This window comes from Macrobrachium nipponense, chromosome 5, assembly GCF_015104395.2.
Source record: "Macrobrachium nipponense isolate FS-2020 chromosome 5, ASM1510439v2, whole genome shotgun sequence".
NCBI classification, from domain to species: domain Eukaryota; kingdom Metazoa; phylum Arthropoda; class Malacostraca; order Decapoda; family Palaemonidae; genus Macrobrachium; species Macrobrachium nipponense.
The window spans coordinates 104334310-104406398 of NC_061107.1; the positions used below are offsets into that span (position 1 = coordinate 104334310).

The 72089-nt window shown below is 41.1% G+C and overlaps 1 protein-coding gene across 1 annotated transcript; it reads right to left on the minus strand.

Annotated features, from left to right (window-relative positions):
• Window positions 1–1842: 1842 nt before the first annotated feature.
• LOC135215568 (endoplasmic reticulum resident protein 29-like) lies at window positions 1843–42574 on the minus strand. The gene is made up of 2 exons (XM_064250427.1): window positions 42328–42574; window positions 1843–6881 (listed from the first exon to the last, which is right to left on the minus strand). The coding sequence occupies exons 1-2, from the start codon at window positions 42445–42447 to the stop codon at window positions 6255–6257; spliced, it is 747 nt and encodes a 248-aa protein (XP_064106497.1). The 5' UTR covers window positions 42448–42574; the 3' UTR covers window positions 1843–6254.
• Window positions 42575–72089: the final 29515 nt, after the last annotated feature.

Genomic DNA, 72089 nt, shown 5'->3' on the forward strand with positions numbered 1-72089 from the left:
CAGAGCAAGATTCTTTTTGTGACGTCACATTCAGTGTTCTAACATTTTAAAATGCAATTTGCATAAATAGAAGGAATTAAACATGATGAGAGGCAAAGGGAGTGACTAAAAGGCAATGTAAATTTCTAGAAGTACTTGGGACTTTTCCTAGCTCAAATGGGAATCGTTAAGGCTGTTCAGACTGGAAAGGTCTCTGGTTCTAAAGTTAAGTAGCACAAGTTTATTTTTTCAAGTTAATAATTCTACAGATTAAACTGGTAGTTTTCAAGTCCCGACTCAGATTATTTTATCTTTATTTGTACATTTTCTAAATGTTCATATAAACTGCAATTGATGTTACTACTATTTAAGTTTCTGTTGTGTGAAACTTTTTATGTCTGGGAAGCTCAGCATATTATTCTGTTACAAATCTCTGGCATATTTTGAGTGAGAGCAGTTCATTATTAGCTGAAAAAGAACAAAAAATCCTCCATTGATGTTGTTTCAAAGTTCCTAATTTTTTTTAAAACTGATTTTTGCTACAAAATTTATCGTATACATATTAACAAAGCACGTTACAACCACAAATTTCACTGTATGTGACTCAGTGACTGCATTAGCCTTGTAGCATAGCAACAGTTGTTAATGGACTGACCGTCACTAACGATGTGTTCTTGTACCATAAAGTATTGGTGTGACTGTGCCACCCTGGTGAGGAAGTTTAGGTTCCTCCTTTGTTTTTGTAGGCGGTAAATGTTAAATTATCCTTAGTTGCATTTTGTTTTCAGTTTGGCAGATAGGACACTTTCACTGTTAGTGCGAACATGTTATAAGGATAATCCTAATAAAGAAGCAGCTAAAGTAGACACATTAAACCTCCACAAGTTTGGAGGTAGTGCAAGGAATGAGGTCCACCTGCAAAGACCTACTCAAATTTCTAAAAGCAAAGTTCTTCCTTCCACTACTGGACTTGATGAGCACACTGCCACGACAAAATATCAACGGCATCACACGACAGACATATTTGAACCATTTCTTTGCTGGTGCTTATCTGTAGTTCTATTCTCTGTTTTGTCTTCATTATGTAAAAAATTTACTCATCATACGGGACTATATGGTTTCAATTCAAGGCTGGGTCTCCCCATCCAAAGAGGCCATAGAATGGGAGGAACAGAATTGCCATTTCCAAATTCATAACTGCCCTCTGAGATCCACCTTAGCAAAGGAGCCCCAAAGTCACCATTCCTTCAAGATCAGACCCAGTAATAAAGGTATAGTGTGACCAGAGAATTTTTCTCTTGTTCGTCCACAACTGGCACTTCATCTCTGAGACGAAGAGGTATGCCACTCTCCTCCAGCCAGCATTAAACCATAGCGTGGTCAAAATCGCATAATTTTCCTTGATGAGGCAGTAACAATGGGTAGGCTGGAAACTGTCAAGGGAAAATAAACGAAAATAGAGAAACTCAACATTGGTCCTGTCTTCATCTGGGTGCTCTGAACTGGCCTCGAAGGTATGGATCAACCATGCTGATGTTTAAAAAAAAAAAAAAAAAAAAAAAAAAAAAAAAAAAAAAATCATTACCCTGTTTTTTTCTTGCATAAGGCAAGACAAATTAAGTTCTAGCCCACTGAGGAGGGGGGGGGGCATGTATTAAGGTTCATCATCTTTCTACACAGATCACCTAGTGGTACACTACAAACCTTAGACCATTCATTTTCATGTTATAAATATCCACTGTGTTACACTAATGTAGACTTTTTCAAGTAGTACTGTTTTTATGCATTACAATAATTTATTGTTAAAACACACTACATCATCCATTTATACAGTCTTTACTATATAGGGTAAGGATACATTCATTTCATCTAAATGCAAGATCCACAGTTTTTATTGATAAAGAGAGCATAGTTGGTTATTTTTAGTTCAAATTACATACTACATAGTTTCAAATTCCCTCTTATGGAAAGGATACATAAAGTCAAGAGAAATGGCAGCATGGTACAATGCATTAATGTAGTGGCTATCACATTATAAATTACTGCATATGGGTTGCACTGCAATAAGAAGAATTAAGCTACCAAGAATCAACCAGCTATGATCATACAGAAGACTTTGTTTCTCATAAGGGCAAATGGATGTAATAGGCTTGGGAAGATAGCTCCTAATTTATAATGGCTTAAAAAAGCAGTCTATAAAAAAAAACCATTTTCAATTCAGCCAATACTTTTACTATTGACAAGATTGGGCCTATCAATACATCAGGCCACTTAATATATCCACAACTGACAAGCTAACCTCGCTGACCATAAATGTCCTTACTTATGTTATCATAATATTTCACTTTATACTTACCATCAAAATTACCACAGCAACATCCTATATTATCTTCATCAGTGCAGAGTTCCCTGCCACTTGATTTTCAATTCTAATAGTTAATTTTTCCAAAGAAAATTTATTAAATTCAGTCTGCATGATCCACATCAAGCATCCTACTTAAAGAGGAAATAAACTTAAAATTACATAAAACATACAACCACTGAATCCAATCTGGAAAGTGAACATTACTATTTTTATATCATATCATCTATCAGCTGAAAGCTAACAAAACTTTAAATATTTCATCCCTCCCAAAATAAACCATTAACAGTTTCCTATATACATTAGCTGACCTACATGTATATGAAAAGATAAAATCTTATGAGGAGACTGGGAAGGGATACGAGATTTGGTACAAAAATTTTCAATATTACAAATATTTTTAGGCCCTTTAGATCAATATTGTTAGCTAAAGAATAATTTCAAATAAATACTTCATACTTTACGATAACTAACTTTAAGATTAACCATACACGTTTTCATATACAAATGCAAACTACTATGAGGACATAACTGCCTAACCATCCAATCTTTCAACTACAACTAGTCTCATTATACTTTTCTGAAAATGCAGTACATTCCATCATTTATGCTCTAAATATGATGACTTTTATTATCAGAATTCATCTGAAAACCAATTTTCAATACAGTATAAGGACTTTAAATAAATCACAGTCAATAACACGTTGTTAAAATGTAATTTACTCTGCAACACATCCAACAACTAAATCATTATCATCTGAAAAGATTTACTGAAGATTATTGCTCAATCAAATGCCTCGTGATACAATCTTTTAACTGTAGTCTGCATCAAAATTTTAAATCAAATGTCAGTATAGGTGTTAACTGTATCTACCCTGTAATTCAAGTAATGATGACCATTTCAAACAATCTTTTAGACTTGAACATAGTAAAATTGAAGTAAAAATGTGGTACAGCCTTAATAATCACCATAAAGTGTTTTCCTTGGCTCAACCCCTATAGCAAACCCTCATTTTTCTTGATGGAAAAATGTTTCCCCTTGATTAGAAAATATTGAGTCCCATACACCATTCAGTACAATTAATTGTCATTACAAACAGCTTTGTAAAACTAGCATATTTAAAAACCTGCTAGAAACAAGTGCAAACAACACCATTACCAACACTGTTCAACAACATCAAAGACATCACAGTGACTACAGACACTCGGATGTTCTAAAAGGAAAATCATAGTCTACATTTGTATTTTCTATGGTAAATCTACTTACATTGGTCAGTCACATGGAAGTTCTACCATTTCTCACTTAAATTTAATATCTGACGCTTAATAACACAAGAATCCAGTCACCATACAACTTCTTGCAAAACTTTCCCAGCACTATTACAGCACATATTGTACCACCAATTTTCAGCTTAGCATTACTACCTTCATAACCGAACTAAGAAACAAAAATGTGTTGCATTCGGAGAACATTTCTGTATATTAACAAATTACAGCAATATGGAAGAGCTTGAAATAAAAATCAGTATCAACACAGTAATACTAACCTGTATTATACTACACAGTATACACTCAATTTTATCACAAATATGAATAATGAGGCACTTTGATTACACAATCATAAGAATAAAACATAATAATGATAAACACTTTATTCATTATACTTTCATCATTCCTCCTCATCTGCATCTTCATCACACTTGTATGTACTAACCACTCAGTAAAAATATTTTTGGTCAGAGAATATGCGGTTAACAAACAAAATATGTTTACTTCCATTAAATATCTAATTGTCGAACACAGGAAGCAAAGCTTTCTTTTTATTTATCTCTGATAATATATATGATGGTAGCATGCATTTCCACATTCTTACATTTTATACCCAACATAACTGCTGGCTAATAAACAACATGGCCTTTTAAGGAAAAATATTTAGTTTTGTACATAAAACTATAATCATTGGTAAAACAATTGTCTTTTAGGGGATAACTAGGCAACACATATTTCAACTTATTATTTATGAATGTAAGACCATTTGCAGAGGACAAGAATAAAACCAATGCTAATGTCTTTTTCTGGAAAATTGGCTGACAATTCCTTTATAGATCATGAGCACTGTGAAATGAAATTTAAATCCTTTGAGATACATAAAAAGCAGTGCACTTGACTTATCTGAATTTTCTCCTTTTACAAACTTATACAAAATTTAAGATAAAAGTAATAAGATTTAAAGATTATAGGACTCCTACCTGAACCTGTAACAAATAAGAAATGTATAATCATCAACTATGATAACAGTATGAACAAAATTAAATACATAGGTTTTTAAAATAAATTTTTGCTGTGAATAAAAAAGTAATTCACATGCTAAAGCCTATTCCTTCGGTACTAAAAGGGCCAATCACCTAAGAATTTACAACACCCTTGCTCTACCAGTAGGGTTCAGCACCACTTCTTTTCACCTATCTTCCTCAACTTGAAATTTGGCTCATAGCTTGTGCATCCAATTGCTGCCGAGGGAAGTTCTTTTGTATGGAAAGGGCCTCAATGCTGGACAATGATTTTAATCTACAAGAAATTTATAATAAACAAATCTCTAGGTATGCAGATTAATTGTAAACCACTACTCTGATATAGCTAAATAACACTTCAGGCAGAACAATTAATTGGTTCGCTCCTAACTTACTCTAGGATGTAATACAACTAAGGTCTGGTTCTGGTTGCGAGTTAGTTGCCAATGTGTAGTTATAGTATATTTCCCAGAAGGTGGAGGATTAGTCACAGTAGGTAGGGTTGCCTAAACCAATAAGGTAATTATGCCTGGTCACACTGAGATTATGATGCGATGACACCAATTGGTTCAGATTACACTATGGGAAAGAATATGTGATATGCAAAGACGCAAATTTCAGCTGAAAGGAACCGTTTGAAAAGAAACTATCAGTAAACAATTGGCAGAACATTTTAAAGAGTACAATGCAACAATAAGAAGTTGATAGCTCTTGGAAGAGCACAATGTTTTTAGTAAATTATAAGTCAATCAGCCCTTCTGTATCGGAGTAACAGTCTACAGTAAGGGTGTGGTTTGACTCCATATGAATAGTAAACTGTTGCATAACAATCACCAGTATCAACCATTCTGAGACACATGGTAAGACATGTAATGCAATTGGTCCAACTTTGAGACTGGAATTTTAAATTACCAACTTTTGTACAATTTGGAAATGTCAAATTCTTGCCACAATAAAATCAGTACATCACACTGGTACCATGAAAATCCTTGAATGAAACACTTGGTTAAATATATATACGTATATATATAAAAAAAAAGCCTGAGGAAATAACAACCTGCTTAAAACCTTTCTAAAATAAATTGATAGTCTTAAATCTAAGTAATCTTTGGTACTTTACTATGAATGTCCAGCAGTATTTTATTTTAAGTTATCTAGTGTTTTACAGTTCACCTTTCACATCACCTTTTACAATTCACCTTTCACAACACCTAATTGTTTTAGGTCTCAGTACATAATGCAAAAAAAAAAAAAAAAAAAAAAAAAAAAAAAAAAATCAGTTCAACATTTTTGTGCATAATGAACAAACATTGTACTACACGTCTATGTATGATTTTGTGACAAATATCTGGTACTGAAATTCAAACCTATTTATTTGGCCTTTGGTTTTTACTACCTTATATTTTTACATTTGATGTTAAAAGTGATACAATATTTATTAAATACATTCACAATAAATAATAAATAACTATAAAATACTTAAGGTACTGTAATAAAAACCTTTGAAATTGAAACATTGTGCTATATATCAAGAGCAATGCTCATTCACGTTTCCACCAGTTAAAAACTACACGTCATGAATCTGAACACCAAGAGTTCATATTGAGAAAAGCTCATACTATTCACAATTCATCTCTCACAAAGGATTTTAGTATATTAAGTTTCCCTTGCATTTCATCCTTCTTTTCCTTGGTTAGCTTCTCTGCCATCAAACCATTCACTCTTGATGTTTCTGTGGAAATAAATTCATTGCCTTTTTCTAATACCCTCCTCATAACTTTGACATACATTTCTGCAATTGGCCTGTCAGATGGGCTCTTTATCTTGTCCCATTCATCTTCTGCCTCTCTCAACAGTTCTTTTCTCTCTTTAACATTCTCAGAAACCATGAACTTATCTGCAATGCGGTCAAAAACCTCAAGACATCCCTCTAGCCCAATATAAATTTCAGAATGACGCCTGATAAACATCTTCAAGTTTTCTTCGTTGAATTCACCGTCAAAATCTATAGGATCCTCTTTCCCTGCAACAAATAGTTTCACGACAGGAAAATCATCTTTAACCACTCCAAACCTTTCAGCAAGGTCCATGTTTTCATTATCACCATAATCCTTGACTCCTACTTCTGCTACCAGAAGCTCAGGCGATCCCCTACCTGCAGCTGATAATCTTGTATACTCATCATGCTTCTTGCCATATGGATAAGCAATGTCGAATTTGACGATAGCAGCCTTAAATTTGGGAATTATCTGCAATAAAATACTATGTTACTAAAACATGAGTACATGTATAGGTATCCAAAACAAGAGATATATGTCCTAAGGAAAATGTAGGTAACTTGAGCAAAAATGTCAGGAACTTAGAAAAAAGCTATCACGAATTCCAAAGACCTTTAGCCTATATTAACTGGAAAATCTCAACGCTTAATTATTATCTAATAAAGCCGATATCATTATTTTTTACATATGATACTAGAAAAGAACATGCAGTATTTAAGTACTATAACAACAAAGTACATTGAGTCCCAAATAACAAATATATTTTTAAAGGAATTATTCATAAACCCATTAGTCCACTTATGATTCAGCCTACACCATGTGACCAAACAATCCCAGACACAGCCTCCTTACAGAAAGAAGCTCAGTGACAGCTAGCTTTCAGCACATGCACCTACAATTGTTCAAGCTTCTAATGCAACCCACTTCATTTCTTGTATAGTGTATTCCAAAATAGGTACAAGAATTCAGAGGTTTAGTGGGTGGGCTGTCTATTAAATTTTCAAGAAAAAATTAATTTCTACAAAATTACATCTTCGCATAAAACCAATTAGTATTTAGAAAATGAAGGTAAGCACTTACTGAACCATACTACTTTCCAAAGCGAGTGATAGAAAACCATTCATAAGCAACAATGACCTTTATACTATTTGAAAAAAAAATTTATGTAAACATGGGAAAACTGCAGACAGTAAACTTTGTATTGTCATTCTTTGATTTCATGTGAATCCTTACAATATGGCACCAATATGAACTTGTACAGATGTTGTGCATAGTGTAGTTTATTTGACTGGTTGCTTCCCTATGGTAGCAATGCAGCAAAACCACAGGAGCCAAGGAGGTACCATTGCCTACATTACACTAAGAGTGCAACTCTTTCAAGAACTGCCAGTTTAAATATGTATAGCAAATCATATGCACTGTGTTAAGTACAATACATAAATTCAATAGTACGTACATAAAATACACATTTCAATTGGATATATTTGTGGCAACCTTCCCAGTTTATAGTAACTGATGTACTAGTTGTTAGGACTGCTTTTACACTTGAGTACCACTTTGTTGTAATGGTTTGCATTGTATCTCTGCCACAAAAGTTTTCACACTTCATAAGACAAAATTGTGTGAAACAATTTACAGCATGTTGGAATTACAGTATCAATGGAGTGAATCATGAATGAATTTAGAAGCTTTTCATGGACTGATGAGAAAGATATGAGAAGTGGGTAGTGAAATGAAGTTTTCATCATAAAACTAATATTGTAATACTTACCTGAACACCTGAATTAGCATTGGTCACTCACCAGCCCGAACTATATCCTCACAGAATTACCCGTAATTGGGTAATTTTTTAACTGTCAGTGCTACCAACGCTGCAGGTAAACCCCCTTCTACTGAGTTACCTGTACCACTGTTGGCAACACTGTTGCCAGGACCGCTGGCAGAGCACCTGAACACCTAAATTAGCCCAATTAACAACATTTAGGAGGTGGGTTCAATCACAATCAGCCTGACTGTTACGGTCTGTGAGAGGTTCGCTTCAGGTTCAATATTATTATAAACAAAAGGTATTCAATACCAACAGTTGAAACTGGGGATACGAATATAGAAAGAAACACTCGCACAACAGCGGTTTATTTACAAGCTTACTAACAAAGATAAATGCAGAATGGTGTCTCCTATTTACATAAAAAAAGCTAAATCTTACAATGCGTGAACTGGGGAAGAAGTGAGGTAATTCAAATACTTGCTGGCCAGCTTTGTGACTCGAAGCAATGGCTTCACAAAGGAGAACGATGGAACTTTAGTAGTCTTCTTGACTGCGTACTGCGGAAGGCAATGTCTATTCTTGATACTCGAAGGGCAGGAACTCCTCAAAATCTCTAGTAGAAAGTTTCTTCTCTCAAGGCTTGCTCTACGTCGAAATGCCTCGGTCGTCCACTCCTGACGACGACTTGACCAGAATTCGACCAATTCTCGGGCGCCCTTTTCTCTCTGATCTTTCGTATGTTCCTTCTTCTCTTATCTCTCTCTGACAATCTCTGTTGCTGATCTCTCACTGATAATCTGATTTGTGGCTCTTACTGATGATCTGCCTTCTCCTACTTCGTCCGTCGTATTTATATGGGCATTCTGGGGGCGGGGCCTACGGCGAACGTCACAGACTCCCGAGACGACGGGAATGATTTAGAAGTTTCTCGACAAAGTATTGCATCAGAAATTGCAGCGTTCCTCTCGTCACGTCGGCGCCTGTCAAGTTCCACTAAACTTCTGCCGTTTCTAGAACCATCATGAGAACAGGCACCTCCAACAGATGCGCGAATGCCTCCTTGCTGCCGAACTTCTCGAAGATGCGTTTTCCTTTCCTTTATCTTTCTTTGCTATACAGCAATTACCATGACACGTCCCCCCAAAAAAGAGAAAAAAATTAAATTAACTGATTTTATTTTTTTCCAAAGAGAAACAAGAATTATACAGCAGGGGAACAATTCTGCATAAAGCTTTAACACTTCTACATTCACTCAACCACTCGTGCCATAATAGAAAACGGTCATTAGGCTATTCATTCTGAAAACTCTAGAGAGGCTCTATTAGCTATCACATTATCCTTTCCTCTTATTTTTTCCGTTTTTTTGAACTCTGATTAAAACTTTGAAATGCTAAAACACCTCTTGCGTTTTCTCAAAACTAATTTCTCTCATATGTTTTCTCAAAACTAATTTCTCTCAGTAACACTGTCACATAGAACACTGGCGGTGGTCAAGATACAGGGCGTTCTTTATAATTCTGAAGCAAATTTACATTCATTGACTTTGCTCTACTCTTACCCATATTACTTCTATAATGTATATTTCCCCTCTCCTCTAACACTGAAAAAGGACCTTCGAACTTATAAGGTAAAGAGGGACTTTCTTTTTGGACTAGTACTAAAACTTTATCTCTTACACACAAACTTCTCTCTTTTGCTCTAAGATCGTTTCCCTTTAGTTTCCCCTTGACTTCCGTTCTCCTTCGCTAGTTGCCAAACATCTCCTAAATCATTTTTATAATACTATAGATTAGTTATGTAATCTTCCCTACCCTTACTTCTAGGCAAAGGTCCGATCATATCGATAAATAAATTCTCAAAAGATTCGCCTACCGAAGGAATATTACACAACGGAACTCTGGGAATTGCTTGAATCGGTTTCCCGGCAATTTGATATTCATGACAGCTTAAAACATACCTCTTCACGTCACTTCTCATTTGAGGCCACAAGTACGCCCTACTAATAGACCTGAAAGTTTTATTTACTCCCAAATGTCCTTGCTCATCATGTGCTAACTTCCTAGGAACTACTTAGGACGAACATAACGACACAAAACTTCGTCCTTTAAACAAAAAGTTTCCTTACACACATCATCGAGATCATCATCCAGCTCACATTCAAAAATTCGGGTTAGTGTCTCATCCTCTCTCTGCAACTTGACTAGCTCATCTTTATTCATGAGGTTAGCGCCTAATTCATCACCGTAACTAGTACTAGATACCGGTACATTTACTACGTTACCCTCGACAGCTACACCTTCCGTTTGGGTATCACTGTCAACAACACAGAGTCAGGTTTCTCAGCCACACTCATGCCAAGATCAACCTTGCCACCTATATCACACTCGTTCGAATCCACAAACTCACTCACGTTCGAATCCACGAACTCACACTCGTTCGAATCCACGAACAAATTATGACCGTAGTCTATGTCTGTATCTAAAACCAACCTAGTTACTACAATTTCAGACACTGGAATGTCCCTTACAACAGGATTCACAGTCTTGGATAAAGCGAAGTCATTACCGACAATAATGTCAACGCCATCCACGGGCAAACTGTCAACAACTGCAAGTTTCACTTCTCCTGACACTACCTGACTTTCTAAGTTCAACTTCAACAAAGGAAAAAGAACACAAGTGTTAGGAAATCCACCTAACATGACTTTTTCTTCCATATTGATTTCTGCCCTGTTCGGCACACTCTCCTAATCAGTGAGACAGCAGCTCCTGTGTCTTGAAGCAAGACCACCTCTCTCGAATCTACTCCTCCAAGAGAGGAAACTACGCCTTCTGACAGAAATTCACCAAAAATTTTCCTAATTTCTCTCATCACATCATTCCTACTTGACGAAAGGTTAACTAGCAATACTGGTTTCTTACCATCCTTCCTTTCTACTGCACAATTTCTTGCTAAATGCCCTTTCCCATTACATCGGAAACAAGTTAATTCTGAGCCACTAGATGCCATTTTACTGTTACAAACCTTAAGACGTATGACCAGGTTTACCACATGTACAACAGGAATAGTCCCTTTTACTAGCATTGCTATTACTAGAACTGAAACCTTTACCGCTTTGTACTCTACCAGACGAAGGATCATTTCGTTTCTTACTAACACTCAAATTATGAGTTAGACTATATTTATCAGCTAACCTAGTTGCTCCTGCAAAAGATACTTCTCGCCTATCTTCTATATAAAGCTTAATCTCAGGGGATACGTTATCTTTGAAGTTTTCTAACAACACTAAGTTCTTCAAACCAACAAAATCCTCAACTTTAGCAGAAGTTAACCAATCAAAAAACAGCCTTTCTAACTTCTTACCGTATTCTACATACGTAATATTTTCGTCCTTTTCCAAACTTCTAAATTTCTTATGGTATGCCTCCGGTACTAACCTTTACGTGCTAAGAACAGTTTCTTTCACAATATCATAATCATCACATTCCTCCTTAGACATACAGCTATACACAGTAAGTACCCTACCACTTAAAACTGACTGTAAATATAAAGTCCAAGTTTCTTTAGGAGAACCTACTCTTTCCATAACTTCCCAAAACACATGAAATATTTCGTTACATCTTCCTCATCAAACTTTGGTACTAATTTCAGCACTGCACTCATATCTAACCTATCAGCTTTGTTTTCGTTCCTGTCCGACTGTTACGAGTACTTTCCCTTAACCAAGCAATTTCCAACTCATGCATACGTTCTTTCTCTCTTTCTTCCTGCTGCATTACCAACATTCCTCTCTCTTGCTGCATTTTCATTACTTCTCTCTCAGCCGCTCTTTCATCTCTCTCTTTCCTTTCAACATACTCACGGAGATCATTCCCCTCTAGACCTAGAAGCTTACCCGACTCAATAAACTCTTTCACCATCTCACTCATTCTGGCTCTTTCTATATTCTCCCTGTTTCAAACTGTTACAGTGCTGAAATATTCTAAGTAAGGTCACCACAATGTTACAGCCCGTGAGAGGTCCGCTTCAGGTTCAATATTATTATAAACAAAAGGTATTCAATACCAACAGTTGAAACTGGGGATACGAATATAGAAAGAAACACTCACACAACAACGGTTTATTTACAAGCTTACAAACAAAGATAAATGCAGAGTGGTATCTCCTATTTACATAAAAAAAAGCTAAATCTTACAATGCGTGAACTGGGGAAGAAGTGAGGTAATTCAAATACTTGCTGGCCAGCTTTGCGACTCGAAGCGATGGCTTCACAAAGGAGAACGGTGGAACTTTAGTCGTCTTCTTGACTCCGTACTGCGGAAGGCAATGTCTATTCTTGATACTCGAAGGGCAGGAACTCCTCGAATTCTCTAGTAGAAAGTTTCTTCTCTCAAGGCTTGCTCTACGTCGAAATGCCTCTGTTGTCCACTCCCGACGACAAATTGACCAGAATTCGACCAATTCTTGGGCGCCCTTTTCTCTCTGATCCTTCTTATGTTCCTTCTTCTCTTACCTCTCTCTGAAGATCTCTGCTGCTGATCCCTCACTGATAATCTAATCTGTGGCTCTTACTGATGATCTGCCTTCTCCTACTTCGTCCGTTGTTTTTAATCGGCATTCTGGGGCCGGGCCTACAGTGAACATCACAGACTCCCGAGACGACGGGAATGATTTAGAAGTTTCTCGAAGTATTGCATCAGAAATCGCGGCGTTCCTCTCGTCACGTCGGCCCCTGTCAAGTTCCACAAAACTCCTACCGTTTCTAGAACCATAATGAGAACAGGCACCTCCAACATGCGCAAATGCCTCCTTGCTGCCGAACTTCTTGAAGATGCGTTTTCCTTTCCTTTATCTTTCTTTGCTATACAGCAATTACCATGACACCAACCCCTGACGCAATCATGCGCAGGTAACTCAGTTTCACATACGATGCATTGTAACTCACCTGTATACAGTATTCAATACTTTGGATGAGATCGCCAGCGGTGAGAGTACCTTGTGCCAGTTTCGTCAGTCAGGTCTCATCTCTGTCTAGATGATCTCCCATGTGGTATTAATCACCTTGCATGTGTAGAGGGGAAAGGGGTGTCCCATGTGGCTGCTAGGCCTCTCATGTACGGAGGAGCTGCCTGAGCAGCTCTTTCGGATTTTTTGTTGATCAACGCCGGTGAAGATGCATGCCAGGCACATTGTCGTCGTCGTTCATCCCTGCTATCTGCCTACCTATTTTTTTTATAGTACGTATATACCGTTAATGAAGAAAAGCAAAACTGGAGACAAAAAAAAACTTTTGCTAAGCTACAAACCTAAGGCAATACCAACCCCCCTCTGTTCACTAATACCCGATGTGCGAACTTACCGAACTACTGCATTAGCAGCTACGAAAGGTCCCAGCGAGCAACCCTCCATCTAAGCGAACTGAATGTCCTTAAGGTAGAAAGAGTGAAGACAGAAGCCGTTTTCCAGGATACTGCTTCCAAAATCGATGACACTGAATAGTTCCATAGGAAAGCCGAAGAGGTAGCTATTCCTCTATTGGAATGTGCTCTTGGGCGAGAATTATTGCTGCCGGGATCGGCAGGAACGTTACCTGAAGCCTGAGTAATAACTTCCGGTAGGAAAAAACTGACTGCATTCTTCGAAATGGGTCTAGAGGGATTGCTAGGTGACACAAATAACATCCGGGGATAAGGCAAGAGCTTTTCTGTGCGTGCCAAATGTCTTTAGTGCGCGAACCGGACAAATGCGCATCTCTAGTTCGTCGTTTCCAACAAAATCCTCCAGAGAGGAGACTTTGAATGATCTCGGCAGGGGATTTGTTTCTGATTCCGATTTGGCGTAATTCTGGTACGTACGAGATAGATATCCCTACCTGAAAACTATACTATCCTAGATACTGCTTGTATCTCTCCCACTCTCTTCACTGTAGCAAGCGAAACCAAGAACAAGACTTTCTTGGTCAGTTCCCTCAGGGAGAACTCTTCTAAGGGCTCATAACTCAAAGACCTCAGCATATTTAAAACTGCTGCTAAATCCCACAAAGGGGCCCGAAGTGGTATCATGGGGCGTTCAATCTTAAACGACCTTAGGAGATCGTGCAATACCCTACTGTTAGACAACTCCGGGAGATGAAACCGGAACGTACTACTCAGCATAGAACTACATCCCGTTATAGTCGAGTATAACAACTTGTTTCCTGAGAAACAGGAAGAAATCCGCAATCTTCACAATGGTAGGACGAGAGATACTATGTCCTTCCTTCCTACACCAGCTCCTGTACATTGCCAGCCTAACTTGATAAGAGTTTTCTAGTAGACTTTCTTAGACATAGGGAAAGCTGGCAAGCCACTTCCTTAGAGAGCCCCGTACTGCGTGCCGCTCGCTGGATAGTCTCCACGCAGCTAGGTTGAGCATGTGCAGGTTCTGATGATGATAATGAAAATGGGGTTGTCTGAGTAGATCCCTCCTTTTCGGGAGGATCACAGGAGGTTCCTCTAACATTTCTAGGAGATCCGGGAACAACGGTCTCTGGGGCCAAAACGGAGCTATAAATCATTTGAGTGCCTGTACTGCTTCTTAGTTTGCCTAATACCTGATGTATTAAACCGAAGGGGTGAAAAGTGTACACCTGTAGGCTGTCCCACGAGTGGAGCATCGCATCTGTCTCGCCAAGGCATGGGGTCCGCTACTGGGGAGAAGTAGGTTGGAAGTCGAAAATTCAGTCTTGTGGTGAAAAGGTCTACTGAAGCCGGCCATCTCTTTAGCAAGAGCTGGACTTCCTCTTGTACTAACGTCCACTCGCCCCCTAGTACTTCTCTTGACTGACTCAATGCATCCGCCAATGTTCAGTTTCCCTGCCATGAACTGGGGAAGGAGAGAAACCCCGTGAGATTCGCACCACTGAAGTATCCTCTGTGTGATCATATTTAGCTTTGCCGACCTTGTTTCCTCAGGTAAGCCAACGCCGTCACCTTGTCCGAGAAAAGCGCTACTGCTTTTCCCCCGACCAACTCTGAAAACCGTGTTAGTGCTTTCTCTACTGCTCTCACGGTAATTTATCGATTCCTCCCGCTACGGATCCCTCCAAAGGCCCTTGGCCTGAGTTTCCTCTAAGGTTGCGCCCCAACCTTGATCGAGGAATCTGTATATAGATGAATGTCCGGAATCAGGAGGGCCAGACTTACGCCAGCGGTCAGATGAGATTCTTCTGACCACCACCAAAGATCCTCTAGGCAGGAATCATCCCAGATTACCACTGCGCTCTCTTCCTGAAAGTCCCAAAGATTCCTGAGACATGCCTGCAGAGAGCGCATCCGGGGACGAGATTCTGGAACAGTAAGGGAGAGAGAGGACATTCTCCCCAACAAACTTCTTCATTCGCTCACTGGTTGAGCCCTCTGTGACCTGTAGCTTCTATTTGACTGAGGATATAAAGCAGTCACTCTTGTGTCGGAAAAGCCCTCAAACGACAAGTTTGAATCGTCACACCTAGATATGACTTTACTTGTGATGGTGAAAGGGAACTCTTCTCTAGGTTGATTCTTATTCCTAACTTTTGACACAGTTGTAATAGGAAATCCCTTGCTCTTAATGCTTCCTCTCTCAACGAGACCTGAATCAGCCAATCGTTGAGGTACCTCCTCATTCTGAATCCCCGACGGTGCATTATCGCAGATATCGGAGACATTACCCTCCTAAACACCTGAGGGGCAGTGGTCAGCCTGAAGCAGAGGACTTTGAACTGGAAAGTTCTGGATGGACCCGAGAATCGAAGGAACTTCCGAGATTCCTGATGTACAGGAATCTGGAAATAGGCATCCTTGAGGTCCACCAAAATCCTCCAGTCGTCTCTCCGAACCGACCTCATCACAGATTGGGAAGTTTCCATGTGGAATTTTGTAGAAAATGATATTGTTAAGATACAATAAAGTTTTGTACATACTTACCTGGCAGATATATACTTAGCTATAGACTCGGTCGTCCCGACAGAATTTCAAAACTCGCGGCACACGCGACAGGTAGGTCAGGTGATCCACCATTCCCGCCGCTGGGTGGCGGGGTCTGGAACTATTCCCGTTTTCTAAGCCATAATTTTCTCTTCCACCTGTCTCCTGAGGGGAGGCTGGGTGGGCCAATTAATCGTATATATCTGCCAGGTAAGTATGTACAAAACTTTATTGTATCTTAACAATATCATTTTGTACAAGTAACTTACCCAGCAGATATATACTTAGCTATTGGCACCCTTGGTGGCGGGCAAGAGACAGCTAAAAAACAAAATAATACTTAAACTAAATACATTAAAAAACAGGGAAAAAACAACCTATGTTCTTGGATAACATAATCCATAGTTCCTACCTTATTGGGCTGAAGACTTCATGACTACTGTCGATGAGTCTGCTTGCCTCAAGAGTTTCAACGAGGAATGAACCTATGGTTGATAACTCTTTGGATCGTGTCAATGGGGGGCTAGACCCGCTTACGCGACAGAGCCTATACTGGATCGTACCAATGGGGGCTGACCCACTTACATGGTAGAGCCTTGACCTTTTGTCATATCAATGGAGACTCGCCCTCTTACATGACAGAGTTAAGGTTATTTTAAACACATCACAAAGAGCACTGAAGCCAATCCCGATCACCTGACCATGTTAGTATTGTTACAATCTATGAATTGTAAGAGGGTCCCTATTCCCTCTGACAATTAACCAATAAAACAACCACCAATAAACAGTAAATTAAGCCTTAAACTAAATAGGAAGGATTAGCCTCAGCCCCTTCTCCCAGCACTGAATTCGCCGAAACATACGCTCCCAGAGCAAAGCACTTTTCGTACGAAATTTTAACGCTCTTAGGTAATTCGAGGCGAACACCGAATTACATCTCCAAAATGTCGACTCTATAAGAGCCTGAAGCGACCATGTTTTGTGAAATGCCATAGACGTAGCTATGGCTCTCACTTCATGAGCTCTCACTCTGAGAACCTTGAGATGCTCTTCTTCGCACTTAAGGTGAGCTTCCTTATTACATCTTTTATGAAGTATGTAAGGGCGTTCTTAGAAATCGCTCTTTTCGGATCTCTTACAGAGCACCAAAGACTTTCTTCTGTACCTTTCAGCAACTTCTTCTTCTCCAGGTAGAACTTGAGTGCCCTGACTGACACAAAGTCCTTTCTAGTTCTCTCTCCCTGTTAATGAAGATAGTCCTTTTATCTCAAAGCTTCTTGGCCAAGGCTTTGAGGGATTTTTCATTTTTCGCTAAAAAAATGTTTTTAAAAAATGGTTTAAAGGAGCAAATCGCTGAATCCTTCTTAAACCACACTTTACCTTCCAAAGCTTGCAACTCGCTAATTCTCTTGGCTGTTGCTAACGCAAAAAGGAATAATGACTTTCTTGTTAAGTCTCTAAACGAAGCTGCGTGAGACGGTCAATTTTTCCGACATTAGGAACTTGAGGACCACATCCAAGTTCCAGCTAGGCTTCTTGAATTACATGTTCTTTCGTGGTCTCAAAAGACCTTATAAGGTCATGAAGATCTTTATTATTCGTCAGATCTATTCCTCTATGTCGAAAAACTGAGGCCAGCATACTTCTGTAACCCTTCACTGTTGAAACTGCCAGGTTACAGTCTTTTCTCAAATATAGGAGAAATCTGCGATTTCAGTTACAGAGGTACTGGAGGAGGATATTTTCTTTCCCTTACACCATCTTCAAACAACTCCCACTTCGACTGATATACTTTAGAAGTGGAGACTCTTCTGGCTCTTGCAATAGCCTTCGCCACTTCTCGTGAAAAGCCCCTTGCTCTGACAAGTCCTTCGACAGTCTGAAGGCGGTCAGACTTAGAGCGGGGAGGTTTTTTTGTGAAACCTGTCGAAGTGGGGTTGTTTGAGAAGATCGTTCCTTAGTGGAAGCGATCTTGGAAAATCCACTAACCACTCCAGCACCTCTGTGAACCAATCGAGAGCCGGCCAGAAGGGAGCGATGAAAGTCATTCTTGTTCCTTCCGAGCAAGCGAACTTCCTCAATACTTCTCCCTACTATCTTGAAAGGAGGGAAGGCGTATGCGTCCAAGCCCGTCCAATCTAGCAGAAAGCTGTCTACTGCTACTGCTTGAGGATCCGAGATCGGGGAGCAATAGGTTTCTAATCTGTGATTCTTGTTGGTGCGAACGAACAGGTCTATATTGGGCCTTCCCCACAGATGCCAAGTTGTTGGCAAATCTGAGGATTGAGAGTCCATTCCGTGGGTAGGACTTGTTCTTTTCTGCTTAACAGATCTGCCCGGACATTTTTCTCTCCCTGCACAAACCTTGTGAGGAGAGAGATCTTCCTTTCCTGTGCCCAAATCAGCAGATCCTTTGCTGATTCGTACAGGGAAAAGGAATGCGTCCCCCCTTGTTTCTTTATATAAGCGAGGGCTGTTGTGTTGTCCGAGTGAATCTGAATCCCCAGACCTGAGACCTGTTCCTCGAAATGAACCAAAGCTAGATGAATGGCTGTTAGCTCTTTCTTGTTATGTGCCAGGACACTTGTTCTCCTTCCCAAGTGCCTGACACTTCTTGCGAACCTAGGGTCGCTCCCCACCCTGAATCTGAGGCGTCTGCAAACAACGCTAGGCGAGGGTTCTGTAAGCGAAGGGAGATTCCCTTGCTTAGTTTCTGTGGATCTAAACCACCAACGGATATCTTCTCCTTGATCCCTTTCGAGATTGGAAATGTATCTCCTAGATTGTTGGACTTCGCCAATCCCACTTCTCCTTCAGATAAAATTGAAGGTGGGGTCGTAGGTGAAGTCTTCCTAAGGAAACGAACTGTTCCATCGAGGAGAGGGTCCCCAGTAAGCTCATCCATTCCCTCGCGGAACAATGTTCTTTCCTTAAGAAGACTGACACCTTTTCTAAGCAGCGTTCTCTCCTTTCCTGCGAAGGATACGCTAGAAAATCCCGAGAATCCATCTGAATCCCCAGATAGACAATACTCTGCTGGGGAGTCAGCATGGATTTCTCGTGATTTACTAAAAGTCCTAAGGACTTTGTCAACTTTAGAGTAACTAATAGGTCCTCCAGACATTTTTTCTCCGATTGGGCTCTTATTAGCCAATCGTCCAGATATAACGAGATCCTGATCCCTTCCAGATGTAGCCAATAAGCTACTTTCTTCATGATGTCCGTAAAGACTTGAGGGGCAGTCGAAAGTCCGAAGCACATCGCTCGGAACTGGAACACTTTCCCTTGGAACATGAACCTCAGATACTTCCTTGCTGCCGGATGAATTGGCACATGGAAATACGCATCCTGAAGGTCCAGGGACACCATCCAGTCCCTGGACGAAGAGCAGATAGAACAGAGGAAGACGTCTCCATTGAAAATTTCTTCTTCAATACAAAGAAATTCAGGCACTGACGTCTAGAACCGGTCTCCATCCCCCGATGCTTTCGGTACCAGGAATAGCCGATTGTAGAATCCTGGAGACTGGAGATCTTGAACCAGTTCTACCGCTTCCTTGGAAATCATCTGTTCCACTGCTTGCAACATAGCAAGCTTTCGGACCGGATCCGAGTATCTTGCAGTCAACTCCCTTGGAGTTGTCGTCAAGGGAGGATTTTCCCTGAAGGGGATCAAGTATCCTTTTTTCAGGATAGAGAGGGACCAGGAGTCCGCTCCCTTCTGCGCCCAGACTTTGGCAAAGTGGAGAAGCCTGGCGCCTACTTTCGTCTGGAGGACTTCCTGCTCATCTAGACTTCCCGAAGGACCTTCTAGATGGTCTACTCCTTCTCTCTGGTCTGCGACCTCTAAGAGGGGCTCTAGAAGAGGAGGCACCTCGAAAAAAAGGGCTGAACAAAAGAGGGTCTCTCTTTTTCTCTATAGGCACTGCCGGCCTAAACTTCTTGGCTTGAGTGCGTGAGGAGATCCTGAGTTGCCTTCTCCGTAAGAGATTTGAAACCAAAATCTCTAACAGTCTCTTGTGGAAAAAGGTGCGGGGATAACGGTGCAAAAAGAAGAGATGTCCTTTGCAAAGGTGATACTGCTCTTGCTAAGAAAGAGCTAAAGACAGATCTCTTCTTTAATACTCCCGTTCCAAAAAGAGAGGCAACTTCCACAGAACCGTCCATGACCGCTCTGTCCAGGCAAGCCAGGACGTCGAAAGTTCCTCCATGGAAACAAAGTCAGTGTCCTGAGCTCTCTTTGCTAACGCTCCCAAAGCCCAGTCCATAAGTTGAAGACTTCTAGGTTTTAAAGAGGCCCTTTAGAAGGTGGTCTAGCTCACACATGCCCCAAGTCGCCTTAGCAGACAGCAACGACTTCCTCCTAGACGAGTCCACTAAGGAAGCAAAATCCGCATCTGCGGAAGAAGGCAGACCTAACCCCATAGGTTCTTTGGTTCTCGTACCACCTTCCTGGTTTGCCTGTTAACTTGGAAGGAGGAGGCAGAAAAAAAACTGTCTTGCCCGCTTCCCTTCTGGAAGTCAACCACTCTGAAAAAGTCTTTAATGCCTTTTTCATACAAAGAGCGGGGCGCATCTTGACGAAGGAAGACGACTTGAGAGCTTTAGTGCTGGACATCAACGATCCTGGTGAAGGAGGGTCCGCAGGATGAAGGGAGTCTCCGAACTCCTTTAGCAGCAAAAAGAGAAAGTCTCTTGTAGTCAGAAACTGCTACATCTACTGGCTCTTCGTCTTCCGATACCTGGTCCAAACTGATCCACAGAAGGAGATCGTTTTGGAGTGATCTGGCTCTTCCCCCGGGAGGGAGAAGAAGAACTTTCCCGAGAAGGGGAGCGCGGAACATTAGCACTTCTATACGAAGAGTGAGGCTCCTGCCTGTCGGAAACACTCTTGCGCCTACTAGACTCTTGTTGTCTAGGTTCGTCAGGTTCGTGGCGCTTGCTAGGCTCCTGGCGTCCTGATTCAGGCGCTTGAAAAGATCCCCGCGTCCTGATTCCTGACACTTAACAGGCTCTTGGCGCCCTAACACTTGACGCCTAACGTACTCCTGGCGTCCTGACTCCTGGCGTCCTGACTCCTGGCGCCCTGACTCCTGGCGGGCCCTGACTCCTGGCGCCCGACTCCTGGCGCCCCGATTCCTGGCGCCCCGACTCCTGGCGCCCCTGGACTCCTGGCGCCCTGACTCATAGCGTCCTGATTCCTGCCTTCTAGCAGAATCCTGACGTCCCTGAATCCTGTGTTTCTAAGAGGCTCTTGACGCCCTTTCTTGCATCTTGCTGCCTCTTCGCGCCTGTCTGGCTCCTGGTCCTGCAGACCCAAGGGATCCTGATACCTAAATCGGTTTTCCGGTTCCTTGCACCTAAACCGATCGAGACTTCTGCTCGATTCGCGGCGTCTCAGAGGGCGCTTCGGGGAAGACAGCCTATAGGGCGAAAGGGCTCTTCTCTCAGGAGAACAACTCCTATCAGACGAGTCTCTCGACGAAGGCGATAAACGCCCTGGAGATCGTGAGGGTTCTCTCCTATACGAAGCGGGGAGGGGCGCTTAGCGGAACTCTAACAGGGAGCGAGACATCCTTCCTCCTTGTAGAGTCCTTAGCAAAAGAGCCTACGAGAGAAGCTAACTGCTCTTGCAGATTAACCAAAAAACTTCTTCGTAGGATCCTGAAGAGAAGGCTCCTCTTGTCTAGTCTTCTTAGGTCCCGAAGGCCAATCCTCGGGAAAACGCTCTGGGCTGGAGTCAGCCGCGTCTCCTTTAGGCGCCTTCCAGGCTCTCTTCAAGGGTGCGAAAGAGAGGCCGAACTCCATCCTCGTTTAGGGAGAGGAAGAGTCTGAGGCCGAAAAACACTCCTTTAGGACGCCTTTTCTGCGGCAATCCGAGGCAGCCTGGACTTAACAACAGGATCTGCCGAAGGGACGCCTGACCGTTGGGGATGTTCTGCATCCTCCCTGCGGCTTTCGACATTCCTCCTCCCTGGTCCTCGGCCCTGGGAGTTTGGAAGCGGTCTAGGCCTAGGAGCAATGAGGAACCGGTTCAGACGCCCCCTCCACTGCACTGGGGACACTGCACAAGTCACTATCACCACTCTTACCTTGGTTTAGAGCTCGTAGCTGAGCTTGAAGTTTCTTAATTGAAGCTTTTACATTTTCCCTCTCTGACGAAGAATCTTTGGATTCAGAACAGGGAGAAGCAGCTGAGGCTAAGGGAAAATTGTTAGAAGGAGAGTTATTTCTTGTTCTAAGGAGCAAGATCTACTAGATGACCTAGCTGAAGCCTTTCTCACTCTATCTCTCTCAAGCTTCCTAACATATGATGATAATTCCTTCCATTCAAGCTCCGTAAGGTTCTCGCATTCAACACAGGTGTTAATAAAAGAACATTCATTCTCCCTGCATTTAGCGCAAATACTATGAGGATCTAATGCCGATTTAGGCAGCCTAACCTTACAATCTTCCCTACTGCAAACTCTAAACATAGGTGAAGCCTTAGCGTCAGACATCGTGAAAGAGTAGTCAAAACCAAAGTCGAAAAACAGTCCACAATAAGCGTATGCCAAGCCAGAGAAAAAACAGAATACGTCACCAAAAAACCAATCCAAATTCTCGGCAAACGAGTTGAAATCCAAGATGGAGGAACGAACAATAGGTGTTGTTCGTTCAAACCGACAGAGAAATTATGGCTTAGAAAACGGGAATAGTTCCAGACCCCGCCACCCAGCGGCGGGAATGGTGGATCACCTGACCTACCTGTCGCGTGTGCCGCGAGTTTTGGAATTCTGGTCGGGGACGACCGAGTCTATAGCTAAGTATATATCTGCTGGGTAAGTTACTTGTACAAAACCACCAGTTGATTGAGACCCGAAAAGTCTATAATCGGTCTCCACGAACCTCCCACCTTGGCAGACACAAAAATCCGGCAGTAAAACCCCGGCGAAGGGGGAGCAGGTTCTATCGCTCCCTTCTCTAAAAGTGACCGAATCTCCGCTGCCTAGGCCATACCCGATGGAGTGCGGGGAATAACTGGCCAGGTGAATAGGAACATCGGATAGGGGAGGTACGGAATGGAAGGGAATCTTGTATCCAATCCTCAGGACCTCCACAACCCAACACTCCGCGCCGCACTTCTCCCAGATATTCACAAAGGGATTCAGACTCCCTCCTACTGGTGTCGACGAGGGCAACATCTACTTGCGAAAACCCCTCTTCGCTGCTGAAGGCTCAGAAGTTACCGTCGGGGAAGCCTTGGCGGAGAAATGCATCTTCTTAGGAGACCTAACAGGAGACCGAGAGCCGGTACGCTTACCAGGTGACGGTATACGCGCACCCTTGGGATATCTGACACCTTGTGCCACAACCCGTATCATCGCCTGTTGCGACTCTACCACTGATATTGAAGAGACGAAGTTTACCATCGCCACAACTTCGTCCTCCTTGAAGAGTGTCGCAGAGTGCGAGGGGCACCCAGGACAGGGCCCTCTTATGGATATCTGGGAAATGGGAGGTGTCCTCAAAATGGTCGCTTCTCTCAAGGTGATTCCTACCTGTCTAGACGACGAGGGAACTCTCACCAAAAGAGCCTCTACAGATTCATTCAGGGGAACTCTTATACCAAATGAAGGGTTACCCGCTACTCCATACACATTCTTCCTGGGTGGAAGTAGAATCCTGCCTATCCGAACCCACTATAGAAGTTAACCTAACGTCCGCCACTCTCCAGGACTGCTCCACCCGACCAAACCAAGTCAACTTACAGGACGTGCAAGGTATTGAAGGTTTTGTGGAACATAATTCCTCGAACACTGCCTGGATCCTCCTCTCGCCTGAGGAAACAAATCGTGAATAAATTGTACCATCCTTTTATATTCACTTTCTCCTGCTTGGGCAAAGCTCTCTTCCACGATAAGGACTAGTACTTCTTCCAACGAAGTTTCCCTATCTGGATTCTCCGATCGGAGAGAAGCAGGACAAGAGACAGGACAAACTTCCAACTTACCTGACTGCAAAGAGGGGGAACTCAATAAACCCCTATACATTCCTGGAATCCTGACCAATCAATCCATGTAGAATCTCCGCACCAACCGTAGCTGGTTGTGCCAGAACCCTCTCTCCTGAGAGAGCTGACGGAGCTCGTGGAGTTGTTGCACTGACAAACACTGGGTGTTCTGAATCCGAAGCAAACCTCCCTGAGGCCGACCCCCCCTGGTGTGCAACATCTGCATGGATCGTCTTATCCTGATGATCAATTTGATGCATAAGGCGCCGATGATCTACCCAAACCGGATTGCAAAGGAACAGAGGTTGAAGCACCTATGTTTAACCTTCCAAAATACCCTGAGCCAACACCTGAGAACTCTGAAGCCGCAACAACCGCGACATTACTTAAGTTCCTAACCGCAGGGGAGCCCGCTAGCGCAGAAAAACTCTCTCCGGGAGCGAGATCGCTTGTACCTGAGCAAACCATACCAGTACCTAATACCGGAGCAGCCGCAATCATACCACCCAATGTCCTATTAGGACGGGGAACCGCCGCAGCGTTCTTAAGACCAGAAGAATCACCTGCTGTAGCAGTTACATAGGAATTAGAAGAGGGAATCTCTGCTCCAGTAACCCCCACCAAACCAGCACCAATACCATAACCCTTAGAAAATGAAACTGCTGCACCCTGAGAAAGGTTTGGGAAAGACATTAAATTAAAAGAGAAAAAGGGAGAGGACCATACCTGGTTTAACTGCCGGAACCCGGCAGTACGAGGCCCCGCCCATCAACCTCGCATTGACAGGTGCACTAAGAGTGCGGGATATGCCCACCGGATCTGAAATGCCTATCTGTCCATTTGCCGGACCCTCCGCGTCTGAACAAAGGACCTCAGAATGGGACCCCTCCGGGAACGAACCACCCGGGGGAACCTAACACCAGGTTGTAGACGAAGCTAAGGCATGGCCCAAAAGAGAAGAGTGAGGAGGAACTTGAGAGGTAGAGCTTGTAGATAAGGAGTGGAGAGAAACATTAGGAATAGAAGGAAAAACAGACGTAAAAGGAGATGGAGAAGAAGAAGAAGCCATTCTTTTAAGTGAAAGAAGGTATATAGACTCCCCTCCCCCCTAATAATCCTCCCACATATCACCCGAAAACTCAGCGAAATTCTTACTGACATAATCCTGCATGTCCAAAAAGCCTAAATGAAAGCACTGTCTAACCAGAAGTCTACAATTCTGAGACAAACCTAGAATGTTAGCATTATACTCTACCAAATTAAATTCTATTTCATCAAATTGCCTACCACTAGCCCCTGAATCTGTATAAGGCCCCGCTGGAAGGTTGATTGATTGATCATGGAATTTAGGGCATAGCCCAAGCGCTGGGACCTTCCACTGGAAGGAAAATTTCGAAGAAGGAGGGATGGCCTCGAAATTTTCAACAGGTCACACTTCCGATACCGACTTAACGGATGACTTTATGTCCTTGTCCTTCGGAAAACACGAGGACGGAAACAGAACTAACGTCAGATCCAATGCCGATCCTGTAAAGATAGCCGAATCTGAACCCGAAAGGCACTGCTCTAGCAGCTTATCATCCTTAACCTCTACACTAGGACCCCTGACAGTCTTGGTCTCACCCATTGCTAATTCACACTTTTTACTTACGCTTTTAGGGGAAAGGGGGAATTCTGTTGCTGACACTGCCTGCTCCGTGCCAGGGGGGCAGGCAGATCCTACCCCTTGGGCACCGGTTAGGGCTGGTTCTGGAACAGGCAGGGGAGCTGAAAAAGAGCGGTTAGAGTCCACACTCCTATTACTATCCTTATCCTGATTCAATTTTGTCATCAATTCAGTAAAACGACCAGTCATACTTGATGACAACTTTCCCTCTAATTTCTTGAATAATACAGCTTCTAAACTCTCTTCTTCCACTTTCTTAGGTTCTGTCCCCCTACGCTTATTCTTCGACACTAGAGTTTTCCCGTTTTAAATAATTCTCCATCTGGTCCAATGACCAGTCCCTACACTCCTGACATCTCTGTTTAACTCCACACTGTACCTCCATACAACTAATGCAACATGAATGTCTGTCATGTTTCAGGGTACTCATCCGCTTCTTGCAGGCAATACAAGACCGATGAGCTGCCCCATCTCCGCTGCAAGGTTGTTCTGGAGTCGTAGCAGATGAGGATGGCTTCGAAGGTGCAGCCAGGGAAGTTTCTTTCTGAGGTGTGTCCATGATAGAAAGATCCAATCAACGCTTTAGTCAAATCCAAAATCCAGAAGAGGTCCAAATGAAGTCCAAAACGTATTCCAAGGTTCATCAACAAAACAGCAGGTTAATCTGTGGGTTAGGCTAATAGACCAAAATCTTCGCTTGAGCTAGGAAGCGTCCTAACGCTCCAGCGAACAAAAAGCAATTGAAGGGAGAGTGCTCTGCCGGTCGGCCCTGGCAACAGCGTTGCCAATGGTGGTACAGGTAACTCAGTAGAAGGGGGTTTACCTGCAGCGTTCGTAGCACTGGCAGTTGAAAAATTACCCAATTACTACAGGTAATTCTGTGGGGATATACAGTGGATCCCCCGTATTCGCGTTCTCCGGATTCGCGGACTCACACATTCGCGGATTTCTCTCGGGAACGTTCCCCCGCATTATTCGCGGAAAATTCGCGCATTCGCGGTATTTTTCTATGAGAAATATCCACAAATTCCTGGTTTTTGTGATCAATTTCATCATAAAATGCACTTTTTGTGATAAAACCATTAAAAAAACCAAGTATGAAAATTTTTAGTGGTTTTTCTTAAGTTTTAACTAACAAAAATGATATTGTTATGATACAATAAAGTTTGTTCATACTTACCTGGCAGATATATATATAGCTGTATTCTCCGAAGTCCGACAGAATTTCAAAACTCCCGGCAAACGCAGTGGTCGGCCAGGTGGTTAGTACCCATTCCCGCCGCTGGGAGGCGGGTGTCAGGAACCATTCCCATTTTCTATTCAGATTTTTAATGTCATTGTCCCCGAGGGGAGGCTGGGCGGGTACTTGATTATATATATCTGCCAGGTAAGTATGAACAAACTTTATTGTATCATAACAATATCATTTTGTTCATGACACTTACCTGTCAGATATATATATAGCTGATTCCCACCATTGGAGGTGGGGAGGGACAGAATAAAAGGATTTTGGGAAACATTTCACATGCAGATGATAGACATCTTGGTTCCTTACCTGTTAGCGTAGCTGACTTCGTGATTACTGTCACCCAAGTCTGCTTTTGCTTTACTAGAGTCTCCAGCAAGGACGTGACCTGTATAGCTGGTGAGATCTAGATGATCTGACAACGGGGGCGTGACCACAATGTGTCTAGACCATATTGACCATTCCTTTAAGGGTTACGGTTGGCGGTTCTTTAAGGGCAGCGAAGCAAAATAAAGAAAAAAACCACCACCTGACCTAGCCTAGCAAAGTTAGTCCCCAAAACTTTTAAGGCTAAAATAAAGGGAAGTCCGCCTCTAGCGGTCGACCCTACAACCAAAAAACCAACAACCATAAAATAAAAGCACACCTATCCATTTTCTAAAGGATAGGATTCGTGCCACTTTCCCTTACCCCAAAATTGAATCTGCTGATATGTATGGTCCAAGCGAAAAGCAGTTCTCATATGTCACTTTCACATCCCTGAGGTAGTGTGAAGCGAACACAGAGTTGCTTCGCCAAAATGTAGTGCTCACAATATCGCTGAGCGCCATATTCTTCTGAAATGCCATCGAAGTTGCGACAGCTCTAACTTCATGAGCACTGACTTTCAGAATTTGTTTCAAAAATCCACTATCTGGGTCATGATGGACGAATGGGCCTCCCTGATGGTGCTTCTCAAGAAGAACGCTAAGGCGTTCTTAGACATAGGTAAATCAGGTCTTTTCACAGAACACCAAAGATTGTCTGATTGACCTCTAATTTGTTTTGTTCTATCCAGATAGAATTTTAGAGCTCTGACAGGACACAGGACTCTTTCTGGCTCTCGACCAACAATCCCTGTTAATCCCTTGATATCAAAGTTTTTAGGCCAGGGATTGGAAGGATTTTCGTTTTTAGCTAAAAAGGAAGGACTCAAGGAACAGACTGCATTGTGTCCCCTAAATCCAACATTTTTGCTAATTGCTTGAACCTCACTCACCCTCTTCGCAGTGGCTAGGGTGGTTAGAAAGAGGGCCTTCTTCGTTAAATCTTTCAGCGAAGCCTCGTGCAAAGGTTCAAAGGGACTCGCCATTAAAGATTTTAGAACTATGTTCCAAATTCCACGAAGTGGGTTTTTAACCTGTGGAACCTTTGATGTTTCGAAGGATCTCAGAAGATCGTGAAGATCCCTATCATTCGTCAAATCTAGGCCTCTATGACGGAAGACTGTTGACAGCATACTCTTATATCCTCTAATTGTTGATACTGCCAACTTGTCTACATTCCTAAGATGTAACAGGAAATCGGCGATTTGGCTCACAGAGGTCTTGGAGGAGGAAATGCCCTCTTTCCTACACCATCTTCTAAAAACAGCCCACTTAGACTGGTAGACAGATTGAGAGGAAGCTCTTCTCGCGGTGGCGATAGCTTTTGCCACCTCTCCTGAAAACCCTCTCGCTCTTGCCAGTTTCTTGATAGTCTGAATGCAGTCAGACTCAGAGCGAACGGGTTTTGGTGATATCTCTCGAAGTGGGGCTGTTTGAGAAGATCGGGTCTTACTGGTAGGATTCTTGGGAAGTCCACTAGTAGGGACATGACCTCTGTGAACCACTCGCTTGCTGGCCAGAATGGTGCGACCAGTGTCATCCTTGTTCCTTCCGACGCTGCTAACTTCCTTGTTACTTCTCCCAGAAGTTTGAACGGGGGAGAGGCGTATACATCCATCCCCGTCCAGTCCCAAAGCATTGCGTCTACTGCTACTGCTTCCGGGTCGATGATCGGTGAACAGTAAAGAGGCAGTCTCTTCGTTTTCGAAGTCGCGCCAAGAGGTCACTATTGGTCGTCCCCATAGTCTCCATAACTGTTGGCAGACTTCTATGTGCAGAGTCCATTCTGTTGAAATTAATTGATTTCGACGGCTTAAAATGTCTGCTCTGACATTCTGGACCCCTGAAACAAATCTTGTCAGGAGAGTTATGTTCCTCTCCTCTGACCATAACAGGATTTCTCTCGCTATATTGTAGAGAGAACGAGTGTGTGTCCCCCCCTGTTTCTTGATATAAGAAAGGGCCGTGGTGCTGTCCGCGTTGATCTGGACAACTCGGCCTATGACTCGTTCTTGAAAGGCTAGAAGTGCTAAGCGAATTGCCTCTAACTCCTTGAGGTTGATGTGCCAAGGCTTCTGTTCTTTTCTCCAGAGGCCTGACACTTCCTCCTTTCCCAGAGTTGCTCCCCAGCCTGTCATAGACGCGTCTGTAAATAACACAAGGTCGGGGCTCTGAAGACAGAGGGACACTCCTTTCGACATCTTGGTGGGATCGAGCCACCCAATCTAGGTGTTTCTTGACCAACGGGGATATTCTCAAATTCTCCTCTAAGTTTTGTCTGTCCTGCCAATTTTCTGTTAGAAAAAACTGTAGGGGCCTGAGATGTAGTCTCCCTAGAGAAACAAACTTCTCCAGCGAAGAAATGGTCCCCAGCAGACTCATCCATTCCTTCGCCGAGCATGTTTCCTTCTCCAGGAAGGCTGACACTTTTTCTAAGCCTTTCCGCTGACGTTCTAGCGACGGAAAAGCCCGAAAAGCCACTGAATCCATCTGAATCCCCAGAGACACACGATGGACTGTGTTGGGGTCAGATGGGACTTCTCGTAATTGATCAGGAGGCCTAAAGATTTCGCCAACAGTAACGTAGTCTGAAGGTCCTCCAGACACCTTGCTCTCGACGCACACCGTATGAGCCAGTCGTCCAGGTAAAGGGAGACTCGTATCTTCGAGAGGTGAAGCCACTTTGCCACATTCCGCATGAGAAAAGTGAAAATCATGGGAGCTGTGCTCAGTCCGAAGCATAGAGCTCTGAACTGGAAGACATGTCCTCTAAATGAACCTGAGAAAACTTCCTGGACTGGGATGGATGGGACATGGAAGTAAGCGTCTTGGAGATCTAATGACATCCATCCAATCCCCTGGTCTCAAGGCCCCTAGGACCGATTGTGATGTTTCCATTTTGAAGCTTTCTTTCTTCACGAAAAGGTTCAGACTGCTGACATCTAGGACAGGCCTCCATCCCCCAGACTGCTTCGGAACCAGGAATAACCTGTTGTAGAAGCCTGGGGAATCTGTCAAGAGCACTCGTTCTACGGCTCTTTTCTCGATCATTTGATCTAATAAATCGAGTAGAATCTGTTGCTTCTGCGGCTGATAAGCTGGTGACAGGTCTATAGGCTTCATGCTCAACGGAGGCATGGAGAGAAAGGGAATTTTGTATCCCTTCTCTATAATCTTGAGGGACCAGGTGTCCGTCCCCCTTGCTCTCCAAGCCTCTGCGAAGAGAGAAAGTCTCCCTCCCACCGGTGCCTGAAGGGCAAGGTTGTCACTTCTTTCCTCTTTGCTTTGCGGGGGTTCTGCCTCTAGCAAAGCCCCTTCCTCGTGTAGCAGCTCTTGATGGTGCTTTGCCACGAAAGGGCTTAAAATTCTTCTTTGGTACCTGAGCTACTCAAGAAGATGATTGTGTCGCAGGAAGTCTAGATGATTGCGACAGCAAATCCTGTGTCGCTTTCTCTTTCAGGTTCACAGATAAATCCTTTACCATGTTTTCAGGAAAAAGATGGGAAGAAAAGGGGGCGAATAATAACTCCGCTTTCTGCGTAGGGGAAACTGCTTTAGCCGTAAAACTGCAGAAAAGCGCTCGTTTCTTTAATATTCCCGTAGTAAAGTGGGCAGCTAACTCATCCGAACCATCCCTTACTGCTTTGTCCATGCATGACAGGACGCTCGATAACTCTTCTAATGACAATGATTCTGGGCTCTTAGCTTGCAAACCTAAAGCTCCCAAGCACCAATCTAGGAAGTTGAATACTTCCAACGTCCTGTACAGTCCTTTTAGATGGTGATCTATTTCCGGCATAGTCCATGAAACCTTAGCCGAGGACAGGTAAGATCTTCTTGGTGCTTCGACCAGGTTTGAGAAGTCACCTTGCGCAGACGACGGAAGTCTCAACCCTGTTTCTTCTCCGGTCTCATACCATATACCGGCTCTCCCGTTTAGCTTAGCTGGCGGAAGCGCAAAGGACGTCTTTCCTTTCGTCTTCCTTGATTCCATCCAATCATTCATCCTCTTCAACGCTCTTTTAGTAGAAAGCGAAGCAGCCATCCTAACAAAACCCGGAGCTTTTCTCGTCTTGGATGAGGATAGTTGCGATGGCGGCGAGAGAGGAACTGGTGCTTGGAATTTTTCCGAAAACAATTCCTTCAGTAAGCGCGTTAACGTGCTATAATCCGTAGACGCTTCTGAAGGCTCTTCCTCTTCTGCAGGATGCGTATCGTTAGAAGACTCTCCTTGATCTTGACGGTCCGAAGTTTCTTTAGCTAAACAAGAAGTGGTTCTCCTTTGAGGCTCTGTTCGTAAGGGGGAGTTTCTATCCGCTGAAGGAATAGCCGAGACAATGCGCGAATGATCCGCCGTTGTCTTTGAAAACTTCAGACTCTCTTGTAAAGCCTTGTCTTTCGAAGTCATTAAAGGCAAAGGTTCTTCAAAAGCCTCTTTGCGGGATTCCTGTCGATCTTCTCTCAGTTGAGTACGTTTCTCTTTCCGAGAATCCCGAATAGTCGGGTGTCTATCGTCATCGCGAGCGCCCTTGCTAAGGGAGCGAGACTTAGGACTCACAGGAAGTCGTGCCAATGAAAGCTTCCGATCCCGCTGGACTCTAATGTCTACAAGACGCTTATCCATCAAAGAAGCGTCCTCAAAAGCGTCCTGAAGCGGGACGTGCTCTAATGGACGTCGAGCGTCTTTCAAACTTCGCTTAGGACGCTTAACCTGTATCGGGGCGTCCTCTCGAGCGTCCTGGTGAGTCTTACGATCTCTCTTAACGCGTTGCGAGTTCTCATATTCTAAAGCACGAGCCTTTCGTCGATATTCGTACAGTATTTCCCTTTCTTGAGGAGTAAGATCAGACACATAATCTAAACGTTGCTCTCTTTGAATCCTAGAGCCTTCTGGAACGTCCTGATACTTTTGGCGTTGGTAGGCTCTCTCATGATAGAAGCGTCGAGTTGATGCAGAAGTCCGTCGAACGTCGACACGAGGCTTCTCTTGCTCGTTCTCAACCTCCTGACAAAAGCGAGGGCCGCTTGTGCGACATCTAACGCTTCTGACCCCATCGCCACTTCTGGACACTCTCTCTCCGGAAACACTTGCGTGTTCTCGGTTGAGTCTGAAGGATCCCGAAGAAGACGCCGCAGGAGAGGCTAAAGAGCGAGGCGAAGCCGACAAAGGTGGTTTCGATCTTTTAACAGGAAGCCAAAGATCCTTTCTACGCCGATGAGGCTCCTCTTCTCCCCTTGCGAAGAAAGCCGACAATCGTTGACGCAATTGCCTACGAGTCTCATTAGACGGTGAAGTTCCACGTTCAGGAGAAGGACTCATCATATGCGAAGAAGGGCGAATTGGAGCCCTCTTCTTCCTTTGAACTCTAAGACGCTGATAGTTCTCAAAAGCGTCCTCATCAGAAGACGTCCTGCCTCTCTTCTTAGGCGTCAATTCTTCGAAGTGTTCGGGTGATGATGAAAGAACAGGACGAGAAGTAGGACGTGAAGCGTCCACTTCCTTAAAACCTCTCCTAAGAGGACGAGAAAGACGCTGGCCGCCTGTGCGACACCTAGGGTCAAACTCGTACTCCTCGTGAGAGGCCCTCTGAGAGCTCCATCCCCGGTCAGGGGAGGACGCCTCAGAGGACGAAAAGCACTCCTTCAATATCCGTGCTCGATCACACGCTTCGGCAGCCTGGGAAGCGTCCACAGGATCTGCTGAAGGGACGCCAGACCGGTGGGAATTTCCCGTAGCCCTCCTTCGGTTTTCAACATGTCCATTCCCTGAGTCCTGGGAGTCCGACAGAGGTCTATTCCTAGAGGCACTATGGGACCGATCTGACGCCCCCTCCACTACACTAGGGGCACTAATATTTCCACTACACTTCACTGTGGTCTTCAATGCACTCACTTTCGATTCTAGCGCACGAATGGACTCCATGATGGAAGAAAGGGCAATACCTTCCGAAGCAATAACTTCATTGCCCGAAGGCAAATACACAGGGTTAGATGTAACAACCTCTACAGGAAGGTTAGAATGCGAATTACTATCCTTACTCTTCACAGAAGCACTTCTGGAGGAAGATCTTCTGATTCTATCCCTTTCAAGCTTACGAACATACGAATCATAAGTCTTCCATTCATTTTCGGTCAACCTTTCACACTCTTTACACCTATCATTCATCAAACAAATATGATCTCTACATTTCGTGCATACTGTATGAGGATCTACCGAAGCTTTCGGTAGCCTCACCTTACACTCTAGCACAGTACACACTCTAAAACTAGTTGCAGAAGATCCAGACATATTAGAGAAATCCAAAACCAAATTCAAAGATAAACCACAATCGCGTATGCCACTCCACCGAGCAAGTTTCAAAAAAACCAAGAGAATCAAATACTCAAGTGAACAAAGAGTTTTCCAAAATCCTAGGCGGAGGTCTGTAAACAGTTGTTTACCGACCGGCGACAGAGAAAAATCTGAATAGAAAATGGGAATGGTTCCTGACACCCGCCTCCCAGCGGCGGGAATGGGTACTAACCACCTGGCCGACCACTGCGTTTGCCGGGAGTTTTGAAATTCTGTCGGACTTCGGAGAATACAGCTATATATATATCTGACAGGTAAGTGTCATGAACAAATAGGCTGTTTTTAGCGCTTTTATAGGGGTTCCAAACATTCGCGGATTCTAACTATTCACGGGGGGGTCTGGTACGCATCCCCCACGAATACGGGGGGAACACTGTAGTTCGAGCTGGTCAGTGACCAGGGCTAATTCAGGTGGTGTATTGCAATAGATTTGTTAACATGACTGATGAAGTGGAATAACAGATTCAGGGCCTGAAATAAGTTAGGAACTTAGGAAGCAAGGTGAAGTAACTTGCTAAATTATTATTTAACATATGAAGACAAAGACAGTAAAATAAAGTTAGCATTATGGACAAGATAAAAATTACAAACCAGCAACATGAATAATAGAGAAATGAAACTCTCAACAGTGCAGACTCCAAATGACAACATTATGTAGCATGATCTTTGAATAGAGAGCAACATAATAAGTCACCTTTTGATCACCAACATTTTACATGTCAGAGGAGCAAAATGAATGAGAAAACAACTCTCCATACACATTTTATGTAAAATCAATACGTACCTTTAGTATTGATAAAAATCCTTATTGAAAAAGAGACAGAGATACATTCACTTAAAATACTGTTTGAATCTGTATAACATTACTGTACAAAACTGTGTGTATTTTCATTGCTAATTGATTCTGCTAACCATTTTTAGTTTTCTATAAAAGAAAACTATTGTGCCAGCTTTTTCTGTCTTTCTGCCCACAGATGTTAAAAACTACTGAGGCTAGAGGGCTGCAAATTGATATGTTAATTATCCACCCTTCAATTATCAAACATACCAAAATGCAGCTCTCTACCCTCAGTAGTTTTTTTAATTATGTAAGGTTAAGTTAGCCGTAATCATACTTCTGGCAATGCTATAGATACAACAACACAGGCCACCACCAGACAGTGGCTAAGTTTCATGGGCCATGGCAAAGAGTTTTATGGGCTGTGGCTGAGGCCACCACCATTCTTTGGTGCATTTTTTACTTGTTATTTATTGCAATATGTATTCAGTATTGTCAATTATCCTTTTATGTTTTGTATTTGCCTTTCAAAATTAAGGGCATTCAGGCACATAAGTTTTAATAAAGCATAGTTTATATAGCGCACTATTATAAAAGTTTTCTACTTCACATGATAACTCAAGACTAATTATTATAGCGGTGTAAAAGAGAAAATGAACAACTAATTATGATGAAGTGGAAAAAAAATTTCAATTATGGTAGTTTTGATTACGTATTTTGCGAAACTTGAATATCTGCCTTAGTACAGTAGTTTTTTTTCTCCATAATGTGTACACAATATTTATCATATGCTATTAGTATTCCACTTTTATATTCTACTTACCAAACAACATAGCTATTATATGAAGAAACATGTGAATAGGAGAGTCCCCGAATCTCGAGAACACAAATACGCTGTATAACTTTTTCAAGTTCATAAAATTTTACTAATTTATCTTTTTTAGACAGAGTGGTTTGTGGTGGCAGGTTTCTGTTTCCTAATATTAGCAGTTATGACTTGAACCATCGATGGATGGTCTTTTGATTACCAATTTTTCATAAGTTGCATTTTAACAGAGATTCACAAGTGATCCCTGGTCCCTTTTTCCTGCTGAGAGCAACCAGATATGATGAATTGTAGCACCAATATGCAGAGGAATGGAATGGAATATAGAGTTGGGCCAAAAGCCAAGCACTGTGACCTAAAAGGTAATTCAGCGATGAAATGGAAATCGACAGTAAAAGCATTTGGGAGGTGTGACAGGAGGAAAACCTCGCTGTTGCTTTATGAAGCAATTGTTAGGAGAGGGTGGAAAGGAAGATGCAATAAAGACAAGATGAAAACAGGTAGAGTAAAAGGAACGAAAGGGATTGCAGCTAGGGGCTGAAGGGACGCTGCAAAGAACCTCAATGCCTACGGGGACCCATTATGCAGCAAATATGCCTCACTGTCAAATTTCTCAGTTCCAAAGGTCTTTTATTCCTCACATATTGGACTGTGGAGCTGTCTCCCTAAAGATGTTATGTAATTGGAACTTCAGAAGTTCAAGTGAATATGCAATGCATTATGTACTACCCTAAAACATTTCTTGTAGAATTCAATAATTTGCTTACATTTATATTTTTAATAAGTAATCTCCTCTTTCTGTATTTCCCATTACCTTCTGTTACTTCTTTCTAATGAACACCATGTTCTTTATAAGCTTGAATTTCAAGTCAATGGCTCCTGTGGCCTTGTTCCATATATATATAAGGTTGATCTTCTGAATAACAGTAATAATAGTAGCACAACATATCAATCCATAATAAGGCGCAAATGGTAATGAACAGTTATACAAATTTTAAAAGAACTTCATGGCTTTAAAGGTAATCTTAGGAGATTTCCAGAGCATTTAAGAGTGACAGAATAGGAAATGGGAAAACTTTCAGTTAATTCATGTGGTGCACAGGTTCTGATGTAAAAAAAAAAAAAAAAATCTTGATGATTTCATGGGCAATGTTAATAACCTGCAAGGTCACTTTGATGGTTCTAAAAAGCATTCCAACTTGAGGTTATTTAGTATTCTCTACCTAACTTCAGTAATTTTTATGAGATTTATGGGCAATTTGCTAAAAGTTAAGGCCCCTCGTTACTTTTCAAGGCGTTATTACACAATGGTTTAAAAATACCTTAAGCTGCATGATCACCATGGTGAGTTTCTGTAACCTAGTGCATACCAAAACAACTTATTGAAAGAATTAGAGTTAAGACCTAGGTGGTAACTTTTATCCTAATCAGGTATTTCATTTAGATACTGGCTTTGGAGATTAATATTAATTTTTCAATTTATAGGTGCATTCCTTACATGTTTTTTCTGTTTTTTTCAGGACACCACCTTACCATACACTAGGTAAGATTGTAATTGGACAATTTTATACTTGGTGAATAATTATGATAGGAAAATCACAATATTGAAATAGACTTGGTTGGAAATTTTGGGTATTCATTTACTACATCAGATTTTTGTATACTATCAATAAAACAGTGTAGGAGTATCTCTGTCGCATTCATGACATTTTTTCTTGATTTGATTTTACTGTCATTTTCAACTACTGCCCTTCATTTCACCTGTAATTATAAGATTTCTTGACTCTTGATTTGATTTTATTGTCATTTTCAACTACTGCCCTTCATTTCACCTGTAATTATAAGATTTCTTGACTGTACCACTGGGTAAAATGTGACATCACAGCATTGTTGTGCATGTTATATGTCTCCTTGAAGATCCTTTTTTATCTTACTATATACTTAAAGTTGTCATGATGCCCTACACAATTTCATCATGTATCTAAAAAGCTGTGATATGTCCTGCCCAATCTAAATTTTAAGTTTTAAAATATTATATTAATTATTTCATTACAGCACCCTTACGTTTAAGATCTGGTTAGGTTGGAGGCCCAACGGTCTACAAACAGGTAGAGACTAGCATCCTAGTTTAGGTTAGGTTACCGCTGTTAATCAATAAGCCAACCAAAAACCCTGGTTTCCCACTGTAAACCCCATTAAAATGTCTGAACAGTTTTAGAGATTCTGGAGTTGGCCCACCCTGTAACTTTGGTTGGTATGCATTCACTCATATTTGAAATGTGACAGCACAGAACAAGTTATGTATATCTTGGTTTAACCAGGCCACTGAGCCGATTAATAGCTCCCCTAGGGGTGGCCCAAAGGGAATTTTGAATCATCAGAAATACATTCCACATTCCTCTGGTTCCATGTTGGCAGAGCTGAGAATCAAACTTCAGACTACTAAATTGGTGGGCGAGCACATAGCCTAATCCACCCGTCCAACGAGGAACTCACAGAACAAGTTCATGATAGGGGTAATTTAAGAATGATACATAGCCTATATTTTACCATACCTGGTAATTTTATGCAATACCAACTCTGCAAGGACCACAATGAACGGTGCCGTGAATACGAAAGCCACTAGTAGGGACTGGGGCATCAAATGTTTTTTGCCTTATTTAGTACTAGCCCCTGGGGGGTTAATTATGGTCGACCCCCAAAAAATAATGGTAAATAAGCAACCCAAATACTATATTAAACTGTAACTTCCAAAGAAATACCCGACAGAGTTATTTCTTAGATCTACCCCGAACCTAACTAACCTTACATATACAATTCTTGCTTGGTACCTGGGCAAGTACCATTACCCAGCCAGTGCTGCCACCAGTGGGCTAATGTAGCATTTCCAACTGTATTCTCGACACTATTGCCTTATTTCCTAAGGACCGTAGTAGGCAAAGTAGGCAGATGGGGTAGGTGTTGGTGATTTGAACCTACTACCATAAAGGGAAAGCCTGAGCCAGTTTATACATATGCTTAACATTAGCCTAAGTCCATTGTCTATGATTAGTATTGTTACTTGGGCGGGGGTGTATGTGTGTGAGTGTGTTAAATTCCTCCCAGCCAGGTCAGGAGAAGGCAGCCTAAGTGAGGTTATGCGAGTAAAGTCTGGTAAGTCAGGACAAGGCATTAGCTAAAGGGTAAAATACCAAAAGGCTAGCCTCTACCGTAGCGCAACCACCTTCCCGAAAAAGTATTTTAAACAAGCCCTGTAACCTAGGACAAACATTAGTCAAGAGGTAGCGTCCATCGAAGAAACACCTTGAGGCCTCTACTTTCCTCTCGAAGTAAGTTTTTTCTTCCAAGTCACAAATTAAGGCCATATTTCCAATTTTCGGGAAGGTGGTCACGCAAATGTATAGGGTAAAAAAACCGCATGGTACAGGGGTGGACCATGTACGATCAATGTGTACAACCCCAAAAAAAGTACAATATAACACGTCCTGACATCAGAGATGGGCATCAGACACAACTTCTTGTTGGTGAGAAATGGAGCTAAAGACCTCTACTCCGGTGTCAGGACGCGTTATAATGTACTTTTCTTGGGGTTGTACACATTGATCGTACAGTCTACCCCTGTACCATGCGGTTTTTTACCCTAGGTGCCTGCCAGGTGGCCATTTGGTATTGTACCCTAGGAAAGATTAAGTTTGTTCATATCTGCGGAACCTGTCCCATTGTTCTATACTCGCTCCACTTGAGGGGGTTCAAGTGGGGGGAAGGGTATTTCTACAGAAACAATCCGCGGTGGCCTAGACTATGGCAATTGACGTTTTCCTGTTATTTTACCCACTGAACAAGAATTTAAAGTAGTATTTATTCAGACGACTGTAATTAACTCCCAAGGGCCAGTACTAAACACGGCGACTCGACCGCCAACCGAAATCGGCGGAAGAACACCAAAACCAATATGGTGGCGATACCAAAACAACAACAAACAAAGAAGGGAGCGACTACATATCAGCGACGATCGATTTATGTGTGCTGTCAGTAAGGCCGTAGCGGAACGGCGCTTCGCTCCTTATCCGCATATTTAAAGATTCTTGGCAAGCACGGCATGTACAGTAAGAGGTAATGTTGCGCTGCACGCGTTAGCCACAGGGGTTACAATTAAGCCTACTTACCGTGGCGGATCACACCTAAAGGCGTTCCTGTTGCAGTCGATCCGACAAATAGTAGCTCCACAACACTTGCAGTTTTTTTGCTTTAGAATGAAATTGTCTTTGAGCATTTCCAATCACAACTTCTTTACCACCACTAGACAAATAATAAAATTCACCGTAACCCACATTGCACTGCAAAGAATCAGTAGGAAATCAAAGGTCACTGTCAAAATTAATGCCAGAAGGGCCAGCCACTGCCTCTGCCATAGGTACAGGAAGACAAAATGCTGTTTTTTGCTTCATTATTCGAGTATTCAGTCAAACAAGGATACCAGTGGACACTGGACAGGTAACTTTATTACTCTGCTGAAATCGTTCGTAATTGGTTATGAAACCCATGACGTCATAACGATGTCACACCTCTCAGCCAATAATGAGTAACTGGAACTGCTTTTGTTTATGTAAGAAAGTAAGTTAGAGGGCTCATTAAACGTAAACATTACCGTAGAGGAAACACCTCTCCCGACTTAGGAAAAATTAGATGTAGGGTAGAATATCACGACAGGCCAACCCTCATCACGGTGGATGGGTCTTATTCACTCGATATTTAATTGGTGAAACATGAATACAATTGCAACTCTAAGCATACCATTTAAAAGACTGAAGTTTCGTCAACATATTGTGATATATGAAAGCCCCATACGAATTAAAATAAGCATGTGAGCTCTTCGTAAAATATGTTTTCATGGCAGTTTTGAAATCCAATATGGCGGCTACGTTTTGCATGGACGGTTCTCATCAGTGACGGCCACCACCATCTTTCCCCAGCCTTCCCAGCACTCATTTGAACAATGTTAGCGTATGTATGTAACGTTTATTGATCTTACTCAAGATTGCAGTTGTAATCAGCACAATAAAACAACATTTTGTTGCCTATATTAGTGAAAGTATGAAACTTGTTATTCCGGGGTTATGATTGGAACTGAATTCATTCTTACCTTGTAATCAGTGGTTTTATCCTTACTGCCATCACAACTGAAACTCCACAGTGCTTATTTGATTGTAATTATACACATTTTGGTCTTAATTCACTCCACAGTGCACTCGAACCACATTGCTGTTCGTGTTTCCTAAGCACTCACTCCGTAAAACAAAGTTACGAGCAGCAGACGACAACACTGATTATGAGATGCAAAGCTTTATTCCCTTAATTGTTTACTTTACTCAATATTTAGTTTAACTCTACTTCAAAATGTTTATTTAATTCATGTCCATTATCCCTTTTTTGCAACCAAATTTTAACCCCCCAAAATTACAAATGTTTCGGATGTATACTTACGAGCAGACGACGTGAGGAAAAATGGCTCATCGTTGCCAATCTAGTGGAGCGTCACACATACGCCGATGCATTTACAAACTGTTTCGATGAATTCTAGTTGTCATAGTAATGCAGTAATGATAAAATTGCTCTAATATGTATATACTACAAATAGATACGCTAATTTCACTTATTTCCCCGGTTTTGTGTAAGTCGATAACCTAGTTTGGAGGAGGGTAAACCATACCAATTGACAACACTGATAAACAATTGAAGAGCGCAAAACGCCGCAAAGAATGCCGTAGTCCCCTTGAATAAGTACGAATAAGTGCTGGTAAGAGGTGGTGGGTTTACGATTGTTGTGATGAAAGTGCCCCAGCGTCTATGGGTACAAGTGGTGTGCAGATTTAGCACATGAAATGGGAAGTTTGTTGACACAAGCGACTCCGTAAACATCAAGATAGCGTCAATCTTCGAAACATTTTTAGTTGTAAGTAAAAATTTCTAAAGCGTTTTGGTGAGATTTCCACTGCAGTAGGCCACCCTTTTCAGTACCCTCTGTTTTAAATCTTAAAATTTGGCCTTAATTTCTAACTTTGGAGAAAATACTTACTTCGAAAGGAGAGTAGAGGTCTTTAGCTCCGTTTTTTCACCAACAAGAAGTCGCGACTGATGCCCATCTCCGGTGTCAGGACGCGTTATAATGTACTTTTTCGGAGGGTGGCTAGGTGTTGATTGTAGGTGGCCTGCTTGGCCTGCTGTGATATTCTACCCTAAAAACTTATCAGGCTCATTTAATTCCACCCCGTTCAATGTCTCATATATATGAGTACCTATACTTTTTTATATTGCTTTTAACATGCTCTTTCCATGTAGGTGATTATTTATTTTAATATCCAGTGCGGAGTGCTTCTGAAATATTACCTTTAGTACTGGCCCCTGGGGGTTAATTACAGTCGTCCGAATAAATACCTATTAGGTAGGTAGTACTTAAAATTCTTGTTCAGGAGGTAAAACTGCATACCTAGAAAAACCGCAACTGCCATCCTCTGGGCCGCCGCGGATAGATACACTAGATCTACCGGGGGGAGAGCAAAGCCAACCCAGCCAGGTCAAAGAACAGTGCCCCAAGTCACACTGAAAAGATTAGGGCTAGTTCTTGTTAGGTAGGCTATGTTATGGACATTCCTGATGTTCTAAGAAAGGTTAAGTTTAGGTTGTATGGGATGGTCCATGAAGGCAAAAACCTCCCAACCCCAACGTCTGGTCAGAGCTCGGCGGCCTAGTTAAGCTACCTAGGCCTATGTCAGGTAAGGAAAGTAAATTAAGGCTAGGCTTGGCACTGCCATGCCTAGCCTTCACTTCGGCTAGACAAATTACCTTAATAAACAACCCATTTTAGCGACTAATTCCGCAAAATGGAATTTAAATCACCCAAGCCCTACAGCAGGAAAAGAGGGACCGAATAACAGTTAAAAGGCCGCCGCAGGAAAGGCCATTGCAAGGGAGTCTTACCTTATCGAAGGTCCAGGAGTCTAAGGGCGTACATCCTTTAGCGTTAATAGCATTTGACAGCTGAGCAAACAACGCAAGAACCATGCACGCAAGCACGTAGTTTCCTAAACAACATGTCATTTTGGCCGCCTAATTCAACTATTGGGTTCCCAAGTAAAGCTGGATGAGAATCTTTCCCTCGGCAGACTCAAGTTTCGACCTCTGCTCAGCGGCGTGTGTAGAGCGAACCGTGTCGTCTGCAGTAAACAAAAGCGACCAATCAGCTGCCTCCAAATGGCTCAGGTATTGGTGTTCGGTTCCTTTCCGGAAATGTTCGAACGTTTTACATAATTAACTAACTACATTCTTCTACAGTCAACCCCTGTTATTGATTTAGCCCCATTTCATCCCATCTACTTTATTTCCTATTAGTGTGCCGTTAGTAGGCTAAGTAGTGATTGCTTACTAATATTGCTATTGTTATGCTAGACGGTATTCTTTACCTACTTGAAAGTAACTCGCAGTACATTCTACAGAATAAATAATCCTCTCTCTGCATTTAAAAAAAAATGTAGTCCATTCAAAAATTTGTGTTTTAAATGTACCTGGTAAAGCACAAAGGCACCAGACTGTGCATTATGCAGGACCATGCAAGTTGCAATAGGATAGGTGGATGGAAACAGAAAAGACTTCCCTTGCCTTGTACTACATATTGTACAACAAAACAATATTAATAATAGAGTAAAAATAAAAAAAGGAGAGCTGTTAACGTTAGACCCCCCCCTCTCTCTCTCTCCCAACGCCAACACCCTGGATCACCATTGCCTGGAATGTCCACTTGTTAGTGACATATTACCCCAAAGACTCACAGTAGTTGATATATGTAAAAAATTATTGACAGATAATAATTTGCTCGATGAGATCCTCATGCGCCCTCCTCACTTTGGTGGATACTGAATTATCAGCTGTTTTGTAATACTAATTAAAGATAGGTACAACCTACCTACGAAATCAAACTAAATTTAATTTGTACTCCATATGAACTCATTTGCATAACCTTTAATATACAGAAATGAGCAATATTATTTTTAATATGTACTAAATATCTGTCTATACTTTTATTTTGTATTCCTTTGTACAACCTTCATTATGTGCTGTAGATGTAAACAATACTGTTTTAATATGTACTTAAATGTCTGTATATATAGTTTATTTTTTTTATTCTTTAGGCATAACTTAATTACAATGTAGATGTAAACAATATTACTGTATTACCGTGTACTCAAATGTCTGACGCCAATGGTCGCAATAAATTGATTTAAACAAAATCTCTCTCTCTCTCTCTCTCTCTCTCTCTCTCTCTCTCTCTCTCTATATATATATATATATATATATATATATATATATATATATATATATATATATATATATAGTTGTGAATTTAGAATAATATGACGCATAAGGTGTTTGTCACGAATGCTACAAATTGTCATTTTTAATAAAATAAAATTGTCATATTATCACAGGTTTATGTATGTGCTGATAAATTGTTTGCCCATTTTTTTCCCCGGTACTAATTATACTCCCATTATGGTAAATATGCTATGCGTGGAAGTGTGGCTTTTGTGGGTACACTAGAACTAAATAATGTTCTTCATGCACCAGCACAAGAAGGCCACTGCTTTTTGCATCAAATTACATGTGATAAAAAGTACGTGGTTGTATTATTGGTACAGTAATATATACCAGAAGTGAAAGTAGAAACATGAGGGTGTTATTAAACAGATCTGCATTTGTTGCAGAAATGGAGCCAGGCATATATGCAAGACCACAAAACATGTTGATCACCAGAAACATCTTCAGCCTAGGGTAATATCCAAATTAGACAGATTCTAAGATTTAAGTTTTCCAGATGTGTCCAGTGTCCTTACGAGTAGGATACAAAAACGAAACAATCTTGTGTTATGTGCTCAAGATTCATTTATGAAAAACATTCGTAAATCGTGTTATAATCAGATCAGTGGTAAAGAAAATGAAGCTCTCTCCTTAATATTTATTCAAACCATTGTACATACGTATTTTTTGTTAGAAACTCACTTTTAAGGAAAAATGTGCCTTGGCTAGTTAAAAATTTGTTTTAAGTACATTTTCTAGCTTATTGTTAAGAAGAACATGTCCTTCCATCTAGTAAAAACAAAATATTTTGGTCAATATAAATCACAAATAATTGTTTCTATGATATGTTCCATACGGACAAATCTGATTTCTCCACATTGTGGCTGAATTTAATTCATGAATTTGTTTCTCCACAAGTGTCATTATTAATTAACACATGAAGAACAATATCGTTAACGACATGCGGGAAAAAGGCCCTTGAAGTGTATCCGAGATGCATCGGTAGGGCAACACTCGTGAGTCTTTCGGAAAATCCTGTTTCCTAAACGATAAAGGAAGTTTGATATAGTTCCATCAGTTCATCTCGAAGTCAAACGCATGACATGATTTTAAGGGTCTTTTTATACTGCATTATTATTATTATTATTATTATTGTTATAAATGCTACTCACACAAAATATCAGAACATTAAAAACCGAATCCTAGGCTGCATCACAGGCTGACTTGAAAGACCAATATTCAAATATATAGTCTAGATTATATTTATTTGAATGTTGGTCTCTTTTCTAAGTCCTTGAACAGTATACTCTGAAACGTCAAAATCTTTCTAATCGTATCTCTGATTATAAAATTGGCTGACATTAATTCCAAGTGTAAGTTAAATATGCTAAAGTAAACAGGAATGCAATGCAGGTGACACATGCTAAAATAAAAATGGTTATTACAGTACTGTACTTATAAAATTAGTTCTCACTGAAGTCTCCAGAGAAGAAATGTTCTATTCTTGACAGAGATACGCTATCACATTCCCACATGTTGAATATTACAGGTCCCTAGGTAGTCGTAACACAACTTCTTTACCCTGTTTCTCATAGCGAAACTTTTTTTACTGTACACCAAACAGATAAAAGGCCAGCAGTAAGTGCGAGTCAGCGGTATTTGCCGTAAATGCCGATAAAAGGTCCAGTTTATCGATGCCACACAAGATTTCCATTTTTTTTTTTAATGTTGATGTCGCTGGTTGTTACATCTTGTAACTAAAGAAATAAACGCAAGGTAACAGTGGAGCGTTAAAGGCTTTAGAAAGGTCATTGTTTGAGTATAGTTATTGATTATCCAGGAGAGAACTTTTGAAGCGCCGCCCCCCGCCCCCCTCTATCTCTCTCTCTCGGTTTCACTATGACACTAAACAAGCTGTTCTTTCTGTGTGCTCAGAACAGCATTCTAGTCTTATCTAGTGGAGGGCACAGAAAAAAACAAAGTAATTCTGAGGAGACAATCGAGAATTTAGGCCGGTAGAGTACTTCTAAATGTTACCGAGTCTATTTACATGCAAGCAAAATTGGTAAGATGTACACTCACACCTGGTGAAATGCCATGCTCAACCTAATATTATTGGCTGAAGCCTGAATGTTGCTGCGTTCAGATGAACCATGCTGATGAAAGAGAACAAATTGAGTAAAAATTTGTATTATCAAAATATTTTTATCCTGAAAAAGAATTTATGATTTCTGTGTAAATAAAACTTTATTACAATACTTTAATATGACATTAGTTTCCAGTTTATAACTTATGTGCTCTACGGACTCTGCTGCAGACGTATCCAGCAGTGTGAGAGGCCGACAGCTAAATCATAAATTATAATCTTCCAATGTCACTGGCAGAGGAACAAATCGGAGACGCTTTGATGAATTTAACTAAAATAATGACTGCTCAGTTATGACAACAGTGGCTAGAGTTATTCTGCTGCCAAAAATAAAGGAAAACTTGTTTGTTAAATAATTACACAAAATATCAAGTTCATAAATATAAAATCTTCCATTGCTACCAAACTATGACCGCTGACATTTTGAAGGCAAAATTACGATTATTGATTGGAGGACAAGAAGAGATTCATGCGGGCAATGTCATTCATTATTCACAAAGAGAGTGGCGTAGCGCCTTGCTTATTCTGATGAGACTATGTCATGCGATGTCTTCTCTTCTTACCTGTAATGGCTATTGTTTAATGGATAAAGTTCTTGCAATCAATCAAGTGATACATGGCATTGCAGGGACTGTTTCTATCATAAGATATAGATTATTATTATTATTTTTTTACTGTGAAGATATTTTGAGTATCGGTTTGGGCTTCCTGAATTCTCCATTTCCACTTAAACATTAAATTAATTGCCCATTTCACTGGCCAAATGTATTAGGCATAACCACGGTAACAGCAAGTGAAAATCTTCTTTGTTAAATAAGTGTCATAAAACGCATTAATTTGAATGGCATATTTTCTTAAATTAATCCTGGATTGTTCTTCGTAGTGGCGATAGTTTAGTTGCCCCAGATACTGCAAAGGTATATACACCCGGAAACGAAAGAGACACTTTCTACAATTAATAACTAACAGAGGAAGTTTGAAACTATATAGTCTCATTCCACTGATCTTCCCTTATTTCGTTGGTCTGTATTTATTTTTTTTATTGCTCAAATGAGGTATTTGTCGCTGTAACCTTAATTTAGCACAGAATCAGTGATTTCTTAATCGGGCACTGGAGATAATAAACGTAATTTCGTTAAGATTAGGCAGCCAACCAACTAATAAACAGCTTTTGGCGGAAAACATCTTCATTCTGCTATAATGGTTCTTTGCATGATGAAACTCGATTTGCCTCCTAAATGAATTCTTATCTTCAGTAACTGACAGTCACTCTTGAAAGTCATAGAGCATTCGATTCCTTCTCTAGTCACAGTTTCTGACACTTCGTCGTTCCTTTAACTCCCCCGCTAGCAATTGTTCTACAGTAGTTGTAATAATAAAAGCAGAGTTTTTTGTTTTTCAGGAAATACACACTCTCTCTCATGCGAAGAATAGCTTTGGGCTTTATTACCCTTATCATGCATTGAGCATGAAATAACTTTGCGCCAGACAACTAAAACGTGCGTGTATCGCTGTTACTATTCGTACGTTCATATGAAGTACGCACACACATGCATGAGCATGAGTATCACTTATGTTTCTACTTTTCATTAGTGCATGCAAATGATTTTGGTAATAATTTAGAGTTATGTGATTGAAAATCGTCTTTAACAATTAAATATATCTAAATCATTTAGATTTACAAAGTCTATTCGCATCCGCGAGGTTATGGTCATCTAATAGACGCATCCGCAAATTTTAAAGATCGACACACACACACACACACACACACACATATATATATATATATATATATAATACTATATATATATATATATATTAGATTTTTAATAATATATAATATATATATATATAAATATATATTATATATATATATAGATATATATATATATATATATATATATATATATATATATAATATATATATGGCAGTGCGTGTATCAGTGTGTGTAACTAAAAGCGTGATGTAGTGGGAAACAAAACGATGATGATTTATTAAAGAAAAAAGTGAAAGAAGTAACGTGAGTCAATAATGGTAAGCATAAACCACTCAAGTTCATTCTGAACTCTACGCAAGCCTTTTGTAACAATATGTAGCACTACACTATTACTTTCGTAATGCCTGATATCTATCTGAGACGTCGATGCATATCCTAATATATAAATATTTGAAAAAGTCAAGTTCATGCTCCTTAAGGGTTTTCAATTTGATGCTTTTGCGATATATGCTCCTGTGTTTTCTTGGTCCATCAATTTTAGCCTAACAATATTGTTTTAACCTCTTCATTACCGAAAGTTTGTTTGGAGGTAGGTGGGTACCACCATTGAAGTCTACTATACCGCACCGGGTGCATAAAGGTGGTACGCATAGTACCACCAAAACTCCTCTTTTCAGATAGGGACTTCCAATCATTCTGTAATTTCGGTTTGAAGAGTTTGGAGCAAAATAAACAGTATGACACGATGCCAGACGTATGATGAACCCAAAAAAATAGTATTATTACTGCTTATAGTAGTGTGTAGGTGACAGATGAACTGCGTCTCAACAAAAAATCACAAAACCAGACAAGCGTAAACATGTAATAACTTCTACCCAAGTAAAAAACCAGTTGTATCATCATTTACTGTATTTATTTATTTATTCACTTATTACATTTTACAATAAAAGATATGAACACCAGATAAATGAAGGTAGAAATAAAGCCTTATAGTAACTTTATATATAAAAAACCAAACCAGAGAAAAAGCAAAAAAGCGATTTTTTTCTGAGGACAAGAAACTTGAAAAATTAGTTTTAGATACCCCTAATGCCCCTAAAGTTGTTTTCTGTGATGAAACTAATCTTAGAAACGTAGAAAATGACATCGCCCAATTTTTGAAAGATATACTATAAAATTTGCGATTTCCATATTTATTGGCGGGGCTTTCGCTTTAGTTTTTGCTCTTTTTTTTGTTATTACGTGCTTATTTACTGTTCTATTTTGATAATACTTTATGTGCATGTTCCAGGTGCATTATACCAACATTCTGTAAGACCGAATTTCTATTCAAGACCGTAGTTTTTCACCGACCACCAGTGTCCCTTGTACAAGGGACACTGAGTTTCACATTTTTTTCATAAAATCATTTATTTTCCCTGTAGGGATGATAAAAACTAAAACAGAGAATATGCGTTATTATAGTGCTAATAATACCTGATAATTTCATTAGCCTGTCTTGATTAGTGTATTTTGGCAAATATTACGATGGGCACCCCTCCAAACTCGAGTCACTACCGAGAGATTCAGTTCGGCAGCGAACACAATGTTTACATTCTGCTCACCCACCCGGTAAAGAAGGGGTTAATTCGTGGCTCTTTACTTCTTGTATTTCCCTCGTGAGACGAAATGCTTCATTTCTGTCTTCGCTAGAAAAACTGAAAGACCTCTGGGAAATATCTTGCAGAATACACTTTCAGTTTTTTTTTTCCTACCTTTATAAAACGATAAATTGTAGGTAAGTAGAAAAAAAAATCATCACGAGTTGACAAGGGTCATAAGTCATATTTGACTGTTGACGTTAAGAGAGAATCGGGAACAAAGTTACATGGAGTTACAAGGATTAGGATGTCTCAAAGACGTGTTAGTTCATCCGAGGAGACATCGTGTGCTCACTTATCTGTAAGAGCAGGTTTTACTCTTCATTCACGGTGTCCTAATGGTTTTGTCTAGCTTTCTTTTAAATTTCTCTACTCTGTTGATGTTTACATGTTCTGGTGGCAGTTTATTCCACGTGTCATATATCTTAATTGCATGTAAAGAAGTTCCCACAGTGAGAAGTGTTGTATCTCTTCAGTTCTAGTTTCCATCCATAAGTGGATTGGGAAAGAGAGAGACGAGAAGAGAGAGAGAGAGAGAGAGAGAGAGAGAGAGAAGAGAGAGAGAGAGAGAGAGTATGCCTAAATGCATATCTGTCTCTAAGGTGTAGACGATATAGGTGAAATACAGACCAAGCATTGTACTAAACAAGAACTAGTGTCCCCATAGTCATTTTAAATAAGAGAGGAGTAAACCATTCAAGGAAGGATTGGCCCCACAGCAACCAGAAACATTTGCTTTGGGGGGAACGCAAAGTATATATAGTATACCTTGCTATGTTCACCTGGCTTCTTTGAGGTTCAGGTACCCAGATCAATCGATGCTGAGCCTCCCGAGTGCAGGCATTCTTAGAGATACAAGCCATACAGGCCCTTAGCACTCTCCTACACAAGGGCGAAAAAGTAATGCAAAGATATCTCCTGAGCCGTGAGAACATGTGGTCTTTATAGATTGTACAGTATGCAGCAAAACTCGAGTGACCCGATTTCAGTGATTTTCGTTCAAAAAGTGACTAACTGGCAACTCTTACCTTCTTCACATTTCTAATAACACTGAATTGCAACGGCGAAACATTTTGGAACTTCGCTCATAAAAACGATACAGTTCATTTAGCATGGTTTTATAGTATAATGTTATATATTTTTTATCAAAATATAGCTAGGTCATTAGAAAAAACATTAACACCTTAGTTTTTAATCATGGTAAATATGAAAAGACGTAAATATTAAACGAATTTTACATGTTAGCCATCATAGTAATTTATTTAATGTAATGAACGTAACGGAGATGTAGTTGTGGGCGTGGCCTAACATGACGTCAACTGTGGTCATTTGCCAAACATGATTGGAGCAACCCGACAGCGACCGGAAACGTCACCCCCAACAAGGAGAGCTATAGTTGAGCTGCATCTCGCCAGTATTTTTCCAAAAAAAGACATAGCTAATCGTCTTAATATCAACAAGACAACTGTGTATAGATGGCTAAAACGATACAACGACGGAGAAGGATTGAAAAGCCACCCTAGATCTGGGAGACCCCGCTGCACAACCGCAGAAGAAGACGAAGTGTTAATTAATTTTTTTCTTATAACCAAACACCCGTTTTCGTCATCATTTTCAGTGAAACGAGAAACAAATATACAAACATCAGTTGACACTGTAAGACGTCGGTTTCGAGAAGCTGGTCTTCTATGTAGGAAACCTGCGCTCAAGCCTCTACTTACACAGACGCATATGGACCATCGTCTCGGGTTTGCGCTCGAATATCTGTCCAAGAGCGAGCAGTTTTGGGAAACTGTTATATTTTGTGACGAGAAGACTTTTGCAACGACCCAACAGGGAAGACTGCACTGCTGGCGTCCATGGAAAAACCAGGTAATAGAACATTTACTTATTTTGCCTTATATTTTTACGTGGTAGCCTAGGTGTGATATACTTTGTATTATAGGCCTAGTCTGTATATATGTTAAAGCTTTAATGAATAGTAATTCCTCTTACACTGGTTTTTAAACCTGCTGACAAATATCTTTAATGGAAGTTACGATGTAATCAGGGAGAAATAATGCAAGAGAAGATATAAATTAATCTGACCTAGGGTGGGAGTTGGGAATTGTCATTACTGAGGAAGCAGTTTAAATATCTATAAAATCCCGCCTCCGCTTCGACCGCCTGCGCTTCGAAGTGTTGCTTGGCGGGAAACCAGTCGCAGAGGAAGTTCGTGCTAGCGTTTCCTTCGAGTCTCGTGAATGTTTGAATACACATTGCACTGACTTAAAAGTCGTTTAAGGTTACTATGCTATGACAACTTTCCTTATGCCTCTTTTCCGAATTCATAATATATACTATTAGGCCTACAACCAAAGATTTCTTTTAATTATTTCACTGTAAAAAACTAAGTCTGGCAAAAAATACAACTGACGTAGCTGTTTCTAATATTTAAATAAGTTTTGGTTAAATGCATATTAAAGAACTGTATATATATATATATATATATATATATATATATATATATATATATATATATATATATATACATAGTTTTATAGAATAACCTTATAGTGTTTTCTTAACAATGCACTTCAAGTCTTAAAAGTTAAAAGTTCGGTGTTATAGCAATATTACTGAAAGTATGGCTTAATAAAAGCGCCAGTTCTTTTTTTCTAATCCATAAGATCTATTGATGAGAGGAAGAACTGCAGTTAAAACAGTTTCTTTTATATTTAAAAGTAAGCCCACTGTCATTGTTTCTCTCCGAATATCTGTAAATTTATATTTTCTCTAAATCCTTCTCTCTATTTTTTTCAGATTTGAGGATAAATATGTAGAACCAAATCGACGAAGTGGGAGGATAACCGCTGCCTTTGGGGTTGGATGGCGTCTTGCGGACCAGGTGCTTTAGTGCCAATCCATGAGCGATTAAATGGCAGGCAGTATGTTGACATTCTTGACGAGGTGCTGATTCCATCTGTTAGGATGCTACTGATTCCGGAAACCGTTGCCCATATTCTTGGCAATGGACAACTCCTCTGTTCATAATAGCATGCCAGTAAGAAAGTGGTTACAGCAGCATCCAGAAGTTATTCGGATCGACTGGCCTGCAAAATCTCCGGATCTCAATCCCATTGAAAATTTATGGGCCATTATGACAAAGGAATGGGATGGCTCCGTTCTGAACAGTAAACAAGCCATCATAAGCCATTGCTTGTCAGTGTGGGAGTCAATGCGTGGGGAAAATATTTGCAGTAGACTGGTTGACAGTATTCCTAGACGGCTTAATTCGGTAATAGACAACCTAGGCTCACATACTATTAATTAACCCTCTCTCTCCTCTCTCTCTCTCTCTCTCTCTCTCTCTCATCTCTCTCTTTCTCTCTCTGTATGTATGTATGTATGTGTTAGCTATATATGTATGACGTGTTTTAAAAGACGATGGCTTGTTGTTTACTCTATTTGTTTTGCTGGAATTTGTTATATCGTTATTTTTGCAACATGGGGAAAAAAACCTATGTTATTTCCAAAGAATTATACGTATTTTTTAAAAATATTATATTGGTATACCATTTACTTAACCTATACCGTTTTTATTATCAATCATATTCATTGTTTGCTACTTGGTTTATTAATGCCTTTACTAAGTACCGTTATTATTATCAATCATATTCATTATTTGCTGCTTGGTTTATTAATGCCTTTACTAAGTTACATTTCTTGAGATCTACCTAAGATTTCATTAGACCCAACTGGTGAAGGGTGCATAGTGGCCGCCAATGGCTTAGCTTGCCTTACCCGTAGGCCAAGTGCACTTCGCGCTTCTCGATTATATCATTCTCATTAAGCCTATAGGCCTATGAAGAAAATAATGACGGAAGTATACCACACCAAGACTGTGGAAGAATTTCACAAATCCTGCTTTATGGTCTTATAGACACCCTTCATAAGTTACAAAGATTTGATGCAACTTGTTGCTGTCTGGAATATAGCCCAGTATGTTATAAAGCCAATAGCATTGGCCTAGCCATTATTGTTTATAATACGTTGCAGTTGTCATTCTGTAGAATCTGCACTCGACAGTTGTAGCTGAATATCCGACCTGATATAGTCTTCCATTCCTAAAGTAAAGTAAAATAATATAAATAGTTAGTGTTTCTAATAGCGAAGATTACTCTTCACCTCGCTTATTTATTCAGTTATTTATATTTACTTTTCTTCAAACTGAAGAAACCCCTCGGGAGACTAGACTTATGTAGCACTAGCTATAACCTAAGCCTAAGCCATAATTTATTGCAAGTATCGAAATCATGATCTCCACTAACATTTGCTTTATACACAAAGCCACAAAAGCTAAAAGTAATAACTTCGAATTCATATCCCAAATGCACCCATTTTTATCATTAGACTATGCTCTGCTCCAAACTTTTCTCTTGCTCTCCATCGCGATGTCCTCTTTCACAGTGTCCAGACTGACGATTCACACGACTCATGGAAGTCACGGTGATCTGAGGTTTTCATGCTACAGTAACGTATTTAGTTTTCGTTCAGAAATATTGTAGCGTGAAATATTTTTGGTTTTCAGGTTCCAATATATTTCAATTATAAGATTCTATATAACAAGTGACCAACTTTTCCTCATATATACACGTTTATAAAATACGAGATTTAATACTAAGTGGCAACTTGAGAACAACGCTTGTCCAGTACAAAAATAAAAAGTCACACGAGTTTTGCTGCATACTGTACTACTACTACTACTACTACTACTGCTGCTGCTGCTACTACTACTACTACTACTACTAATAATAATAATAGGAATAATAATAGCAATAATTATACTAATAATAATATAATGTATGCCTCTGTCTTATGATATTTCAGCTCAAAACATTTGCCATTATAGAAAAGCACATCGAACCCGTTCATTCACTGTATCGGAGACCGGCTCATATTTATTTGATAATAATTCGCACCAAAAGCGCAGCACTTCGAAATCGATGATAATATTTATATGAGCATTAAAGAAATATATAATTTGATGAGAACGACAAATTATTGTCAATGGATGCACACATGTCCGCTATCCGTTCCCTTTGGAAATGCCACTTGTAGCATTTACCATGGACTTATCATAATTTTCAACTATAACAGAGAGAGAGAGAGAGAGAGAGAGAGAGAGTACTATCCACAGCTTACGGTATCCCTCTCGTAGCGAAGAAGTGCATTTGTTGCCGTGGGAAAAAAATCAATACCAAGAAATGTCATCCAAGATAGAAAACTCTGTAAAAACTTAATGATCACAAACTACACTAACTCAACGGGCCAGTCCGTCCCTTTCCAATTTCGAAATTATCAGGTGTTATGAGCTGGAAAAGTCAAAATTCTACAATAGTGGTGGAATGATTTTACAAAATGGCGATAATTAAGACGATCCAAAACTACCTCGGCAACGAAAGATGAGAGAAGAGAGGACAAAAGTTATGATGGAGGTGTGTTCAGAGTATTTTCCGTTGTTATAGTGAGATAATTTGGCTTAACGCTTCTTTTATTGAGACATTAAACCGTACGATCCTATTAGCAGCTGCTTTAGATACACCTGGTCTTAACTGTGAAGTTTTCCTCCTGTTTTACCCTTAAAACCTCCGTTGTTCACAATTTTCCTTTTAGCGCTGAATGACCTCATAGGTCCCAGTGCTTGCTCTGACCTAAATATAATGTGCCAGTTCCAATTCTTCACTGAAGTATAATTCTTGAAACAGAATTATACTTCAACTGATGTTGAAAAAGAGAAATGTGTTAACTTTTACAGTAACTCTCAACGACTTGGACTCAAACAGTCAGCATATACCTTAGCACAAAAGTGCTGTAAGACAAGGTAACTAGTATCTAAGATAAAATTACAAGGTGTGAACTCAAGCAAAAATCTACAAGCCAGCATCAGACACTAAGCAAAAACTACAAGATATAGCATTAAACACTCAGCATAAATCTAAAAGGCATGAGATCAAACACTTAGCATAAACCAACAAAGCAGGGCCTTATTCGTCTTGCATAAAATTACAAAGCAAGGCCCCACACACTTTACAGCCAACCAAGCAAGGACTCATACGCTTGGCATAAAATAACAAAGCAAGGGCCCTCAGAGACTTAGCATAAAATAACAAAGCAAGGGCCCTCAGAGACTTAGCATAAAATAACAAAGCAAGGGCCCTCAGAGACTTAGCATAAAATAACAAAGCAAAGGCCCTCAGAGACTTAGCATAAAATAACAAAGCAAAGGCCCTCAGAGACTTAGCATAAAATAACAAAGCAAAGGCCCTCAGAGACTTAGCATAAAATAACAAAGCAAAGGCCCTCAGAGACTTAGCATAAAATAACAAAGCAAGGGCCCTCAGAGACTTAGCATAAAATAACAAAGCAAGGGCCCTCAGAGACTTAGCATAAAATAACAAAGCAAGGGCCCTCAGAGACTTAGCATAAAATAACAAAGCAAAGGCCCTCAGAGACTTAGCATAAAATAACAAAGCAAAGGCCCTCAGAGACTTAGCATAAAATAACAAAGCAAGGGCCCTCAGAGACTTAGCATAAAATAACGAAGCAAGGTATTGGACATTCACCAAAAACCTACAAGCAAGGTCTCAGACGCTTATCAGTAACTTTATTCACAGATCATTGATTCAAACACGTGACAAACTTTAAAGCCATGGCCTTAAATACTACTAAGAAGCTTAAATCTACAAAGAATAATACTACACCAAAATCAAATGAGTAAAACTCGATTGTCAGCTAACATTTCTTAACAGATAAACAACTAAATAAACACATCCAAAAAGATGGCTGAAAAAAAAAATCAGATAGGGTTACAGATAATTTAGGGAACTAATTTCACGATGCAGTTAATCGCCGTGTCTTCACTGAAACTGGAAATTCTCTCGTGAGAGATTTTAGGCGAGGTACCCTTATTGCAACCGAGCAGTGTAACTAAGTAATAGAAAATGAAAGACCCTGGTATACTGAGGCAAATATTTCCTGTAACTAAAATATTTAGAAAATAAGGCTTATAATTCAATTCTTAAATATATTGTACAATGATAACTAGATATAACCACACACACACACAAAGGCATCATCCTCAACCAACCTCTTCTATCCATATCTTCCTTCACTTTATCTCGCCATCTAATTCTCTGTCTCCCTCTCGATCTTCTTCCTCTAACAGGTTCCTCCCAAGCCCTCTTCACTCCCTCCTCGTCATCCATCCTCAACACGTACCCTTACCATCTCAATCGTAACTCTTGTCACCTCTGTCTGTTTGTCTGTATAGTCTTAACCTATCCATGATGTCTGCAGAGGAAGGGATGATCCATAAAATTTCAATTAATCAAGTTTTCCTTAACAAAATCATCGATAATATCACTACAAGTTCGCTACGAATTTTTGTTTACATTTTGAATAGCTGACTTAGCCTGAGTACAGAACAGGTTCAAGTCATGTTCAGGGAGCTCAGCAAGCGATCGTTGCAGCTTCGAGTCTCTCGTTCATGTGGCTTCAAAAAGCACACAAAATAGCTCAAAATAAAAAAAAACCTAGCTTCACTCGCCAAACCGGCTTTGTCCCCCCACCCAACAAAAATCTGAAACGACGCCCCGGGCAAAAACCCCGGGAAATTAAAGTAAAAGTCATTAGATCCACACCAAGCACTTTCTCGAAATGTTTATTCCCGCATCGTCAGGATGGAGGAATCATAAAGAGTAAAATAAAAAAAAGAACAGAAAAAACAAAATCAGATGGTAATTGTCGAAGGGTAATAACTAAGGATATCCATCCGGGATAATAGGGGATAAAGTTGGAATGGTAAAGATAACAATATCCAGTTACCCTTAGACAGTTAACTAACTATCTGATGCTCTGAATAAAATTCAATTACCTTTCGATAATTTGCCATCTGGGTTTTTTGCGATTTGTGATTTACCTTTTACTATTCTTCCAAAGCTATCCCCCATTATCCCTGATGTTTGTTTGTTTGTATGGTGCTTTTACGTTGCATGGAACCAATGGTTATTCAGCAACGGGACCAATGGCTTTACGTGACTTCCGAACCACGTCGATAGTGAACTTCTGTCACCAGAAATACACATCTCTCACTCCTCAATGGAATGGCCGAGAATCGAACCCGCGACCACCGAGGTGGAATGCAAACACCAGATCAACCACGCCGCTGAGGCGCTCTTTCTTTATTACCCTTCGACAATTAGCCATCTGGTATTTTTTGTTCTTTTTATGTTTACCTTTAACCACTCTTCCAAACTCTCATATTATGTCCCTAACGATAAGGGTATAAACACCTCGCAAAAGCGATTGGTAGGTACTCATCCTCTGACTTTAATTTTCTTTATGCTTATGTATATATATATATATATAGTATAATATATATATATATAATATATATATATGTATATATATATATATATATATATAGTTACGACTATTTTCTCCTTTTGTATTCCCTCTAGCATCATTTGCTGTTAATGCTGACAAACCATTCTGATGAACTCAGCCAAAAGCCAAACCATCGTCCAAACCTTTAAATTATTCTTAAAGTAAATGAAGTCTAAACACTCCTAGTGAACGCAAGGACAATTTTCTTGTATAAATGTAAAAAAAGATCAGGCCTCTACGTAACCATGTAGAAACTTTAGGTCTTTAAGAGATCACGTTGTTTTTATGCATTTAGCCAGCTAGACCTTCAAGAGTTTTTTCCTCTTCAATTGAAGAGTTCTTCTCTAATGGTACATTAACAACGATTAAAAAATAAAACCACTGCTCCTCTCTCAAATCAAGTGTTCATGCAACACATCTCACTGCTCACCTGGTTCTCTAGTTCATTCAACCCGGGTCAAGGCTTCAGCCTTGTTCTTCACCGTACTTAATATTGTCACCCTCATTTCTAAAACAAATTCTTCAGTAAAGTCCTCCACAATGCCCAATCGTTGCTTTATTATCATCATCTCTCCTACATTCCCTTTGTATGCATCCTCTTATCCTCAGTGATAACAGATTTCATCCACCAAGAACAGAGGCAGAATCAATCTCTAGTCACCACTGCTAGGCAAGACTGATGCCCTTTAATAAAGCCTCCAACTCAGCAACATTAATAAGATTGCTGCCATGTTTCTTTCGCAACCTAGCTACACCCTCAACCACAAAACTGCCAATCTCCAACACAATTCCCAACGGTAAACTACTCGCATAATAATGCATTGCAACGAAGAATCCCATCCTCAGACCGCCACTGCCCTTGCACTGGATCATCTTTGTTTATCTTCCGGACAGCTTCTTTGAGCATCAGCATAACATCTGGGTCTATATTGCTGTCCCAGGGCCCACCAATGGGTCGTCTCGTCCCATGGCCACAAGCTACTCGTAGCCAACTGGCAATGGACTAGTGCCCCACCAATTTTCCACAAATTGAAAGAAACTCTCGTTTTGATATCTCATCTGAATTCTCTGGGATGGCATTACCTCTTGCAAAATACTGAACACCATCTTTATTGCTTAAGACCCAACGCAGCACCCCCAGCTACAGTCTCAGATGGTTTTTGTAAACAATCCACTCAGTTTTAAGCATGTGACCAACTCAGAAGCTGGCACCTGAGTTTTGTCAACCAAAATGTCATTTATGGAAGAACTTGTAGTCTTCCATGTCCTTACTCCTCTCCAAAACAGTTTTTAAAAAATTTCCCATAATTCGAGGAGCAGAATTCAACCCAAATCCCAACCTTTTTGAACACTGGTCTAACTTTATTTTAAGTTAGTTGCTCAACAGCAATTAAAGGCAAGTTCCCATCCTCTATCTAAATCTCTTCAATTAATCTATCTACTTCTTTCTCAAGCTTCCCTCGCTTCCGTTCATCATCCCATCCTTTACCATAGCAACTAATCTTATTCACCAGCTCTAATTTATTTTCTTAGTTGACAAACCACACTACTTTCACATGACTATAATAAAATCTTGTCACAAAATATTTACCTTCAATTGTAATAACACTGGAATTACCATATGCATTAGCCATATAGCACCATACTCCGAGTTATCATTTATCACTGAATGTCTTGCTTTATCAAAAATAACTTTGACCTCAGCCTATGTAACACCTCCAAAACCCATGGATTGCATTCATGCCCACAATTAAATCAATATTGTCTATTAGTTTCTCGGCCACTAAGCAGTTACAGTATTTGATACGTCATCAATATTCAATTTTACACACGTTTCACCTTTACACAAGTTCTCTCTCCTACCAAAGGCAATTATGACCCTTGGTTCCTCCACTATCTTCATCCACTAAATGTGAACCATGAAATGTAGTAGTACAAACCTGTGTCCACCAAGCCCACCACAGAATACCCATTCACCTCCAATTTTACAAATCTGAGGGAGAAGCTGTTGGCACACCAGCTAGCCTCCCATTTCCGGTTTTACGGGCTGCTGAAGAGCAAGAGCCTAATCCATCATCATCGTTTTCTGAATCACATTAAGTTGAAATGTGACCCACCTTATTACACCAGAAGCACACAACTGGTTTTCGGTCCGTACAATGAAACAGCGTAAGTGGGCCCCCACACCCATAACAAAAACCGACAAAATTCCAACTAATGAACTCATTTGCGCCCCCAGCTATTGCTTTACTCTCAACAGACTTGGGCCTAGATGTACTCAGAGCAGCAACATCACTGAATGTATTAGAAAGTCAATATTCTCTCTCTATTAATAAATTCGCTCACTGCCATTTCCTGCATTCTTCGTAGCTGTTGTAATGATGCACTGGCATGACTATGCATTCCAACCCATCCACATTAAACCCAGCTAACCCTGACAACCACATAGGTAACTTGTAAGTTAAAATAACATGAAAAATGTAAAACTCACCTTATTAGATCAGTACAGGGCTCTAATTCCAAAGTAAACTTACAACCCCAAGAGAACAACGCTGGAAACAACAGACTGGGATGTCCCACAATCTCTACCAAACTAACCAAACCGCCATGCTCCCTGCTCTCACCAGCCACACTTTTCTTACCTTTACAGACCCCCTTCCAATTTCCAAACCCCAATACCATAACCATACAAAAGTTAAATGTTTAATTGTACATAAAATATTACAATATAAAAAACATAAATGCACTATACAGTAAAATATCATTCATAATTAAAAATAAGCAAGTGCCACATGTAACATTGCATGAAATTTACATCACAAATAATCAAAGACATACAATCGTTCTACTATTATAAATGATAACCAAGGCAGCATCTAATCGAAAGCATATTGTTTATTTACATCAAGATCGAGGAAGATACTGTCCACAAAGTAGAAGGCTGTTCCGGCGCAATCAGGTTTATTTTAAAGCAGCTGCAACAATGACTGGCTGGCTATTTTTACGGGGTGCTGTAAAGCAAGAGCCCGTGTCAGTATAAAGCTGGCTTATTCTATGTTGCCATAACTGGCTATCTTAACTTAGAGAAGTACGAGGAGGGTGTTTGAGTAGGACGACATGACTACAATCTCATGAATATAAATGATAATCAATGTACTTCAGAGTGAATGATCTATTTACATAAGGGATATGGAAGCACAGGAGTGGAAGCCACTGCCAGCACAATCAGGCTTCATTTAAAGCAGCAGTAACAACGGCTGACCGATTATCTTATGATAAAGAAGTATGAGGTAGATATGTGAGTAGGACGACATGACAAAGCATCTCATAAATATATATGATAATCAAAATACTTGAGTGCAAATGATCTATTTAAATAAGGAATAAGGAAACACTGGAGTGGAATCCAGTGCCTACATAATCGGGCTTACTTAAAACAGCATCAATAATGGCTGACCGATTATCTTATCATAAAGAAGTATGATGTGGGAATGTGAGTAAGACGACATGACTAAGCATCTCATGAACATATATGATAATCAAAGTATCTGAGTGCAAATGATTTATTTGCATAAGGAATAAAGAAGTACTGGAGTGGAAGCCACTGTCTTACACAATTGGACTTACTTTAAAGCAGCATCAATAATGGCTGTCCGGCTTTCTTAACACAGAGAAGTATGATGTGGGTATTTGAGTATACGGATACAGGCTTATTCGGACCTTGGCTGATTCGGACCTTAATCTTGGCTGATTCGGACCATTTGCTAGGCTGATTCGGACCCATACTAATAATTTTATATTATAGCAATGGGTATTTATAAGCATTCCGCATTGTTTGTCCCCGCGAATATGAAAGCCACCAGGAATTGGGGCGTCAAATGTATTTAGCCGTGTTTAGTACGAGCCCCTGGGGGTTCATTACAGTCGTCCGAATAAATATTACTTAAAATTCTTGTTCAGGAGGTAAAACTGCATAGAAAAATCGGCCAGTCATATGAAGGTCCGAATAAGCCTGGATAAAGGTCCGAATGAACCAGTACATGGTCCGAATCAGCCTAGTCCGAATCAGCCAAAGTTCCGAATAAGCCTGTTCCCTTTGAGTACAATGACATGACTAAGCATCTCATGAATATAAATGAAAATCAAAGTACTTGAGAGCGAATGATCTATTTACATAAGGAAACCATTGGAGTGGAAACTCCAGTCAGTACAAACTGGCTTAATTTAAAGCAGCATCAATAACAGCTGACTGGCTATCTTAACATTGAGAAGTATCAGGTGGGTATTTGAGTAGGACGACATGACGGGATCTACTGCCTACAAATAATAATCAAAATAGTTTAGACCGTATGATTTATTCACATAAGAACCATTTTAACTTCAAGAGTGGAAACCCATACCAGCACATCAAGCTTTATTTGAAGCACCGGCAACAAAGGCTGGCCGACTTTATTAACGTAGAGAAGTATGAAGTGGGTACATGAGTAACACGATATGACCAAGTACTTACCATATATATATATATATATATATATATATATATATATATATATATATATATATATATATATATATATGTTGGGTTTGCAATGACACAACGTCCTGGAGACTGAACTTTATTACAGGATACTCGGGAGCCAACTGAGTCCTGACTCGCAACAGCGTATACAGAATTACCAATAACGGATGCATGCTCGGCAGCGCATGGCCGAAGAACATATCGTACATCCCCCCCTCAAGAATATACTTATACATGGCAAAAATAAAAAGGGAAAAATACAAAAAACATATCGTACATCCCCCCCCAAGAACATTCTCATACATGACAAAAAATAAAAAGGGGAAAAATGCCCTTAGATCAATTAGAAATGAGAGACAAGAGAAGAAACAAAAAATTAAAGCTAACTTCTCGATGCATACACAAAAACGAAATAAAATACATAAATTCTCTGAAAAGAAATATCAATTCCTGATGCAATTGCATACAAAAGATAATAACATCACTCTACAAAGTCTTTGAGCCACTTGGGTTTACCTGCGGCTCTTCTGGGCCTATCAACGACGTTGGGCTCCTGTGTGGTGCGTGTCCCCTGTTCTGTCGGGTATGGTTTGCGGAGGACTCGTGCTGAGACATGGGCGTGCCAGAGGGCGGAGCGATGACTCTCAGGTGTCGTCTGTTTCTTTTTGACAGCCTGCCACTCCCGTTAAGCTTGACGGTGTACTGACGATGGGGCTTTGTTTCTGTTAATATGCCCGTTCGATCCCATTGCTTGGTAGCTTGGTTTTGTATGCGTACATGGGTACCTAGTTCGATGGGCGGCAGTCTTCTGGTAGTGCCAGGGATGCGCATCGCCTCCTGCGACCTTGCCACTTGTAATTCCCTTCGACGTATCGTCTGCCTCCAATATCTGTCTACTAACAGGTGTCTCCTGGCTGTCGGTACCCCATCGCGCAGCTGGCGACCCGTTGCAAGCTGAGACGGCGACTTGTTAATTTCCCTGAGAGGAGTGTGAGATACTGAAGTATCGCCAGGGCCGTTTTGTCCGACTCAAGGGCTCCACCCTTTAACGTATTTTCCAGGAGTAGCCTCTTCGCCGATTTGACAGCTGCTTCTGCCCTGCCGTTAGACTGGGGGTACTGGGGCCGACGACAGCCGGACCTTGACCCCCCATCTCTTGAAGAAGGCCTCCATCTCCTCGCTGGCCAAGTTTCGTGCCTCCGTCAGTTATTTGTTCTGGGGCTCCCCAACCAACGCGAGAAATATGATCGAAGGTGATTACTGATTTTGTTAGACGTGGCACCATTGGGGAATGAGCCACTTCTAACCAACCTGTTAGTCTATCCGCATACACCATGTATACACTGCCTTCTATCTGGAACATATCTGCGACGACTTGCTGGAAGGGATATTCCCGCAGGCGGCGTGTGTATCATTTCTTCAGGAGGCAGTGAGGGGGCATGTTCATCGCATGAAGTACATCGGGCGCGGCAATGCTGAAGGTCCCCTTCTATTCCCGGCCAATAGACCGACTGCCTGGCCCTTCTAAGCATCGAGTCGAGGCCTTGGTGTCCTGCGTGTAGGTTAGCGGCTACCTGGCGGGGCGTAAATCCTCGGGTATAACCAAGCGAACACATCCTTGGTCCACTGAGTATGTCACCAGATCCTGGTTGATGGCTAGCCGGTCCCGAACGCTGAAGAAGGGGCGAAGGCAAGTGAGTTCTTGCGACTTCTGTTGGGGCCAGTCGCCCGCTGCAACCCTTGCAAGCAAGAGCTGATATACAGGGTCGTTAGATGTGGCGCTCCTGACGCAGTCTTCTCCAACACGATGATATCCGGTTCCAAGGCGGCCACGGTTGCACATGCCACTGCCACTTGAATGTCGTCCTCCAAATCCACGTCGGAAGCTTCGCGGGTTGCTCGCATGGTCGGGTACCTTGAAAGAAAATCCGCGGCAGTGTTCCTTTTTCCGGGCAGGTATTTCATGTGGAACTTGAACTGGAGTGTCTTCTCTTTCAGGTTGAATAATCTCGGGTTGATGACGTCCTTGAGGGCTCTGTCACCCAGCAGCTTGACGAGAGGACGGTGTCCGTGATGAGGTGATTAGGACACCCAAGTAGGAACAGCCTGGCCTTCCGCAAGCACCAGGTAACTGCCAGGGCTTCTCCTTCTACGGGGGCATATCCAGCTTCAGAGGAGGTGAGGTGTCGACTACCACACAGGGCAAGGCGCCAGCCGCCCTGCAACAAAAGGGGCTGTCAGCTGACTGACAAATACAATACTGCTGAAGGACTACGAACCCGATACCTTCTTTACTCCAATCCGTCATTATCGTCGTAGGGCGTGTTTTGTCGTAATATGCCAAGCCGTCCTTGGCTAATTGACAGATGACCTCCTGTGCCTGCCGGAGTTTGTCACGTAGCTGACTATCCCAGTAAACGTTTTTTCAGTGGGCTTTCTGAGGAGGTCCCTAAAGGGCTCCATGATGGCGCCGTTGCAAGGAAGGGAGCTAACTGATTCACGAACCCGAACCACGACCTAATATCCGTAATGGAGAGCTTCTCTGGCATATGGAAGTTACGAATGGCGTCTAGTCGTTCGTCTGCGGGTTTGTATGACTCCCATCCCAGGTAATAACCGACGAAAGTGACCTCTCTCTTGCAGAATTTAAACTTCTCGGGCTTGAGTGTGATACCTGCAGAGGCACACGTTTGACAGGAATTCATATACATGCCAGAACGCCTCTTCAATGCTGTGATCGTATAGCAAAGTGTCGTCAATGCATTTATGCTTTCTGGTGATGTCTTGCAGGGCATCATCAAACCTTTTTTGTGTAGGCGTCCGACGCCGAACAGTGACCCATGGGTGTTCTACGATAACGGTATCGTCCCCATGGAGTGATAAAGGTCGTAAGCGGGCGGCTGTCTTCGTCCAATTCCACTTGATGGAAACCCCAGTGGGCGTCCGCCGTAGTCTTGTACGTATGAATGGGGATGCTTGAAATCATGTCGAAAGGTGCTGGTGTATGATGAGTTTCCCGAAGACAGTGGGCGTTGAGGCGCTGGAAGTCTACTGTGCGCGAGGTTGACCCATCTTCTTGGCGACAACGACCATCCTTGCACACCATTCCGTTGCATCCCCCTCACTGGGACTGGTTCTATCACGCCCTTCCGAACGTCCTCGTCAAGTTGAGCCTTGACCTCCTCTTCCCAATGCTCAGGGATGTTGCGGGCGTGTGACAGGCATAAGGCACGGCATCAGGCAACAAATGGATGTGGTGCTGCTTGCCCGTCATGACAGGTAACGGTTCCCTGGTTGTATTAAAGGTTGTTGAAGAGAAATGCCGTAATAACCACTCCTCAAGTCTCGTATATTCTCCTCCACAGGCGGGATGGGTTAAGGTGGCTGGCTTCATTGTCTTAGGGGAGTTAGGCCGTGCGAGTCTTCATTAAGCACATCAGCTGATGCAACGAGATGGTAGGGGTGAGGGAAGTCAGGGGGCGGTACTATTCCCAGCTCCTTACAAGCATTCAGCGATATATAGAAGTTCTTGGCCGTCGGCACAAAGTAAACCTCCTGCTTCGTGCGTCGCCACTATATCAATGAAGCATGCCGTTGATCCAAGACATCTCACTCGGAGATTAGCTACGTCCCTCAGACCTGTTCGCGGCTGCAACTCCAGTGAATTTATTTGCAGTCTTGAGAGAATCGTGGGTCCGGCAACGCAGATCAATGTGCTCCTGTGGCTGCTACGACGAGTGTGGATACTGAATTCCCGTTTCTATGGGAAACACAAGCCTTGATTGTGGGTGGGGGGAGAGGTGCGTGTCTGCAACAATCGCTAAACTCGAGGCAAGCGGCGCTTTCTTCATATTCCTGCAGCATTCTGAAAGTGCCCTACCTTTTGGCACCCGTGGCACGTTATACCTCTTGCTGGGGCACGACGCTCGACCAAAGGGATGGCGCCCCCCACAATTTCCGCAACGCTTCACATTGGAATTGCCAGCGCAACACCGCGACTTCTGGCTTCTACGTCATCAATGCCTGTGACGTCATCACTCTGAAGGCGCCAGCAGACCCCCTCTCACTGATAGCGAACGCGTGGGATACTTTCGACATCTTGGCGTGCAGCTTTCGAAAGTGCAGCACAGTGCCTGAAGGGCATCTACACTCTTAAATGTCTCACATGCCTGAAAAACATGCCTCTTTAATACAGGGTCATTGAGGCCTACCATTATTTTTCCGCAAAGCCATCTGTACTCTATTAAACACTCTATTAATCACAGTCGGTGGCCTTCTGAGCACACCTCGAAAAATAGTCGCTCACTAATTCCTCGCGCCCTTGTGCGAGGGTAAAGAATTCAGACCACTGAACTGCCTGATTCGACGACCGCAACACAATATTCCCGATGGCGTCCAGAGCCGCGTCTGGGCGAGGGCATTCCATTTGGCATCTGAATACCGAGCGTCCAGTGCACGTTGCAACGCCGGTACACAGTTGAGCCTAATGTGCAGGACAACATCCTGCGGCGGGAACTTGTTAAGGTGAATCCAATACGTCATCGAACGAAACGTCCTCCAGGATCTGAACGCTGCCGAGGACATTACCGCCTCACACTTCTCAGGGGCAGCAGAGACAGGAACTTTACCGGCACGTGCTCTGAACGGGAATGGGCATCCTGAAGGGAACGGATGGCACGCTGCTGGTCTGCAAATAACGTCTGTGCTTGCATGACGGCCTGTGACAAGGCCCTTGGCATTGCAAGTGAGGCACGCCTCGGCGTGGCCTGGGGTGGTCGACGTATCTGGGGCATGGCTTGGTCCTTATCCTACTCACTGCGCCATGTGTGGGTTTTATATATATATATATATATATATATATATATATATATATATATATATATAGCCACGCTGACTTGGGAACAGGCTGATTCGGACCTTGGCTGATTCGGACCATGTACTGGCTCATCGGACCTCCTTTATCAGGCTTATTCGGACCTTCATATGATTGGCCGATTTTTCTAAGCAGTTTTACCTCCTGAACAAGAATTTTAAGTAATATTTATTCGGACGACTGTAATTAACCCCCAGGGGCTCGTACTAAACACGGCGAAATACATTTGACGCCCCAATTCCTGGTGGCTTTCGTATTCGCGGGGACAAACGATACGGAATGTTTATATAGAAATACCCATTGATATAATATAAAATTATTAGTATGGGTTCAAATCAGCCTAGCAAATGGTCCGAATCAGCCAAGGTCCGAATAAACCTGCATCCGCTGACTCATATTTTTTTTCTCACGAAGTTCTTTTTTATTCATACCAATACTCTTCCACTGTCCTGGGACACATTAGTAGAAAGTACTCCTGCCTCTGAATAACCAAGTGAACCCACCCCACCTCAAGTCACAACGTCTAGCTTCCATTCTAACGATTTTAAGTTCATCCAAAGTATTGCCTGTGTCAAAACGACTCCGCTTTCAAGATATACTCAGGTCCTCATTTTAACATTGTGAATTTGTATGTTAACGGATTATAACTGCTTTTGATCAATACAGATAATAGTTCTATGACGTCACAGCAGATGAGCACCTGATAAGTCGCCGCAATGTTTTACGCCAAGAAAGGAAATATAAAATTTCGTTGTTATTCTAAGGAATTATGAACCATATCACGAAAAACAGCAAGCATGGACAATCCTTAAACAGAAGATTGATTACATTGAGTCACTGGAGCCTGCAGTGTGCGAAATATATATACAAATAAACCTAAACTTGTATATATCCCAGGGATAATCGCCTTTGTTACACTTTGAGATGCAATTCAATAAATATCCCTCCTACGAATTAAATAGTAAAGCCACCAGGAATTGGGGCGTCAAATGTATTTCGTGCGTGTTTAGTACGAGCCCCTGGGGGTTAATTACAGTCGTCCGAATAAATATTACTTAAAATTCTTGTTCAGGAGGGTAAAACTGCATAGAAAAATCGGCCAATCATATGAAGGTCCGAGTAAGCCTGTAAAAAGGTCCGAATGAGTCCAGGTATCATGTCACCATATGTATATACAAGCATTAAGCTACAAATGTAGTTTCATACTCAATTCGCTCTACCTGGGAAATATATGTATACCGATGGGGAATTATATTGATAAGTTTCATCATCATAAGGGCTCAAATTTCTTATCAACTATGATTCCCCTTCGGCAAACATATCTATATATATATTATAAATTTTAAATTTTTTTACTGAGGTAGAGCGAACTTCGGTTAGTAAAACGGACAATGTGTTAAATTAACGTTTTGTATATATATAAATCATAGTGACGTGATGAAAATTTAACATCATAAATGGCTACGTGCTTTAAACTTACTAAACCAGAACAAAGATAATACAAACCCGCCCCCATACAGTGAGAGCTAGTCTGTGAGAGTCTTTGTACAGTGGAGTGAGACTGTAGTAAGTTGGACAATAAACTTAATAAAGCCCACACAACGAAGACATGCGGTTTTTTTAACGAAAGTAAATCGAAGTAACGAACAATAAAACATTAAAAGGTTATGGGCCCAGGATACTACCAGGTGCCAAAAAGTAATGAACAGTGAAATAAGTGTAGTAAAAGGGTGGGGGGCGGGGGTTGGCAGCTGCGGGGAGGAACAAACTTTGGAGGATGTCGAACGACATGGAGAGTGCCGTGACGACCACCACGGAACCGCCGTGACGTCTACGAGGGTGAGGCGAGATTCACAAAATGGCGGGCGAGTACAGAGAAAGAAAAGACATGAAATTCTGGACGAATCAAATTATTTCCACTGGGTGAAAAGAACTTGAGCCGCGATCACCCAGAAAAGATGGTAAGAATGCTAAAGAGCAAGACGACTGGATTCAACTACATGAAAGAAATAACCACACACACACACACACACACACACACACACACACACACATATATATATATATATATATATATATATATATATATATTATATATATACGTATATATGTGTGTGCGTGTGTCGTTATTCTTTGATGTAGTTGCATCCAGTCGTCTTGATATATATATACATAATTTTATTTGGGAATAGCCACAAAACTATTTCATACTTACCTGGAGACCCGTATAGTATGAATGGTAATGTGTGACTATATGGAGTTTTCTGTGGAGAATTTCATGAAACACTGTTCATAACTTTGCAGGAGGTATCCTAACCCTATACTCTGTTTTTTTTTCATCTGTCCATCCGCCTGAGGTGTTTTTGTATGGTAACACTGCGTCCCGGGCTTTAGACCGAATAGTTACGCTATGTGTAAGTTTTAGGTAAATAAAAGGATATCTGGGTGTACATTTGCAACTGAAAAGTGTTTTAATAATTTACTGTATGCGAATTCCACCGTTAATATTCGAAATAGGATATTATTATAATCGTTTGAATGTAAGATGAATGTAACTATCTAAAGCCGGGACGCAGTCTTACCATACAAAAACACCACAGGCGGATGGACAGATGGAAAAAAACACAGAGTATAGTTATGTAAGCATTGTATAATGAAATATGCAGTATTTCCACACATGTATTGAAAAAGATCAGTTGAGCCTTTCCTTGTCCCAGGTATTGCCTATGCTCTACTGTTTCCTTTGATCTGCTGCTGCTTAGAGAGCGGCGATGATCTACATCTGGATGGGTAAAACTTTTGTGACTTCCACTATCGATAAGACCAAATATTTCGGCTCTTTAATAAAAATCTTAACAATTGCTTGCCAGAGAGAGCTCGGAGTACTAGCTGCACTATACAATGCAGGCTAAGGTTGTATACAAGCGATAGATGCACTGTAGTTGCCTAGTTAGCACGAGACCTTAGCGAAGTGTTCTCTCTTATAACAAGACGCCTCTCGTGCTGGGCATTCCAGGCGGGAATGCTTTGAAAAACCACATTAGAAACATTTAGCGTCACAGCAGCCGGCTCAAGCTCAACTCGTCTAAAACTTCTGGACTATCAGGTCTTTGTTCAGCCAGGTGTTGGCTGTGTTGCCGCACGATAAGGTGGGGTGGAATTGGAACAATAAATTTCATAATCTCTCTGGGCTGACTAGCCTGGTCAAACATGGTTGCTAAATCTAAAGTCTTATTCTCCAATAATCGTTTGGATTTTTAATGCTAACTGTAGGCCACTAATAAATTCATCCCTAATAGACTCCTCACAATATGAATAGCTGTCGCCACCTGAAAATTACAATCTTTACTAAGTCTTACCTAAAGCCTGAAGATATTTGTCTCTGAAGTACAGACTCTCCAACTTGCTGACGGCGAGTAGACAAACGATGTCGTGCAAACACTTCATTGGTAGGTTTAACATACTGGGATTTTAGAATCTTAATAACATCCTCCTATGCAGTGCATTCAGAAATATTCTCATAAATTTTAGGTAACAAAAAGTTAGTAAGAGACAGCCTGTTGAAACTATTCTGCAGAAAGATGATAAGAAGTTTTCAAGTCTTGAACCCGTGTTTTTCTTGGGCGCCGATGATGAACAATGGTCGGTGTCTAGCCTTTCTAGTTTCAATAAACTGTAATTGAACTTGAAAATTGGACTAATTTTTAGGATGCCCGCTGTGCCCACAATGTTTACATTTCATGAATGCAGCAAATGTCATAGATAACAGGATTATTGTCTTGGAAAATTAACAGATTACTCTCTAATATGGCAGGGTGGGCATTGTGATACAGACTGGCTTACCACTAAATTACAGAATTTATAGACAATTGCATGCTAAATGTACAAAAGCTGAACTCGTAACACTGAATATTACTGCCCCTAGAAGAGAACAAGTTCAATTCATTTCTGGTGAATACTTCTACCTGCAATGCCTGACTGTGGAGCCTGGCTACGTGATAATAGTGTCAATTAAAGTAAAGGGCAGGCCGAGGTTATTTCCAGGGTAAAGTAAATGCCTACAATCAGGCGAATCTGTGTTGTTTGGCTATGTTTATCATTGCTGATACTGACTACAAAAAGTATGTAAAAACTTAACTTACTTGTGAAAAGAGATGCTATGTTGTTTAGAGAATCTGTTTTTTGTAGTTTGTACAGTTAATGGCGAAGCAATGACTGCTTTTTTTGGTGTCATTACGTTTCTGCTTCACTGGCGTCATAACAAAGCTCTCTCCACCCTTCGCAATGGTGGCATGCTGCGCACGGCCATTTCATGCATGTCCATTCCATGTTTATAGTTCCATGACTGTGTCAATTACAGGAACAAGTTCACACAAGAACAGATCACATTTCACAAGTAAGAGACCTATTTTCATTCATGAGAATCTTATGACTTGGGGGATTTTTGATTGATTAACTAACAAAAATCCCTAAATATTATTGGAATAAACATTAATAAGCATTTCTGTTTGTTGTTATGCTCTCCCTGCTGTGATCAATCTTTAATTTGTTTAATGTTTAAGATGTATCTGCGCCATTGGAAATTAGTACATTTTTAGAAGGCTTATAAAGGTGGGTGGGGATCATTGTAGGTTTGGTAACTACTGAAAAGGGGTCACATACAGGAAAAGCTTGGACCACTGTTTTATGCCATTTCTCATGGCCATGAATGCATGCAGAATGGCATGCTAGGGCCAATAATCAGCAACAGTAGCATTAATGATGTAATTTCAACCAAATGCTATAAAAGCATTTCATGGGGTTCCCTGGAAATCTTGGGATTGGCAGACACTGACGCTGTCGTTCAGCAATTCTCTACTAAACCATCCAGACAAGTGACACCCACAGATGTTCATCAAGTACAAACTGTTCATGAAAAAATTAATATTTAAAAACCAATTGGATAGAATTATTATTACATAATTTGGAGCGGTTCAGTACTCAGGCTCATGGTCATGATTCCTGTTGGACAAACTCACTCACAGTGTGCCACTCATAAGTGTATACCCTACTGTAAATGGCTACC

Excerpts from the sequence above, each read along its gene's own strand:
- LOC135215568 (XM_064250427.1), bottom strand. The coding sequence starts at position 42,447 with ATGACATGTTGTTTAGGAAACTACGTGCTTGCGTGCATGGTTCTTGCG. Across the intron at positions 6,882-42,327 it reads ACTCCTGGACCTTCGATAAG|ATAATTCCCAAATTTAAGGC; the intron begins GTAAGACTCCCT and ends ATTTTATTGCAG.